A 70,968-nucleotide genomic window follows, 5' to 3' on the forward strand; every position below is an offset into this window, starting at 1 on the left:
CCATAGTTTCCAAAATTTCTGTGGGAAACACTGTTGTGACAACCAAAAGCTTGGTATTAAATGCTATCTAACATTACAACTACCCAATATGAGCTCATAGTGATGATGAAAGAGAATAACAGACATCAGTAGCCTGATCAAAAATATATTAAATTCTACCTGGGGCCTACAAAGCCGGTTCAGGATAAGTTAAGGTTAAGTTAAGAGGGAAATCATCTAATAGAAGAGCCTTGAATCCTCACTTTCTTAAAAAAAGCTCTTGTATTAGACGATTTACCTCTTAACTTAACCTTAACTTGAACGTATCCTGAACCAGCTTTGTAGTATAGGCCCCTGAAGTTGAATATTGCTTACCAACTCTCACTCCTCAATGATCCAGTTAGAAGAGTGAAGTTGGTCCACCATAACCGCACCTTTCCCCACGAGAATAACAGATATCAGCAGCCTTTATCTAAAAGACCACATTATTACCAATATGAAGAATATTGTTTACGAATAAGCGTGTCCTCTATGATCCAGTTAGAAGAGTGAAATTTGTCCATGTTTTTTTGAAAAACGTTTTGCACACTTTGCCAATGAATGACTAAAAAAAGAAGAAAAAAAGAACTTAAAGAAGAAAAATCCAAAGGAGTGTCCGAACCTTTAGTTTTTTTGGGATTGAGCCCAAGCAAAGCCGCAAGTGGAGTTAATCCATGACCTTAACCACACCTCTCCATCATGTTAGTGTGATGAAAGAGAATAGCAATTATCAGCAACCTTTATCAAAAAGACCACATTGTTACCAATTGAGCCCAAGCAAAGCCACAAGTGAAGTTAGTCCATGACCTTAACCGCACCTCTCCCCACGTGCTAGTGTACAGCCCTTGCTGTGTGCCTCTCCTGGAGACGCTCAACATGGCCGCTCCCCTGAGCTTCCTCCAGGCGCTAACAACCTCAGTGCATTGGGAGCGCTGGGGCCTCTCTGGGGTTACCTGTGCCGATAAACAGATGGTAGAGGGGAAAGAGCCAGGACCAAGAGGTAGGTGTTGTATGTGTGTGTGTGTGTGTGTGTGTGTGCGCGCGCGTGTGTGCGCACGTGCACGTGTGTGTGTTGGAAACATCAAAACCACATAAATATACCGCTTTACTGTGCTTCAATTTAATTGGACCATGAGGTGTGTGTACAGTACGTTGGAAACATCAAAACTGAATGCACTGCTTTACTTTACTCCTTTGATGTAATTGGAGAGAGGTGTGTGCATTGGAGACATGAAATCTACGCAAATGTACTGCTCTGCTGTCTTTCAATTTAATTGGGCTAAGGGGTGTTAGTTTGAAACATCAAAACATAACGTGCAACCTGGATGTACTTCACTTTATTTGAACTTATGTTCAGTAAATTTAAGTTATGTTCACTAAATATTTCACTTGACTGAGGCAAGACTACTGTATATCCCTAGAGTGTCATTATAGTCTACATTCAAAGTCCAAGGGGGGAATTGTAGAAACGTTTGCACTGTTAGATTGAGGAGCCCTGAGGAAGGTGTTTAGACCGAAAGCTTGGCCATTAAAAGGAAAGAATGGATTTAAAAGTGCAGACATGTTCCTTAATTTCACAGTTTTCGTTCTTGTATTGCACCTTTTAACCCATTGATGCCTGATGTTGCATTGCGCAACATTGGCCCTGGCGCCTGGAGCTGCATTACGCAGCATTCAGGCTCATGAGATTTGAGACAACTTTATTAAATGTCTCTGTTTGTTTGAGATGAATGAACACATTCTATTGAAATATGAGGGTCTTGGCGTTTAAATGCAACTCTGTGGATATTTTTATGTGCTTCAGAAGCTGAGATACAGTGAGTCAAATAAGTATTTGATCCCTTGCTGATTTTGTTGGTTTGCCTACTAACAAAGACATGATCAGTCAATAAATGTTATGATAATATGTATTATAATATGGAGAGACAGAATATCAAAAAGAAAATCCAGAAATTAACTTAAGAGAATATATATTAATTTATTTCCATTTCATCGAGCAAAATAAGTATTTGATCCCCTGCCAACTGATTACAGTTCCGGGCCCACAGACCAGATGGGCACTTCCGATCAACTTGTCATCTGAATGAAAGACACCTGTACATACTAACATGCATAAAATACACATTTAATCAGCAGAATCAGTCCATAGTATGAGTGAATCAGTCACACTCCAACCTCACCATCATGGGAAAGACCAAAGAGCAATCAAATGATATCAGGGACAAGATTTTAGACCTGAACAAAGATTGAATGGGCTGCAAGAAAGAGACTGGGTATTAATGACCCAGCTATTGATGCATTTCTTCCAAAATGTGAGGAATACGAAATGACTATCCATCAGCCTGTCTGGGGTTCTATACAAAATTTGACCTTTTGTTAACCATGTTAACCATAATTTGATAACCATGCGAACAGAAAGAAATCACCCTAGAGCTGTACGGGATGAACTAGGCAATGATATCAAAGCTACTGGGACCAAAATCACTGAGAAAACTAAGGGTAGCACTTAATGCCACAGAGGTTTAAAATCTTGTAGTGCACACATGGTACCTCTACTTCAGAAGGAACCTGTGCAGTCCCACCTGAGGTTTGCCAACGGACATCAGGCTGGTTTAGGATATGATAAGGAGGTGCTGTAGTCAGATGAAACCAAAATCTGGCCAAGGCACAGGACAACTTCACATCATCAACGAATGGATGGAGGGAGACATGTAATGTGCAATCCTGCGTGCAAACGTCCTTCCCTCTACCACTACACTGAAGGGTGGGCCATTTTTGGATCTCCCAACATGACAATAATACACAACATACAGTCAAAGCAACGAAGGAGTGGCTCAATAAGAAGCATATTAAAGTCGTGAAGTGGCCTAGACAGTCTCCAAATATTAACCCTATAGTAATTCTATGGCTACAGCCACAAACTATTACTGTTTTAGAGATAATCTGAAAAGAAAAATTGGCAAAAATCTTTTCTACTGTATGCACAAACATTGTCATCAACTAAAAGAAGCATCTGACCTCAGTGCTAGACAACTAGGGCTTTGCCACAAAGCACTTTATCTTCTTTAGCTAGAGGGGTCAAATACTTATTAGCCTAAATTAAATACAAATAAATTAAAATATATTATTTTAAGTTATTTTCTGGAATTTCTTTTTGATATTCTGTCTCTCCATGTTTGAATACATATTATCATAAATTTATAGACTGATCATGTCTTTATCAGTGGGCAAACGGGCAAAATCAGCAAGGGATCAAATACATATTGGACTCACTGTATTTAGGTATTTATAGCTTTTCTTAAAAAGGGCTCAGGCATTCAGCACCCTTTTTTGCAGGTGCCTTAGGCGTCAATGGGTTAATCTCGAGTGTGGTGTAATTTGTTTGAAGCCAAAATGTGAGGTTGCTGAAAGGCTTGTGTTGTGTTTACACTGCCACAGGTTCCCTGTGCTGTGACATAGTGTTTGGTGTAGAGAGCACAGAGGGTGACCAGGAAGTGGGGCCTCAGTGGAGCCCGACCGTCAGCCAGACCCTCACTCTCTTCCTCTTCCTCCAGCACTCTGACCCCTTCCATTCCCAGCTCTCTGATATCATGGGTAGGCTACTCCATAATAAATTCACTCCATTTTACACTTGAAATTTTACTTTTCCCCTTAATCTCTGTAGGACAGGTTGGATTGCCGGCAATTCGTTCACTGTTTGCCGAAACTCAACTTAATTATAAGAACATTGCTGCTGTGACAATGATACTACGGAGAGTCTTAGGGCCCTGTTATAAATTTGGTGTTAGAAGATTCAGAATGACCAAGTTGTTATTTATTACTAAAGGCTTTGTGTTATGTCGTACTGTTGTAGTAATTTGGTAGTAAAGTCTGTTCAACGACTACAGTATTACAGGCTTGCGACGGAGAAACATCGCGGATTATGAGCCTATTCACATTACCGTATATACCTATATACAGATTAGGGCTTGACACTGGCACCTGCCAACCGGCCAAATGAACTTAGCTGTGTGCTGATAATTTGAATTTAAGGAAGAAGAAATCCGCACTCACAAACTGCGTCTCATTATTTATTTATGTTACCACCATGTCCAAAAAGCAAACGCGTTTCGGCTAACAAGCCTTCATCAGTGCGTGGTACGAGAAGTTGAGCGCGTCCTCTGCCAATACTGATAATTTGAATGTCACTAGCCAACTTGGCTGGCAGCTTTTCCTTGGTAACTATGACATACGCATCATAGCCTATATTCTTTTGTTTGCCCCTTGTGTATCAATTGTTTGTAAAAAAAAAAAAAAAGCTCAGTAACTCAGTTTCTATTTGCTTGATATTCTTCCATGTACACAGCTATACACTCATCTTGCTTTAGCACCTCATCCTCTGAGGTTAGACCAACACTATCATGAGATAAAGAAAAAAAAAGAACAATATAAAATCTGTGGCTAGTGGAATACCTGAATGGCTAGTGACTTGGGATAACCACAAGCCACAGTGGCTGGAGGGTTAATGTCAAGTCCTGCTATGTACAGATATATTACAGATTAAGACTTGGTCATTAGTCATTACCATATTAGTTACAGCAAGCTTATAACAGAGGCCTTTGCATGATTGCGTGTCAACATACAGTATGTCCATGTGGAGATACACATACTTACCAGCTTGTACCCATGCAATGTTATATGCTCGAGTTTAGTTTCACAAACAATGCTGTATGTGTGATACTTTCTAGATTTTTTTGTCTGTGTTTGTCAATTGAAAACTGAAAATAAAGTCTGCGACACCAAGCTCCCGTTTCTCTTACCTTGCTAGTCCTGCTGGGATAGTGTTTCGCAACGGGGGCGGTGCAGGGCCCCAAAGGGCGTTGGGGAGCTCATTGTTAAAGGCCAACTTCCGATAAAACTCAGTTTTACTCACTCCTTTCGAAGATCGGACGGTCACCCCAAGTTAAACTCACTTGCAAGGCTCTCATAGCGGTGCGTCAACTCTCCTGGCTGTGTTTCCCGGTGTTTCCCAATTTACATCAATAATGCAGAGAAACGAGCGAATCACGAAAGCCTTTCTGTGTTTCGTCACGTCGAAAGAAGGCGTTGCCCACAAAGGTTTATATCGACCCATTTATCTAAAAACATGTCGAGTAATTTTTTTCTGCTTGTTTTCAAAGCAAGCAACGTCTGGTGGCCCGAAACATAGCTTAGCTTAGCTATCAGCTGGTTGCTACTCTCAGGTACACACACAGCACAAAGCCTCATACATAAAGCCTGCTCACTCCGGTTGCTCCGTGCCTGCAGCTCCCCTAGGGGTCGCTGTCGAAAGAGCACAGCCCTGAATGGAGCCTGCACGCCTCCGTTGGCGCCCCTATAGTGCAGTACCACCCGGAGAAGTGGCGACTCTGTTTCCCATTACATTCACTCCAAGGACTGGAGGACTGAGCCAATCAGAGACGCGTTTCTTTGAGAGCAGGAGGAGTGAGCCAATCAGAGACGCATTTCCACGAGAAACACGGAACACCCTCTCGTTTCTCCACAAGCCACCTTGCCAGCTTGCAAAAACGTCTTGAAACAAAGCAACCAGAACGTTTTTTAAAACAGGACCAACGCGTAACACATTCAATAACAATTGGGAACACGGCAATATTAATTAAATGACGTTGAGAGGCCATCTTTAAAACAAATGAATAGTAAGGGGGGGGGGGGGGGAGGGAGGAGGGGTTGTTAGGCTTATGATGAGGTCAAGGGGTCGTTGGAAGGCTTGTGAAGAGGCCAAGGGGGCGTTGGTTCAAAAAAAGGTTGAGAATCACTGTGTTAGGACTTTGCTAGTCCTGCACCCCATCTTTTTGAGACGGATGTGTGTGTGTTTTTTTTCTGTCTCTGTCCTCATGGCAGCCAATGAAGAGGAGTTGGAGAAACACTTAGACCAGGTGCTCTGGCACAACAGCGAAAGGGTGACCTCATCACTTAACTCTCTTCTGCAGAGGATTCTTGACCCTTATCAGAAAAAATGCTCAGTAAGTCTTTTGTACTAAATAAGATTGGTTTATTATTGATAAATATTATTTGGTAAATGCTGCTATTATTATGTCTCGCTTTTTATTTATGTCCCCGTTTAACTGTGTGTGTGTGTGTGTGTGTGTGTGTGTGTGTGTGTGTGTGTGTGTGTGTGATTGGACTGATTGATGCTTTATATTATTCTCCAGAATCATGAAAAGATGCAGTCAGCGCTATCTGTGATCCAAAGCTCCCTGACCACTGTCATGAACAGCAGTAGCAGTGTTGAGTTCCGGAATGCCTGCTTGGGCCATATGAAGGTAGGACCATTGATATTATTATTATTATTATTATTATTATTATTATTGGCAGTCCTGGGTAAGTAGTTACGGCGTCAGACTTGAAGCCCAAAGGTTGCCGATCTGACTCCCGAACCACCAGGTTGGTGGGTGGAGTAATTAACCAGTGCTTTCCCCCATCCTCCTCCTTGACTGAGGTACCCTAAACATGGTACCGTACCGCCGCACTGCTCCCTTGGGGCGCCATTGGGGGCTGCCCCCTTGCAAGGGTGAGGCATAAAATGCAATTTTGTTGTGCTGGTAGTAAATTTGTTGTTGTAACTGTGCAGTGAACACTTGTGCGCTGTGGAGTGCTGTGTCACAATGACAATGGGAGTTGGAGTTTCCCAGGTGGGCTTTCACGGGCCTTCACACTTTCACATTTCAACATACTCTCACAACCGAGATATTGCATGTTTGCGTAGCCTCTTGCTGCAGATTGTCCCATCAATGGATCTATTCATTCTTTGCTGAAAACACTCAACTGCTCCCATAACAACACTGCCAGGACAATACACAAAGTCTTAGGTAACCGACTATGACATGGTCATTACCATTTTGGTGACAATAATGTCATAACAGAGGCTCTGAGTTTCAGCAATGGTTACGGTTGTGTTAAATAAGAATGTGTGTGTTATCAACTCAACTTTTGTGTTTCTCCATTCAAAGTGTGTTTCTATGTTCAACACGCCGAGAAGAAATATGGAGATTACACGTTACTTGGCAACCATAGTGCTGCCTAGTCTTAAGCAGTCTGCTGAGAGCGGTCCTGTTCTTTTAGCCACTCAGGTCACACGCTGGGTCAAGACGTGGACAGAAAATTAGAGCCTTTTTTGAAAAGGTGGTTGCCAAAGAAAAGTACCGGAAAATAACTCCCACCACCACCAATAAAGCGGCATAAGTGCTCCCGAGTCCCGGAATACATCTGAATGAATATCTGAAGTGTATTAATGACCTAAGGTCATGCTGAATTACTTGCGCTGTAAGAATGGCACAGTGCTGTTCATATGAATACAATCACCATATCTGAAGTTAAGAAAAGAGAAAATAAAAGAGTTTTTCCATGTTTCAGGACTATTTCCTGGTACTTTCTTGTTAGGTAGTTTCAAGCAGGGCAGTAAATTAACTTTTTTCATCACTAGCTAATATGGCTAAAAGATGAGACAAACATACACTCAGTATCAGTCAAAGTAGCTAGCCAATGCTGAATTTTCACCAGCATTTGGCCGGTTGTCTGGTTTTAATTTAGGGCCCTGGTTACAAGTAACTTTCTTTCAATCTGTTTGTATTCTTTCAAAATGTCGTGCACTGCACATTTTGCAGTGCTAATTCCACACTTACAGAGTCTTCCATTTGTCCTTACTCTCTATGTGTGTTGCGAAAAATGTGTGTTGTTTGCTGTGTGTCTGTTTTGGAAAACTTTGGAATACAAAATGCTTTGTCATACATTGTGTAGGATTGTAGATGGTGATTGTGGGCTTTTGTACTGTTCACACAGTAAGAAAATGAAGTGTTAATTCAACACTTAGAGTGGAGAGACTGGATAAGTGAGAGGTTCCATTGGCCCATTTCCGTTGCCAGGTTCTAGTTTCGCAAGGGCGAGGGGAGGATCCCCTTTTAGGCAAATCTAAGGACCGTCCCATTGAAATGAATGAGACACATGGATTTTATCTATTAAATCGCCACTGCAACTTTCTGGAGTTGTTGGGGTCTTTTGGAAATGTGTACTTGAATCTGTGATTATGCCAAGCCTAATGGTGTAAATTGTTACAGTTTTGAATTATGAGAAAAACAAGCTTCCAAGTCCTAATACTCGGCTAGAATCTCTGCTTAGAGCTTAGAACATCATTTACACCAAATACACCCTGAAGAAGGCTTGCGCCGAAACGCGTGGGTCTCTGCTCCCATGTTTTAAAACTTTTTAGCCATGTTTCAATAAAGGCTTTTTAATATTTTTCCACAAGAAGAGTGCCTTGGACTCCCTTTTTTGACACCCTTGAGAATGTTAAATCAGCTCTCTTAGTGTTAGTGTTTAATTAACACTATGAAATGTACTGTTTCCTTTTCAGGCACAGGACACACATCAGGTCTCAATGTGTCTGGGTCGATCCCTTCACAGTGTCACAGAAGGCCGCTTTATTCCCATTTACAGGTGTACCAATAAAAAGGTAATCCACTTTTTCCAGGCCATAGGCCATCATCCGCTTTCCTGTAAAGGTCTGACAAAGTCTCACCTTTGAACAGTGATGCAATCACCTGGTTCCTTTCTTGTCCGCTTCGTCAAAGCCCTCGTCGTTCTTATCCTGCCACTCAGGTTGTAAATATTAGTATTGTATCGTCATTACTCATTTATACTCAAGTTCCGGGGCATGTACGGACACTATGTAGAACTTCTAAGTTCATAAGGTCATGCAGTACATTACAGATACCTTACATGCTGCATACATTATCTACTACATTGCATCACTACTTTTGTACTTCTCCTTTTAGCCTGGTGTTAGTGGTGGTCAAAACTCCACTGTCCAAAAAGCTGATGGCCAAGACAGAAGTAAGAGGATATTTTTTCAGAAATATCAGAAAGTACTTGTATTCCTCTTGACCTGACTAGTTGCACTGCTGAAAGTGTTGCATCACTAGGCGGGCACAGCCTGGCTAGAGATTTTATACTTTACTTCACTCAGAGCTGTGGTACATACGTAACTGATGTAGAACTGATGTGCATATTATTGATGACAAGTAATGTAAAGACTTTACACCCTTTTTTACTGAAACATTCAACAAGTCTCTTAAAGCATTATGCTAATACGCTTCACTGGGCCATAGACTAACATCGCTTCAGTCCAATCCTGTCATCACAGCACCTACATGTATCTTGCTATGCAGAACAGGTCCAGAGGGTGGGAGATGCAGACAGCCAGGGCAGACTTGTATCCTGCACGGCCAAGAGGCAGTGGACAGCACCCTCTAGTGGTGACGAACCACCCTTCTCTAGACCCGCACTCGCTGAGGCATCCCAGTCCCAGGAAACGCTGCTTTCCCCTTCAGACGCTTCTGATAGCCAACTCTATTGCTCAAACACAGCATCTGTGAACTCTACCCAGACCTCACAGGTAAGGACCTATAAGTGCAGTACTGCAATGCAGTTGTTATTCATAATAAAACAGGTGCTGATGTCTTTTTTATTCTGCCTCTTTTGCAAAGAGTATGAAGCGTTGGTAAATTTGCATGTACTTGTTTTTTTCTATCTTTCTTTCATTTTTATTGTTTGTTCATTCCATTTGTTATTTGCTCTATTGTACATTGTCTTGTTGGTTAGTGTCATTTGCTTTTATTTTATACAGGAGGACTCACAATGGCTTCAAGCAATTCAAGATTTTTCAGAATGGGACTGAATGCAGAGACATAGATGTACAGAAGTTGTTTAAATGCAAAACAATGACATGATGTGAATTGAAATGATGTACACCAAAGCTTTCTTACCCATGTTGTATTTTAGTTTTATATCTCTGCATAGTTACAACAATCTAATGTTCTAACATGCAGAATGTAGGCCTACTTTAACTGAATTGAAATGTTTGTGTAGGCTATGTATTGTTTGTGTATGTAATAATGTGTTTGCTTTCAAATGGTTTATCCCTGTATCATATTAATATAATTTCAAAATTGTTTGATTTTCGTTGTATATTAAATCTGGTAATGAATCTGTGAAAATGGGTGTTTGGAGAACTTAGAACTGTATTTTATTTATTTTTTAAATGGCAGTATTATATGTTTTTTGTGCCAATGCGTATTGAATGGTTTAACAATCTACCAACCTGTTTCAAGTAACTTGAGTGTTTTGCTTTGAAGTACCCATGGAAGTACCAGAGGCGCGCCAGGGCTCTGGTACGCGCGGTTTGCCCCATGACGTATTTCCCGTTTGCACCCAAGAAGAAGAGAAGGGTTTTCGCGGCAATCTGAATTTGGCAGAGGTGTCAATGAGCCGTCAGTCTCCGAATGTTGTTCATTGTCACATATCGACAAAATAACAGGGTTCAAGATCACTGTATGTAGTCTGTACCGCTATCCGATTACCGCTTTTACTGTATAAACTCGATTTAGGATCAGTGGTTGATTACAAAGTGTTTGTGGCGGTAAAAGCAGGCTTAGCTAACATTAGCTTTGTTGACATAACTTCGCTTCTAGTTTATCCTCGTTGGGATAACTACATTTAGGTATCGTTTGCGCACGAAGATTTTTGTGGATTGATAGCGAGTTAATGCACATGTTATGGCAGCGGTAACTGCAGATCAGATCAAAGTGGAGTTGGAATTATTCGACATTGGCTTTGAAGATGACTCAGTCCTGGACAAAAGTAAGTGCCCTGTCGTTTGTATCCACACTTCACGTCCTGGTTCTGTGTGCATTGCTGTTACAAAACTTCTGGTTGCCCGCCATAAGTTGCCTTGAAACATGTACCGGTAACGCAAACACGTTAGTGCTGTTCATTTGGTGACCATTTTCATGTCAAGCATAATGTTGGGTTGTGTCATCATAATGCAAGCCAGGGAGGGGAAATAAAGCTAGGCAATTGTGCAAAAACACTGTGAGTTGAAGTATACAAGCATGACCAAGGTTGAGTGTTGAGTGATTTATAGTGTAGACTTTCAGGTGGTGCATCAAATGACCATTTCATCTGTTTTGCTCCTGCACTGACAGTGCTGGAGCAGTGTTTATGCCACAGGTTGAAGGGGGACGAGATGGTGCTGGAGTGGGTCGCCTTCAGTACCACCAAGGGAGTCGTGAAGCTGAGCTTAGACAACCTGGAGCTGTTTGAGCACGAGGTGAGACCTTAATGCATTTGTTTATTTTATTTTTTACAGATTGTTTTGGCATGTATACCTTTATTTTGACAGCTAAGTATGAGGGATGTCAGGAAAGTATTGAGAGAGGGAGACTGGAAAGGATCTCTTGAACCCCTCGCGTAATGGTACAGCACCTTAGCCCACTGACCCACTGCGCCCCCATGGCTTTTGTTTTGATTTCGATATAGCTGTTCACATGCGTGACTGGTTTGTAAATGTTAATGACTGTTTGAAACGAGCAGCTTTGGGGTTTGTGTTGCAGGTTTTGAACAAGAAGACCAAAGCCAAGCAGGTGTCGAAGAGAGATGAGTCTTACAACAGGACTCGCGACATCAACTCCATTCAGGACTTGTATCCTTAAACGCAGTCTGCGTTTCTGCATGCTGACATACCCCATAACTTTATTGGGAGTTTGTGTACGCTGTTCATACAGTATGCATGCATGACGTTATGTGCAATCCTTAATTCAGAAACTTCAGAATCAAAGCCGAGGAAGAGGAGGAGGATCTCCTGGATGCCTACTCCTACTCAACCCCTGCCAAGGTCAGTAGCAGTCATTAACCCATTTCAGCCTGATGACTCGTATATGCTGGTTGACCTTTGGTGCCTGGAGCGAGATATATATTCTGCATTCATTTTTGAGATTTTAGTATTTTTAATAAAAATGTGGGTATGTTACAGCTGAATGAACACATTATAATGCAAGATTCGGGTCTTATGGTTTAGATGCAACCTTATTTCATGTTTTTATCTGCATCAGAGGCTGAGATATTTAGGTTTTTAAAAGCTGAGGGCAACTCTCCCAACAAGGGCTTAGATATTCAGCAGGCGTTTTTTTCAGGTGCTTTAGGCATCAATGGGTTAAGTGATGGCTACTTGCAAAGAGCCAGCATCATGGAAATCGGCATCAAAGAGGGTAGTTTAGAGCAGTGATTCCCAACCTTTTTTGTCCTGTGTACCCCTAAGCATCTTTGTCACATGATGAGTACCCCTCCTTAATGCTCTACTGTATATCTGTTCGTCTGTCTATCCCAATGTGATTACACTCCATATATTTGTTATTATCACATTTTCCACGTACCCCCTGAGGTGTGTACCTTTGGTTAGGAGACCTTTGGAGTCTTGTGGTTGAGAATAAATGGGGTCCCCTTAGCGTTGTAGATGTTGGTAGCGCACATCTTATGCAAGGCACCAACCAAACATCACAAAAGGAGAAGGAGGGGACAACGCCCCCTTAGGAGACCAAACTTGAGCACACTCTTTTACATTGGGTGGGTGGAGTTTGAATTCTCTTTTACTAATCTACCCTCTTTGTTGGCATCATCATCAGGTAAAAGGTAATGCTGTTTGTCTTTTTAGGGTTAGTAGAAAAAGTAGAAGTCTGCACACTGTAGTTTCGCTTTGAAAATGTATTCAGGTCACACAACGTTTCGACCCAACAGGGTCTTCATCAGACTTCTACTTTTTCTACTATCAGACGCGCCTTTGTCCTGCACCTGGCCTCAGAGAGGTGGGACGTGCATACTCTTACTTTCGTGTCTTTTTAGGGTTCCCAGAAGAGAGCGCTTTCCACTCCAGAGCATCCCCAGTCTAAGAGATGTGCTCGCATGACCAGTCCAGGGCTCATGCTCTCTCCCGCTAGTTTCTCCCCATGGTAAGGTCAAAGTCAGGCATTCCCAAGTACTGTAGTTACACACACACACACACACACACACACACACACACACACACACACTTTTTCCATTGAATGGTGCCACACACATGCGCACACACACAGACTCTTGAGTTCCACTTTAAAATATGGAACTACAGGAATACAGTGTGATTCCTTCTGTCTTACTGTAATTGCTGTACATACATAGAAATATTGACATGACACTAGGGCTGTAACGATACACTCAACTCACGATTCGGTTTGTATCATGATTCATGACCTACGGTTCGATACACCCCTCGATTTTACATTTGCCAACATTATAATCTTTATGAATACAAACTATGATAGTTCAAAGGGTAGAATAGGTTACAAGAGGCTACAAATACATTTTTAAAGTTTCTATATAATAATGATGATGTTTGGAAGCACTATCACTTCATATCACGTGGTTGTTTTCGGGCAGATGGATATCAATGAGTATCACAATACTGCCTCTTTGTATCACAATACAGTATCGTGACTCTGTGTATCACGATTTCTCGGTTCGATACAATATCGTTACAGCCCTACATAACACACAAACGCTAAGCACATGACACTGAATGACAATACATGACTAAGAACACCCAGTTTATACCATTTGGATTACCGGTACTTGTTTTGTCGTGTTTTAAAATTTCTTGAGTCATCATGATCACTTTCACTCTTTTCCCTTATGTCTTTCCCGCTGCCCATTTACTATTTTCTCCTCTCCCCTTGTGTCCAGTGCCACCCCCTCTCAGAAGTACAGTGCGCGCGTCTCCCGTGGCGAGGTGGTGTCCTCGTTCGGGGAGGCGCAGGAGCAGAGCTGGGGCAGCAGCAGCCGCAAAGGTCAGGGGTCACCGAGCGTCAGGACGCTCCTCAGCGGAGAGGACGCGCTGACCTCCAGCTACAAGTACATGTTCCAGCGCCTCAGAGACGTCCGTGATGGTGGGTACACGGGGAGCGTACAGTGGAGCAAACCACACTCGCAAGCTCAGTCTTATAATTATTTATTATGCCACCATGTACACAAGCAAACTTAATTTGACCCTTAAGGGATCATCAGTGTTGAGTGAGTGAGTGAGTGAGTACGCGCACGCACGCACACGCACACGCATGCTCGCTGAGTATGCGCACACACAAATTGTGCAGTAAAAACTAACATACCGATACATAGATTTATATTCTTTCATTGACACATTCTCTCACAAACAAACACAAATAACAAATGTACGATAAAGGACTAGTGTCTCAGTCTAGATATGCAATCTGTTATGTAGTACTGATGTGTCTTTTTTATATATGTCTCCAGTACTGACGGAGAAGATTGAAGGTTTGGGGGAAGAGCTGAGGCTTCATTTCAACATCGAGGAGTTCTCTCCTGTGTCTTTGCCTGCACAGGTAGGTCTTAAAGCTCAAGTAAAACTGCACAGAATATACACATACGTCTTAAATAACATTGTCATGTATACGTTTCTTATTGGTGCACATGGTCCTCTACAACATTTTTCACCAACATGGACTTTTCAACCAAACAAAATGCCAGTGCACAACACCAATTGTAAAGCCCTATTTACCTATATTAACAATGTACTGTCATTCTATAATTTTCCACAGCACACCAACGGCATTACCAACGGCACAGTAGTGTTCCCTGGCATAGTGGTTAGATTTGGGCACATTACATTGCATTTGACACACGCTGTTTAACCGAAGCGACTTACAATCGAGGACGTATTAATCATAGTCAACATCACTTGCAGATACAAAGTGCACAGGAAGTGATGTTGACAAGGAGGTCTACATAAGGGGAGAAGGTACCCTATCCCCTTACTTACTGTATCATTGGACGTTGACTATGTTTATGTCCTCGATTGTAAGTCACATAACATAGCCGTTAGTAACCCCTTATTGTGTATCTGTCCAGGACCAGGTGACTGTGCTGGGGCAGGTGTGCTATGACAGTAATGGGAAGTTGAATTCGTTATTGGTGCACATGGTCCTCTACAATATTTTCACCAACATGGACTCACCAACAGCAACCTTACGGATGCTGCGTTACCAAAATAACGTCATGTGTGAAGGATTCTATGAGCTCTGTTTAGTACGATGCAGCCATTCGATGTGGGTAACCCCTTCGTGTGTGTTTGTGTGTGTGTGTCCAGGACCAGGTGACCGTGTTGGGCCAGGTGTGCTGTGACAGCAATGGGAAGCTGAATGCCCAGTCGGTGCTGCTGGAGGCAGGCCAGGAGCATGGAGGGAGGCAGGTGCGCGTGGACCTGGCGGACCTACCCGAGTACTCACTCTTCCCCGGACAGGTGCGTTACTCTACCTCACTCATTCACTCAATCACCATATTCTCACGGACACTCTCCTCTCTCTCTGTCTCTCTCTCTGTCTCTCTCTCTGTCTCTCTCTCTGTCTCTCTCCCTCTCTGTCTCTCTGTCTCTCTCCCTCTCTCTCATTTTCCCCTCCTTGCTCTTTTTTTTAGTTGTGTTTATTGATTTTTCCAACAATAAAATAAATACATTCCTCAAAGTCACATAAATGTCCTCAGTGAAGACTTTGAATCATATGAACAAACATGGTAGTACAAATAACCCCCTCCTTGCTCTCACTGCAAGTGTATTTCTTCTTTCTCACACACACACACACACACACACACACACACACACACACACACACACACACACACACACACACACACACACACACACACACACTCCCATGGACACCCACACACACTCGCAGCCTATCCATTGCGGTGTAGTCAGTGCAACACTAACCAGCGTGCCGTTTCACAATACTGCTCCCCTTTACTTACCCGTCTTATTGTTATCCCGTCCAGGTTGTCATCATGGATGGTATGAACACAGCCGGCCACAAGTTCGTGCCAACAAAACTGTACGAGGTATCACCCATTTCATACCTTTATAATCACAGATAAAACGCATATTAATTATCTATTAACTAACTATTGTTTATGACTTTCATGAGCCCTGTCTCACTTCAAATCAAAATGGTGTCAAAGCATCGCTGAAGAAAACAATTGGTCAGAGCTGCATGTGTATTAGGGGTGAAACGGTATACAAAAATCATGGATCGTTACGTACCTCAGTTTTGGGGTCACCTTTCAGTCCAGTATATAAAATGAAAACACATTCAAACTGCTGCTTTGGGTCGGAGATTTGATCAGTGTAAGAAATAACACTTTCCTCAGGGTCTCATAAAGAACAAGTCTCTACACCTGCTCTTTCTTGCATTCTCTCTCAGCGTTCTGCATGAGCCACTGCATATACTATACAGTATAGTAGTACCAGCAGCAGCATAATGTAAAAACATGAACAGAGACGCTTGTCACCCTGCCTTTCGGTACAGCACTGTTGGGTTCTGTACAGGTCTTTTCGGTTCGGTACAAATGCAATACATTGTACCTTTTCAGGCCTAATGTGTATGTATTTGTGTACTCTGCAGGGTGTTCCTCTGCCTTTCTACTCTCCAGAGGTGAAGGAAGAACCTCAGAATGGTAAGAGATTGCCTTTAATAATTCCTCTTTTCTCAATAACTCTGTAAAATACCTCCATGTTTATATTAGATTTTTAAATGGGAAAGACCATGACAACATGGCACTGTAGATGATTCATGTTTGTTGTTGAGTGGTATTTTCATTTCAGTGTCGCGTCACTTGTAACACAAGTACAGGTAACACAACCTGGCAAAGTGCAGTAACCACACCAACGTAGAAACTGAGGGGAAAATACCATCATAGTATTGGTATTAGGTTGGATGTTGTAGTTACTGCAAATTTGACATGGGAATATTTCTAAAACTGGACACATCTGGACCATAATGCTTTGTCACGCCATAAAAGAGATGTTATGAAGACTATTTTCAGTCTGAACTCAACTCAATTTTGACTTACTGTATGTAGTTACTGCAGTATCGGTGTAACTAGTGTAATTGATCCCACACTGGAAACCAAAACTTGTTTCTTTCCATGTATGTTTCGCTGCTCCAGAGTCTAGGCCAGTGATGGTCTTGACCGCCTGCGGCCCCTACACGCCTTCAGACAGCCTGGCCTACGACCCTCTACTCGATCTGATCAGCGCCATAAACAAAGACCACCCTGACGTCTGCATCCTGGTATGTAAATAGCAACAGCTAATTGCCATCACAAGTGCCATCATAGAGATCCACAAAGTATATACCTATGCGCATCCCTCCATGCATACATCCCTCTTTGCCAGGGATGGGGAACCTTTTTCATTCGAAGGGTCAAATTCCTCCAATGGTCGTAAAAGTCCTCCGAGGCCTGTACTATGAACACAAACGGCCCTCGAGACAGGTTCTCCACCCCTGCTCTTTGCATACATGACAATACAAGACAGGACCCTCCGTTAACGACCGAGTGCAGTAACGTAACAGACACTGGGATGAAATAACACTAGAATCAGAACTGTATTGATTGATTTCCTTGTTTGCAGATGGGTCCTTTTGTTGATTCCAAACATGAACAGATTGAGGTGAGAACATGTTTTTTTTTGTAGTTTGGCATTAATTTTTTTTAAATTAGTATTACCGTTATGTTTACATATCTGGATTGTCTTTTCTCACCGTATATTTCTTGTGTGAACAGAAATTTCAAATCACTGACTCCTTCGAAACTATCTTTACCAAATGTGTGAATAGTCTCATTGAAGGAACCAGAAGGTAATTGTCTTTTCATATTCATGTTTTTATATTATCGTTTTTTTGTGCGCATTAAAATGAAAATCTTGATCCTTTTGAGATGAATTATGTCAATGTGCTTTTTTCCCTCTTGCTGCTCCCCTTCCTCCAATTCAGCATTGGATGTAAGCTGGTGTTTGTTCCAAGCCAGCGAGATGTCCATCACCACTTCATTTACCCACAACCTCCCTTCACCTTGCCTGACCTCAGCAAGGAGGACGCAGAGGTCTGTCACACACACAACCACTATACTAGACAAATACTACTTTCATGACAGTGTTCATACTGAAATGTGACGTATTTTTACTTTAGGATACAAGTATATTTCAACGCTGTTTTGCAGTTCTTGGTTGGTCCGTCAAACTTTTTTTTTTAATGGAATGTTTGCATATGACTGTTTAGGCCTTGACCTTGGGTTGATTGATACAGTATTTTCCAGTTACAAATGTGCTGTGTTGTTAAAAAGAAATGTTAACCGACAGCTGATGTTAAAGATGGACATGCTGTTTTAAAGCTCACCTATTGTTCTGTCTCTTCTTGTGTGTTGTTGTCAGAGAGTGACTCTGGTGCCAGACCCCTGCACTCTGGTCATCGAGGAGGTGACCTTTGGTCTGACTTCTACGGACATTCTCTTCTACATGGGAGCAGAGGAGATCAGCTGGTAATTATATATCCCAAAATATATATTTCATTGACCGCAGTTTACATGTTCAGTTTACACACACATCTCGTCAACTCTTTATTCATTCTGAAGGTGGCATTATTCTGGGAATACCCTGGTTGCAGAGCACTTCCATTCATGTAAATGAAATATTGCGGAACTTTTTTTGAATACTGACAATATTCTGTGTGAAACTGAAATACCCACTGCGTACTGTAACTGCACTATATGTCAAGAAACTCCAAACTGATTCAATTGACTATCTGTATCATATCAAATCAAAACCCGTCCCGCAGCCCTCTGGTTTTAATATTTGCCATGCCTTGGGCTGGTCTTGTGTTTGTCTTTTCAGTGCTGCAGGTTCTGACAGATTTTCCAGAATCATGAAACATATGTTGACGCAGAGGAGGTAAGAGCATATTAAACACACACACACACACACACACACACACACACACACACACACACACACACACACACAGAAGCCTCTTAGACATGAATGGATCAATAAAAAGCTTTTTGCACTGCTGCTGCCCAGTATCTAGTTACATGTCTGTACATCTCTCTTCTGGAAGAACAGAAATAAAGTGTGCGGCACCAGACTCCTAGTTCTTTCTTTTAAGCATGATCCCTCAGGGAGAGAATACAAATAAAAAGAAAGATAAACGGGAGCCTGGTGTTCCATACTTCTTTTTTGTTTTTCCCAGTTTACTTTATTTAGTCCATTCAGGGCTCTACAGTGCGAGCATTTTGCTCGCATATGCCCCTAAAATAAATGATCGTGCGAACGAAATAATAGAAAGGGCGCACTTGTGCGAGTAGATATTTCAACCCTTTCAATCGTATTTTGCTCCTAAAATAAATACACCCCATAGAGAAACGCAGGAACATGTGAACGAGAGAAGGCGCAAAAGACAGCGTGCGCGCCGCGCACAGAGAGATAGAGGCAGACAGACAGACAAATAGTCGGAGGAGTTTTGAAATAAGATAAGCGTCGGGAGTATCGAGCGCTTCCAATGACGGAGAAGAGCTGGACAGAAACTTCAGCGCTTTCAGCGCTAGAATTGCTAATTCTCCGCTTAGCACAAATGCTAACAAATGCTCAACCTGTTAACTTTATGAGAAGAAATAGCTTCGGTTTGTACATACACTTATCTTGTAAGTACGTGGCTTGTACTGTTTATGTTACTCCTCCTGAGACGCTGGCAAGGGAGGACACATAGCAGGCTCTCTTGCTCAACTGTCATCATCATCACGTCACGTCATGTGAAGTCAGTATTTTCTTGGACAGTCTCGGGGTGTAGCCTAAGGCACGTTTTTGATGTGCAAGCCTTCAATATTGTCAAATTGTTATTTAGAGGAAATGTATTTGGTCATCCACTCTATTTTGTTTCATTTCTAAAATGCAAGTATAGAACAATTATATTTTCAAAGGGTAATGTTCAGATTACTGAGTTGCTGTTACTGTGGTACCAAATGCAATTTAAAAAAAAGTGTAACCCATGGGTAGGCTGATTATAGCCTCATAGGCTACATAGCGTACCCATATGGAGTCATTGTATTTTCAGGACAGAAGTGTAATTGCCTCTCTAGTCTCTCTTGTAAAAAATCTGCCCCCCCCTGACCAATTTCATCCCCGAACCCTGCCAGATCCTGCTGTGTAGGCCTAAATTGAAACACCAGCTCTGTATAGAAATTAATGTGATATATATAAATGTGTAATATTTTGTTTAGTCCTTTTACTGGGGGGAATTTGGAAAAGTGGCCCGAAGTGATTTTAATTGTAGGCCTACCCCTCTAGAATGTGTATTTGTGTGTGGAAAGAGTATATTCTCTGTATCTGTGTGTTAATAATGAAGCTGCGTCACAAAAACTGACTGTGCTCCTAAATTTTTATCTGTGCCCCTAAATTTTTTCACTTAGGGGCACAGGTGCTCCTATTGAAAAAGCTAAGCGTAGAGCCCTGATGTCCATTACATTACAGTACATTTCATTACATTACACTCAACTGACGCCTTTATTCAAAGCAACTTACAGTTATTACCAGGGTACTCGTTACGGTCCCTGGGGCATCGACTTTGAAATCTCTTCGAGACTTGGTCTGACCAAGAGCATAAACAATTTACATTTCCCAAACGGCATGGTTGACCTGCCTCCCTTGGTTTGCTTATGGTTGTTTGCTTACCGACAAAGTGGGAGGAGTTCCCGTGTTTTCGGGAACTCAGAAAGTACTTGCATTACTCTTGACCTGACTAGTTGCAACGCTGAAAGTGTTGCGTCACTAGGAGGGCACAGCCTGGCTAGGACTTAGGTGCCTTGCTCCTCAGCCATGGAGTGCAGGAGGGAGTGGAAGAGAGGGATTTGAACCTGCAACCCTCTGATCTAAAGCCCATCTCCTTAACCATTAGGCTATGGCTGCCCCATTTCCAACACCCATGTTTTTTTTTTATTCTTAGCCACATGTACTTCTCCTTTCCCCTCTCTTCCTCTCATCTTCTACAGCTGCTACCCCCTCTACCCTCCCACAGCGGAGGTCATCATGGACTAGTATGGTCATGTTACAAAATTATAAAAATCTTCAATCTCGACTCTCATCCATTTCCTCTCCTGTGATGGAGTGACCATCACTAGGGTTGTGGGTGTGTTTTGACTGTCACGCCAGCTCTTTGGTGTAGCGGTCAGAGCCCCAGTTTACCTCCCCAGAAGGTCCAGGTTTGAGTCCTGGCTGGGCAGCTCTACTCCCTTTGCTACATCTCCCCTGTCCGCTCCCATCTTCCACAGCTACTACCCCCTGTACCTTCCTACGGAGGAGATCAACTTGGACTGTTGTCATCATATGACGAATAAAAATCTTAATTTCGAATCTTTTCCATTTCCTTTTCTCTGCTCCTGTCTCCTCTCTCCCCCCTCTTCCCTTTCTCTGCTCCCATCTCCTCTCGCTCCCTCTCCTCTTTCTTCCCTCTCCTCTCTCCGCCCCTGTCCTCCACAGTTACTACCCCCTGTACCCCCCTACGGAGGAGATCACCGTGGACTATATTGTCATGTGATGGACAAGATTTGAGATTCAAGAGTTTTATTCATTTCCTCTCCTCTCCTCCCTTTCTCTGCTCCTGTCTCCTCTCTCTCCCCTTTCTTCCCTCTCTTCTCTCTGCTCCTGTCCTCCACAGCTACTACCCCCTGTACCCCCCTACGGAGGAGATCAACATGGACTATGAGAAGTTCCAGATGCACGGCTTCATGCCCGTCACCCCCGACGTGCTCATCGTCCCCTCAGAGCTGCGCTACTTCATCAAGGTACAGTAGCACCTCAAAAGAAAGACGTTTGCCGCACACTTTCTTGACTTTATGCTCGTTTATTTAGAGCGAACAACGCCTTTCGCCTCTTTGCGTCATCAGGTTCGCTCTATACCTGAGCGAACCTGATGACGCACAGAGGCGAAAGCCGTTGTTCGCTCTAAACAAACGAGCATAAAGTCAAGAAAGTGTGCGGTACACTTCTTCCTTTTGAAGTATTGAACACTCCTGCGTTAACCAGCACATAGGAGCTGTGCATGGGACTTTGAATTGTTGAGTACAGTAGCACCTGTTGGCTCTTGTGTAGACTATTGCCAAAGATTTTCTTAGTAGAATAAGATGATTCAAACTCCGCCCACCCAATGCAAAGGAGTGTGCTCAAGTTTGGTCTCCTAAGGGGGCGATTGCGGCCCCCACCCCACCCCCTTCTCTTTCTGTGGCATTTGGTGACTGCTTGCATTTGACAGCACACATCAGATCCCAAATGTTTGAATTAATTCATAGATTTATTTTATATTTATTTATTTATAAAATCACCCTTTTAAATATATTTTTCTGAAGTCCCTGAAATGTGGTCCACAATACAAACACAATCAAATGTTCATTATAAGCAGTACAAATAGATTACTGTTAGGTAAAATGTTATCAACTTAGGTACTGTTTCCATGTAGCCAGATAATTTTGACCTTCCGTTTCCGGTTTTGACCTTCCGTTTCCACGTAAACAGTTTTAAAGTCCACATCCGGCTTTAAAAAATATTCCATTTAGGGGGCTAAAACGCACCGAGTTTTTATTTTTATCCACATGTTGCATTTTCACCTAAACAGCAGGAAAAAAAATATCCACTTTTAAAAATGTCCGGCTACGTGGAAACAGCACTTTAGTAGAAACCTGTGAAATTGTCCCTGATGTCACTCATCTCTCACTTATTTTTTTATTCTTCTCAGGATGTGATTGGCTGTGTGTGCATCAACCCGGGCCGTCTCACCAAAGGACAAGTAGGGGGCACCTACGGCCGCCTGCTCATCCAGCGCAGAGGGGCAGATGCGGAGGGCAAAAGGCGAACTCCCTGCCTAGCCGGACAAGTCGTCAAGATATAGATCTACTATACATATTTCAATAAAGACTGTAAATGTATTTGTCTTGCTATGGTGTTATACTTGACATACTTGTCAATCACATATTAGAAAATATCTATTTTCATAGAGTGTGTTAGGGTTTGTAATTTTTTGTTAAATTGCTTACTTCATGGCCTGTATTTGTAAATAAATGTCAAGTTGTTTCGGTAATTTCATGATCTACTGAAATGTCAGCTTCTCTTTATGAATTTGAAAATATGTCAATAAATAATTTTGTAAAACTGTATGCTAGTATTTTCTCTGTTTTGGTCTTTAATGTGTTTTCTCGGCTGTCAAATAGGATGATGACAGTTTCTCTGAATTAAAAGTTACTACAGTGAAGAGCAGTAGTTTAAATGGGGCTTTTACTTTGAAAGGCCCCCGGAAAAGAGGGAAACAAACTTGCACGCGCGCGCAGTCGCACATCAATCATCGCAAACATTCGACTAGCGAGTATGGCTGCGGCAGTGGAGAGTGTCGTAAAAGTGTGAGTTTTCGCATTTAATACTTAGCCCAAGCTTTATTGATAATATTTTTGGCATACTATGAGGCCCCTGTGTCGCTAATTATCGTTCTGAAATATCGTAAATGTAAATGCCTGGTCGACGAAATTCTTCTGAGTAGGTGGCTATCAAAGCAGCTAACTGCGCCTGTGTCCATTGTTTTCTTTGAACACCACGTATCAAATTGGCTGAAAATGAATGCGTCTCAAATGCGCAGCTGTTTTACCCAGACGTCGACTGTATATTATGTAAATGTGTTTTCAGTCGTCAGCAACGTAACTGTACAGGCAAAGAAGTTATTGTTTTTCTTTTATCATTCACTCCAGTGCCTCCTGTTGTGTTGAAGAATAATAGCCAGTTGTACCAAGCAGAGGGGTGCTGCAGCGCAGCAGACTGTTTTGATCGCCGTATTTATTAAAATATTTTGCGTCTTCGTATCATGGTGGGTTTTAGGCTCGGTGAGCAGTACTACAAAGATGCTATGGAACAGTGCCATAGCTACAATGCCCGCTTGTGCGCCGAGCGGAGCATCCTGATGCCTTTCCTGGACTCTCAGACGGGGGTGGCTCAGAGCAACTGCTACATCTGGATGGAGAAAAGGCACAGAAGTCCAGGTATCTCTCTCTCTCACACACACACACACACACACACACACAACACACACACACACACACACACACACACACAGTTACTGACAGCTAAGTGTCAATTGTATCATTTACATGGTTATGCCACATTTACTATCTGATATATATTTTATTTATTGAAGAAGGTGTGGCTAACTAAATATTTTTGATTATAGGCTACACCATTCTGAAATATAGAATAACCTGAATTGTTGATCTTGTACATTTTTTTGCATGTGACACAACAACCAAATGATGACCACATGCCTTTGCTATTACAGTACTATGCTTATACTTGTTGTCTCGTCATATTAGACCACCACACCCTCATTTTTCTCAACGGTATGTGTCCTCCTCCTCCTAGGCACTGCTCCAGGACAACTGTACACATACCCTGCTCGTCGCTGGAGGAAAAAGAGAAGGGCCCACCCTCCCGAGGACCCTGCCCTGGTCTTCCCCCCTCTGAAAGCAGGTAGGGCAAGCCATCCTTGATGAGTGGAAGTGCACCAGAAAAGGAGGTGCTGGCAACCAGTAAAACACTTGCAAGAGGAGTGAAGTGCCACACTCCTGAGGTGCATAAAACAGGTTGTTAATGTGACAACGTTTCGGCCTGTCGGCCTTCCTCGGTCACGTAGCTGCCTAGCCAGCCTTGTCCGTAGCTCAGATATCCTGTAGTATATCCACATTTGATGATACAAGCAGGGCTCTGAGTTAACTTTTTTTTTTCCATCACCAGCCAATATGGCGAGTAGATGTTTCATCTTACTAGAGATCAGTTTACATAAGGAAGAGCGCGGCACTCCTTCACTCTGATGAAGGCCTAGTAAGTGCCAAAACGTCAGCACCAAGAAAAATAAAAAGTGGTAAACCGTGAAGAAGCAATGTCGCGCTCTTCCTTGTGTAAACTGATGACTGAAGTACCCTGAAAAGCTGCACCTGCTGAAAAAGAAGCCTTTGAGGTTTGCTGGCTCTCACAAACCTTTGTCATCTTACTAGAGAAACATACACTGACCAACAGCTGAAATGGATAGTGTGTCTTCTTTTCTACCAGCAGTTTATACATTCCACCAGCATTTGGCTGGTTGGCGGTTGTTAATTCAAAACCCCTGGTACCCTTGCACACACTCATGGATTTGCTTTGACATAAATTGTGCTCAATATGCATGACTGCACAATGTCTTTTGATTTGGCAGCTGTGTACAGCTGAGACTGTTGCTTCTGTTCCACCGTTGACTTTTGGTAATGATTCCTAGCCTAGTAAACCAGCGCCACCTGCTGGACGCCCAAAAAAGGTTTGGCTGGCGAGTGGGTCTGGCCTCGGATCGAAAACATTTTGAACACTGTGCCCCGAGTCTGGCAAAACCATTCACAACACAGAGATTTGTTTTGAATCAAGGTGCGCAGGGTTTTGAGGGAGTGAAGACGAAGCTCGCAACACCGTTAGGAAAGCACATCAACGGCAAAGATCGCTGATTGGTCAGAGCGCCGGTTTTTGAAAAAACAACAGGTTGTTCTCATCAACAGTCTTTGCATGTATCGTTCATCGGGGCCAGACTAAATTACACATCCAGTCTCACATTTAGGCTGGTTTATCAGGCTAAATGATTCCACACCCTCTCCAAAGCCTTATGCTTAATGTACCAATGGAATATGAATTTCCGCAGATTTCCAGCCTCTCAATGGTTTGCGGACTCGTCCGTTTTCTTGAATGTGACCGAGAGAATCTGCAATGAATTAACTTGACTGTGTTGTCTTGTGAGATTTGTGAGCGCCCCCCAGGAACCCATTTAATTCATTAAACAGACTTTTTTTTCCCCTTAAGCCTGTGGCCACATAGGAGGAGTTGACCTTTCCAGTCTGAATTATTTATCTCCTGGTGTGGAGGGCTCTGAGATTTTGACATTTTGGTTATCTGTCACATAGCTAACTGGGTACCTCTATGCACATTACGATCTCTGAGCGGTGTGTATGCACGTAAGTGCACCGATATGCCTGTGTGTGTCTGGTTCTCTCTTTGTGTGTGTGTGTCTGTTCATATGCCTATATCTCTAAACTGTGCATCATATGAACCTGTGTGTTTTTGTGCGCTTGTGCACTTCTTTTACGTGGCCCTTCTCCTGTGTGGCCCTTCCTTTGCCCCCATATTCACCTGACCTGGAGCTGGGCCTGGAGAAGTGTGTGTTTGTGTGTGTGTGTGTAAGAGAGAGAGAGAGCGTGCATGCGTGTGTGCGTCACCTTTGTGTCTGTGTGTGTGTGTAAGAGAGAGAGAGAGAGCGTTTGTGTGTGTGCGTCTCCTCCATCTTTGTGTTTGTCTGTCTGCCTATACCTCTAAACTTGTGTGTTTGCAATATGCATTACCTTACACTTAGCGGACGCTTTTGACTTACAGTTACAGGGCACAGGGTATTGATTAGAGGCCCTGGAGCAATGTGGGGTTAGATGCCTTGCTCAAGGGCACTTCAGTCATGGATGGAGGTGCTCGTAAGGGTGGCATTTGAACCCTCTGATCTGAAGGCCAGCACTCTAAACCTTTTGTGTGTGTGTGTGTGTGTGTGTCTGTCTGTGTGTGTGCGCGTGCGCGTGTGTGTGTGTGGTTGTCTCTGTCTGCCTATACCTCTAATTTAAACTTGTGTGTGTTTTTAATATGCCCCTTGTACCCATGTGGTTCCCTCTTGTGTTATCTCCAGCTGATCTGGAGCTGGGCCTGAAGAAGGACGTGCTGCCCCCCCTGGACGGCAGCAGCCTGGAGGCGCTGCTGAAGGGCGAGCCCCTGGACAAGCGGGGGCCCTCCGACCTGCGCGGCCAGGACGAGGACTCCAGATCCTCCTCGGCCGAGATCACCTCCACCCCCAGCCACACCGGCTCCACACGTATAAGGAAGGTACGCAGATGCACAGAGGTGTGTTGTTTGTCGAGAGGGTGGGGGGCGTCTATCGGTGTCTTGTTTGTGTGTGTGTGTATGTGCACCTGCATGGGACATCATGGCTCCATACCGTCTGGGCCATCCATCAATAGCTGCGTCATATAGCTGCATTGCATCTGTCGTGGTGGTGACGTGAGTATTTGTCCGTTTTGTGCTGTTGGGTGTTTCACTGTCATTTTAGTGCGTCATCAATCAGTAGATTTAGATATCTGGTCTCTCCCTTTTTGTGTGTGTAGTGTTATCAATGTATGTGTACTGCGTTTGCGTGTTTGTTTTAAATGGCAAGCGTTTGTTGAGTTTAGATATCGTCTTCAACGCAATTACTTGTCTGAGTGATAACGTCCTCTTCAAGTTGTCGTTAACCCCCAGCTCCACTGCTGTCTCCGCAGAGGATCCTGGATCCGGACGACTATCTGGATGATCTGGACGATGAAGACTTTGAGGATGAGACCCCCAAAAGAAGGGGCAAGGGGAAGTCCAAGGTTGGCACAATACGTTACCTAACCCACAATACCTACGTACCGATGTGCCCCCATATGAAGTGTATTTGAGAGAGGAACACAAGATGTTCATCTTTTGGCAGTAAGGTTCATATGTGATTCAAGGCAGGTCAGTGAATACTTTTGATAATATAGGCTCTTTCTCAATGCCCAGTTTTCTAGCCTTGCTAGGACGCGAAACGCCCAGTGGTTGGATACTCTGCAGAATTCCCCAAAGAGTATCCGATCACAGGGTGTTTCACGTCATAGCAAGGCTAGAACACTGGACATTGAGATGGGGCCATAGTGTATTTTTGGAAACTACACTCCTAGTATTCAGACAACCTGGTGCCTCATCACATGACGGGTGGTCACTGTAACTGTGTGAATGTGAATGAGAGTCCTCTGACTTGAATAGTGTCAATTTAAAAAGCAGAAGAGCAAGAAGAGAAGCTTCAGTGTTTGTCAGGTAAATTGGAAAATGTGACCGTGTGGCTCGTCGTCACTACTGAAATTCACAACATGCTCCTCAGTGTTGTTCAGGTTCAGATAAGGATACAAATTTGGCACCAGGGGGAATTTATGAGGATTGTACAGGAAGGTGTTACATCCTGCTGGGCATTGCTGCCTGTCGCACCTCCTCCGGTGCCCATGGGTCAGCTGCAGGGTCATCAGCCAGGAACCAATCACCCATTCACCATCACCATTCACCAACGTTTCGCTCCTTTAATCCTGGAACGTCTCCTGGTGGCGGAGCAGTGTCAGGGACGTGTCCCTGTCACCCCCAACAGCTGATGGATGTTGCCCCTGCGGCTGTTGTCTGGGGGTTAGGTTAGGTGTTATTCCCCCAGCTTCTGTCCTTCCTCCGCAGCCAGAGCCAAAAGCTCCCTTTTTCCGCCGCCTCTGCCAGTTCCTTTGTCGCCTTCCTTAGCCTTTCTCCGGTGAAAGGCTGATGAAGAAGCGACTAGACTACAGCTAGAAGGGAAATGTGACATTTAGAACAGTCATAATGGCTTGTTTTTGTCTCTGAATGGGCAGTGGCTGCCTCACAGCGTTGCAGTCTGCCCTCAAAATGGTGTCATTTTTTTAGACAGAATGTCACCAAAAGGGTACACTGATGTTCTGACGAGACATGCTCGTCATTTAAAGCAATGTCATCAGTTTATGTCTAGAATGAGGTGCTATTACTCAGCCAATAAAGAGCCAGACAGTGTCACGCAGGCCAAGGCAAGCTTATTTGTATTACACATTTCATACATAGAGCCTGTTCACTGTTCAAAATAAAAGCGTAGAATAGAATGCCAGCATGTCCTCATTATGAGTGGAAGTCGAGCGTAGGCGGGCATCCAACACTATGCAAGTCCCACAGATGATAAATTAAGAAACCATGATGAAACAAACACCCTATGGGTCGAAATGTAGTCTGTAAAATATTAAAACACTGTCTGGGAGCAGCAGCAACAGAGGTGTGCGGATAATTTCTTGCTTCATTACAAATGACAATATCTGTCTGCGTTGGTGCCCTCAGAGTCGCGGCGTGGGCAACGGGAAGAAGAAGCAGGACTCCGCCGCCGCAGCCATGGAGGACCGTGACAAGCCCTACGCCTGCGACAGTGAGTCTTCGAGTGCATTCCAATATGAGACCTTGCGTCCTCCACTTGGGCTTGTGGCCTCACATTATGCTGATGCCCCGCCTCTGTGGAGAAAACGATTAAGTTTCCCCACTGTCAGCCTAGCCAAAACAATTGTTGGGGGACTATTCTTCATTAACCATCCTGTTTAAAAATGAGAAAATGACTTTACAATTGAGCTTTTGCAAGATATTGAAATATAATGCTGTTGTCAGTGATGTCATCACAACATATTACTTCATGGTACGAGGCCACAAGCACAAGTGGAGGCCGCAAGGTTGCATATTGGAACGCACTCTTCACGTTCATTTCCCCTCATTTCATCACTCCATTAGCATTCTCCCTCCACAACTCACCAGTTGTCATGGCTACATCACATCGCTGCATTCTTCTTCTTCTTTTTTTTTTTTTTTAAGGGACTGGATAAAAATATCTGCCTATTTATCAAGGTTTGTTGTAGCATCACCAGATTGCATTAATATTTTTTTAACCAAAATACACAGGGACTCTACGTTTGTTTTTCTCCTTCAGAAAGTTTAGTTATTTGGTAGGCATAGACACATTTCGTGTAGACTGTACAACAACTGAAGAAGACCACATGGTAGCATGTGTAGCCTAAATTAATTCCCAATTCTCATCCCTTTTCCTGTTTAATGACAGATGGTCCACTTTACAGTAGCCGTGTATCCATTTCAGAGTAGTTGTGTTACGGCAACACTGTTATCTTCTTTGAGGACAGTGCTTAGTTAGTCCGTGCTTGGCTGACAAAAAGTATCACAGAGGATCCTTTGATAAGTAACTTAATGGCTATGTTTACATGACGTTTTTAATTCCGAATGAATTAGTTCCGTCAGGTTTACATTGAACTTTCATTTTATTCCGAATTGTTTACGTGATGTTTTTAAATTACATGTCTCATGGAAACGAGGTCAATCAGGATTTAGAACTCACCAGTGGAAAAGGCAAGCAAACAAACAGCATTTGGATACAAACAGTAGCCCTGAGATGGCTTTTAACCGGGTGCAACATATAATCCAGTTAATTGAAGAAGCAAAGAATATCATTTTTTTCTTATTTAATCGTCCATGAGTGTTTTGGTCTGAGTCCCCTTCTTTCAGTGTGTAATGGCTGTCCCATCAAGTGACAGAAAAGGGCCGAAGTAGGCATTGACACGGATGCAGCATGACAAAAGGTTACACTGTGTCAGCATGGCCTGCTCACCAGAGCCGTAGATAAAGAGAGTTAGAGTGGTGTTGCCATAGGATCCCTCTGGAACTTTCACCGAAAAAACTGACCATATATGGTCAAACATGGCCGATTTCAGTATACCACCCAAATTGATTGATTCATTATTTAAAGAATTGCACACATATATAGTGTACCCATTTCAAAAATGCTCAAATATACAGTATACCCACCACAAAAAAGTAGACTACATAACTGAACTGAGGCATCCTTTAGTTTATTTCATTGAGAAATCACCATCTCCCACACCATCTTGCCCATCGTGAGGCAAATAAAAACACAAAAAAGTGCTACTTTATTCATTCATTTTTCATGATGCATCCTTTATTTCACTCATGTGAAAAGTTACATACCAACATTTGCCACCGCCATTATCAACAAAAATCAGCATTTGCTAGAATCGTTCTTCGTATAACCTCTTTTCCATCCTTTATTTCAGACATGTGAAAAAGGTTACATACCAACATTTGGCACCAACACCAACACCACTGTCAACAACATTTGCTAGAACCATTCATGTCATTCATTCATCCTTTTTACACTCAGGTGAAAAAAGGTTACATACTGTACCAACACTTGCCACCGCCACCAGAACAACATTTGCTAGAACCATTCATGTCCTCCATCGTTTTTACACTTTGCCGCTCCCCACCCCTGAGTCTGTGGGAAGCAGTACCACTGTCAACAACAACAGCATTTGCTAGAATCATTCATGTCCTCCATCCTTTTTACACTCTGCCTCTCCCCACCCTTCAGTCTGTGGGAAGCGGTACAAGAACCGCCCGGGCCTGAGCTACCACTACACCCACTCCCACCTGGCAGACGAGGAGGGGGAGGACAAGGAGGAGGCCGAGATTCACACTCCAGCTCCACGCGAGGAGACCAAGAGTGAGCAAGCCAGCGCCGCCTTCCTTCCTTCCTCTGCATGCCTTTATTGGCCCCCTCCATTTTTCTTTTTCTTTTTTTTGTGTTTTTTGTTCAGGCTTTCTCTGCTTTTTTTCTTTTTTTAAGTCTGTTTTTTGGGGGGGTTTCTCTTTTTTTCGTGTGTTTCTCAGGCTTTCTTTACTTTTTTTTGTCTTTTTTAATTTTTGGGGGGTATGTTGGCCTTCATTGACGGGGAAGTGTGAGAAAGAGACAGGGAATTAGTGGGGGCAAGAGAGATGGAGAAGGCTTGGGAGATTACGTCGAGTCAGATCACTTTTTTTGTTTTGTTTTGAGGTTTCGAATCTAATCTACAACATGGCCAGTTAACAGCCTCAATGAAGAGTTTGCGGTAATAACATGACCATGCAGGATACAGCTAGCCAGGCCATGCCCTCCTAGTGACGCAACACCTATGTTGCTTCTAGTCAGGCCAAGAGCAATCTCAAAGAGATTTGAAAGTCAATGATAATCAGGCTAGGATACTGCTACTCTTTGAGGCATGCATTCAGCAATGTGCTCCATAAAGGGTTAATAAGTTAATAAGAGGTGAGACTCGTTTCCGCACCGCAGGTGAAGAGAAAATGACAGAGCACATTCACTTGCAGACCCCCTCTTTAAGACAAGATGTGGCTTTCACCAAAATCATCATAATCAACAGGAAACTAGCGAAATATCTTCTTCGTACTTGCAAGAGATTGCAAGATCTTGTTACTAATTCTGACAGTGTTGTCAGGCAGACTGTAGATATGAACAAAAACAGTGTTGGAGCCTAGAGCTGATTGGTGCGTGGCACAGCCAATTGGCCGCCTCAGTCTTAGAGAGTTTACTGTATGAACTTGACCATGCAGGGTCATGCTATTGTTTTGAAGCATTCAGCATTGTGGTTTTACAAAGGGATAATGGGCTGGGGTTGGCTTTCGGTTTCAAGGTCCTCTTTATATCATTTCTAATGCTTAATTTGTTGACTTTGCTTTAGAGGTAATCCGTTTCTTTTGCACACTCACTAATCACACATATTAACATGTTAAGTAAATACACAGTAGCAAAATCTACAGTGTGATTAGTCAAGGGGAGATTCAGCTCAGCTTCTGATTCAGTCTCTGCTTGTCAAACAGTACTTTAGATATTTTTATGGGCTTTTTGGGCCTTTATTTCAGATAGGATAGCAAAGGTGCGACAGGAAGTGAATGTGGAGAGAGATGGGGTAGGGTTGGGAAATGACCCCGTCCGGACTCGAACCGGGGTCCCCATGGGCATGCAAGCCCAAGTGTGGGGGACTTGGCGCGCTGTGCCACAGCGCCCCCTCAAACAGTACTTTAGGAGGTAGGTAATTGTCAGGAAGTCACCATGTAACTTACAGGTAAATATGTATTTGTATCTCTGTGTCGTAATTCATATCACTGGGCTGCAAAATATCATGCCCTGGCAAGAGTTAACTGCAGCTTTCTTTGTTTTTATTTCTCCTTCATTTCTCAACAGTAGTCACATTCATGTTGTTGCATGTTTTTCAAGTGAGCCCTGAATATGTCTATCATATGTGCATGAGGAGGAAAGAGAAATGCACTTCATCTGAGAAGCTGCTTACACGCATATGGCTCTTTTTGAAAACTCATTGGTGTTGGAATTTTTGAATTCGCCTTTCAAAACTCTGGCTTTAAAAATATCCCATTTAGGGGGATAAAACGCTCCTGTTACAATGGAGTTTAAATTTTTATCCAGATGTTGAGTAAAAACGGGCAATAATATATATATTTCCACATTTAAAAATATCCGGATATGAGTAACCAGCTCCTGAAAGTTAACTGTTTAACTGTTGTTCTATTTCCAGCTCCCAAGAAAGGGCCCAATGGGCTGGCCATGCCCAATGATTACTGTGACTTCTGCCTTGGTGACTCCAACATGAACCAGAAGACTGGACAGTCTGAGGAACTGGTGTCCTGCTCAGACTGTGGACGATCTGGTATGACTAACTCGCTGTCTCTGTCGGTCTGTCCGTCTGTATATCTGCCTGTCTCTGTTGTGACAAGCCCATCTCACTGTATTGGTCTGTCTGTCTGTCTGTCTGTCTTTCCCTCTGGCTGTGTCTTCCACTCTGTCTTCATCTGTCTGTCTCTGTTTCTTTTGTTGTCTGTTCTTGTGTCTCTCTCCTTCTCTGTCTGCCGTAACATTGCATCTCCCTTGCTCTCTGAACACACTGTTCTCCACAATACCTTTTTCTCTTTCTTCTTCCATTATACAACATCTGTCAATCTCTTAGTGCTTTCCATCTCTCTCTCTCTCTCTCTCTCTCTCTCTCTCTCTCTCTCTCTCTCTCTCTCTCTCTCTCTCTCTCTCTCTCCAGTGTTTCAGTCTGCCCATTATTCTGCCTTTTCGATGTTCTATTCCTATCCCCGACTCCTGTTATGTGTTGTTGTGTCTCTGGCGGTGCGGTGCGGTTCACACTCCGGCTGCGTCAAGGTCGGGCCACGACTCCACTGCCAGATGGTGCAACTCTCCCCCCTCCAGTTGTCTCCAGATCTCCCTAATTGACATGCATTCCTCTTTTCTTCCTTTCTTTCTCTCTTTCTTCCTCTTTTTTTCTTTCTGTCTTTCACTCTCTCCGTTTCGCCATCTCTCTGTACTGTTCTTTTCTTTTTTTCACCTCTTATTTTTCATCTTCTTAGTTCACATTTCCCAAATTGACATTAGTTCATCTTTTCTTTCGTTCTTTCTTTCTCTTGCCTCTTCTAACTCGTTTCCCCCGTCTCCTCGTCTCTCTCTATTCTTTCCCTTTTTCATGTCTTTTTTCATCCTCTTTCTCTTCTCCCCTCCTCTAATGAGGATGACTGTCCTGGATGTTGCCAGCAGGGACAAATGAAACTTAAGAAATAAAAAAAACCTCTCTTGCCTTTGTGGTGGAAATGTAAAACCTTTTAAAACGCGAATAGAATATAGATGTGTGTGTATACAGTATCTCTGCTGTCCTTGTCCTTGTTATGGCAGCAGCTTCTCCCCTAGACGTCTGCATTGCTCTCCTCTCATCCCTCTTCACTCACTTAAGGATTGTGGCCAAGATTGTAAGCTATTGCCACTATGCTTCTCATTGAAATTGGGCTGCCTATTGCCAAATTTGATCTTTTCAAGAGTATTTACTAAGTCATAAGCTAGTATTTACTAGTATGACCAATAAGGCTGTAACGATACACCCAACCCACGATTCGGTTTGTATCACGATATATGACCCACGGTTCGATATGCCCCACGATTTCACACAAAAAAAATTGAAAAAAAATTTTTTTGAAAAAAAAGAAAGAAAATAAATTATATATATACTTTGTAATTAATATCTTTTTGCATTAATTTTGTAGGTTTACAAGGCTGAATAATGTTGCAGATATAGGCTACCACTGCAACCTGTTCCCAGGTGTTGACATCAAAACACAACACAGAGAAATAAGGGATATTAGTTCACCAAGGAAAAAGGCTTATAAATAGGCTAAGATCATATGTTGAGAGAGAGAAAGAGAGAGAGAGAGGTGGGGTGGTCAGGGTGTATGATCATTGGCAGCTGTCTTACTTTATCAAATATTAGGCCTATCCAATTAATATCCAAACATTAAAACAACACTGGCCATATATCGTCAGGAAACATGTTGTATTAAGTTAGGCTACTTAAAGAAATGCAACACTTAATTTTGATTAAGTTAAATATTTCCGTAGCTTTTTTTGATCGTGCAGCAGCGCCTGCCCGTAGCCTACAATCAAAACTCGAAATGAACCTCAGTTAGTTCTCACTGCTACGTAACGCACACGTTTTTCGTTTTGTTTTGTGGTTTGACATTTTTTCAAGAGCGAGAATGAATGCAGAGGCTGAAATGGAGCATGCTTTCTGCTTATGTAGGCGGTAATTTTACAATATAGCCTAACATTAATGTGGGAAGAAATAATGCTGCCTAATATCCTGCCTATCGACCTCAACATTCGTCCGACTTCGGGCACCTCCCTACAAGCGACTCCAGACTGGTTTATAGGCAGGCGGAGCATCTCGTGCGCTCTCTCTCGCGCTCTCTCTCTCTCTCTCTCTCTCTCTCTGCTCCAACGTCAAACTCCACTCGCAATACATCGCGCGTGAATGAATTAAACAAATCTTGACACGTTTATAAAAGCCTTCTTGGTCTGTTGTTCATTTGTCCTTCACCTTCCGATGTTTGCCCAAGTTTTTCGTCTCACGGAGGTTGCTCAGGCAATGGATAACAACAACGTGCTGGTTGGAAGGAGCATTTTATGTGAGAAAGGGGTGATGGAACTGTTACTCGAACGTGTGCGCCCTTTTTCTCCTGGTCTTTTTAAGCGCATATGCAAACTCTTGGCTGTATGTTGCCTGTTGTGTTCTACACTGAGGGGTAACAACTTTAAAAGGGCACATCGCGATTCTGTGAGGAAGCTTCGCGATATTGGGTTCGTGGGTCTGCGTACCGCGTTCACTCGGTTCGATGCAATATCGTTACAGCCTTAATGACCAAGTAGAGTAAGTTTGGCAGCTAAAAAATGTATATTTCTGGAAATTCGACATGGCAGACCATGGAGAAGTATCGAGTATCGCCTTTTCTTTCTTTCTTTTTTTTTTTTTAACATATTTTACCACTTGATTATCCAACAACAAGCTCTAAGTATAATTAATTATTGGATACTCCCGCGAAAAACGGGCAAGGCTAGGACACTTCACTTTGAGAGATCGTCTCCGTCTCCCTCCACTCACTCTTTGACTGTGTTGTGTTGTGCTGTGCTGTGCCTCTGTCTGTCTGTCTGGCTCCGCAGGTCACCCGTCCTGTCTGCAGTTCACGCCGGTCATGATGGCGGCGGTGAAGACCTACCGCTGGCAGTGCATCGAGTGCAAGTGTTGCAATGTCTGTGGCACCTCCGAGAATGATGTGAGTGGGATGGGGCTGGCTTTGACGCTGCCTTGATGGCACGTCAAGTGTACTGTACTTGTTTGTCAAAAATCTATGTAGCTGGGTTAGCACAGAAGTTTGAAATTGCGTTCGATCAGTCTTCAATGTGCAGTGACACTAAAACATAAATGAGACATTGGCAATAATCTCTCTCTCTCTCACACACACACACACACACACACACACACACACACACACACACACACACACACACACACACACATATACCAGACACACACACTAACATGTAGCCCTTTTATCCCGGGCACCAACGGTAATATTTACCCGTCGCTCTGATCCGGGGCCAGGAAGACCATGTCACCGCTTTGATATCAGGCACCAGAGTTGTCAAAAGTAAAGAAAAGAAACTGTTTCCTTCCAACACGGCTAACTAATCTGAGTAACCTGTTGACCTTTGCATTTGTTTTACTATCAGCTGACTTTGTTCCAACTATGCTGGTTGGATTGAATTTGTGGTGGGTTCTTGTTAGATTTTTAGTGTTTTTCAGCAACAACACAGAGTATATACCTCATTAGGTACAATGGAGTAAATGATGTAACAGCATGTAATATCACACACTAGTGTTGTACTTACACAATTAATTTAGTCTTACTTTTACTTTTGACACCTCTGCCAGGCACATACGCTAACATGTAGCTTTGCTGATCTGGGGACAGGAAGACTTTCATGTTGCCTTAATGGTCAAGCATGCATTACATTTGTTAGAATTGTTACAAAGGTTACATTGTGCATCTCGAAACCAAGCAACAATTTGGTCACGTAGGAATTTAGACTTTTTTTGTTTTAATAATATTTCATTTGTGGATCAAAACTCTCTGCTCTAGCTTTGTTGATCTGTGCCATTCACAATTAACCTGATTTACATCATCTGGGCTGCGTTCGGCTACGTCACGCGGGGGCGTTCCCATGCCTCACCACAAATTAACAATGTCATTATGGTCAAACCGGCACACATGCCCCTCTTTTTAATGTGTTAGGCGTGCATTACTGTCTGATACAGTTGCTGTATGCACCTTACTGATTTACTGATACGTACATATCACAATCCTCCTGCACATACCTGTAAATATCCATGACCTGTGGTGTGTTTGTGATTTTGATTTCAGGACCAGCTCCTGTTCTGTGATGACTGTGACAGAGGGTACCACATGTACTGCCTCACACCCCCCATGTCTGACCCACCCGAAGGTAGGAGCAAAGTCTTAATTCGCAGCCCACTCTCCAGTGTAGATCTACAAAATACAAACCTTTACCGGGGGAGTATTCTAAGAACGTTGTTAAGTTAAGAGCACATTATGACTGACTGACCGTATATTATCACTATTTCAAGTCAGCTTAGGTGTAAACAAAGAATTGAGTCCTTACTTTGGACTCGCAGCAAACACAGCAAATGAGCCTCGCAGTCAGATCAGTAGTTGCACAGAAAGAGCCAGCAGGTACTGTATACTGTATATTGTTTGCCCATTTCACTGACTCATTCTTGGAGGACGCACAGTTACACACAAATGGGTTGACTAACTTTTACGAGCCAATTACAATAAATTTGACCCAACCCTGCCTTGCTGCCGCCATGGGATTTGTAACTTACGATAGCACGGTGGATCTGCAATGGGAGCCGGCTACTCATTTCCCACAGCAAACAAGAGAGTTTTGTTAAGATAAGGGCATTATCTGCTGCCTGCGCACACCACCTGCAATATTAGGCTACTTAGGTGCTTCGTGGTCAATGTATGGACCCTAGGATCTCCTTGAAGAGGTGCGGTAATAACGGGGCCTTCCACCCGGAAGTCACTATTGATATGCAACCATTCTGTGGAACTCCTAGGAGACTTGCGATGTCGACCTCCTCTACATAGGCGTGCACAGATAGGGACAAGGTGGTGCCAAAGCACCATCCCCTTCGCTCTACTGGACAAAGACATTTTCTTTTTGAAATTTACTTTTCATTGATTTTTTGTTTCCCTCACAATGTTCTGTGGTCCATGATCATCTACAAATGATTGACGATCAAAAGCATGTGACAATAATGGCCAGATATACTAATACTAGCCTGCCTCTATATCCTAGTGAAGCAGCTGGAAGTTCCACTCCTCGCCCCTTGGTCCTTTAGAGATTCTGTTTCAAGGGCTTTGCCTTGGGCTGAAACAAGCTGCATGACTGTCCAACTTGCTTCGAAATCCTCCGTATTGGCCCTTCTACAATGATACTTTTTTTTTTTCATGTATATATTTTGGGGGGGCATTTTTGGACTTAATTACGATAGCGCAATGAAGAGTTGTATAGGAAGTGAGTGGGGAGAGAGAGAGAGACGGGGAAGGGTCAGCAAAGAACCCGAGCCGGAATCGAACCTGGGTCAGCCGCATAGCAGAGAAGTTCCCTACCGTTAGCGCCACGCTAGGGCCTCCACAAAGATTCATATGAATGGATACTTCAGCCATTATGTAGGCACTCAAGTCCAACAGGGCTATCAGTAGCCTTTACATTTTATTTGCAATGTTTGATTTTCATTGTCTCCACGTGTATTTTTTTAAAATAATGGTGTGTGTGTGTGTGTGTGTGTGTGTGTGTGTGTGTGTGTGTGTGTGTGTGTGTGTGTGTGTGTGTGTGTGTGTGTGTGTGTGTGTGTGTGTGTGTGTGTGTGTGTGTGTGTGTGTGTGTGTGTTACAGGAAGCTGGAGCTGTCACCTGTGTCTGGCACTGCTCAAGGACAAGGCCTCCATCTACCAGCAGCCTCAGAACACTTCGATGGAGTAACGCTCCTCTCTTCCCCCTCCTCTCTCCTCTCCTCTCTTCCCCCTCCTCTCTCCTCTCCTCCTTTCTTCTCCTCTGCCCTCTCCTCCTTTCCTCTCCTCCTCTCTCCATACCTCTCTTTTCTCCTCTCCTTTCATCTCATCTGCCCTCCCTCTTCTCTCCTCTCCTTTCTTCTCCTCTGCCCTCTCTTCCTCCCCTCCCCTCCACTCCCCTCTCCTCTTATCCCCAGACTTCTCTTCTCTCCTTTCTGCTCCTCTGCCCTCTCCTCCTCCTCCTCTCCGCACCTCTCTTCTCTCCTCTCCTTTCTTTTCATCTGCCCTCTCCTCCTCGCCTCCCCTCCCCTCTTATCTCCGCACCTCTTCTCTCCTCTCCTCCTCACCTTCCCTCTCCTCTCCTCTCCTTTCTTCTCTCCTCTCCTCCTCGCCTTCCCTCTCCTCTCCTCTCCTTTCTTCTCTTTTCTTCTCTTTTCTTCTCTTCTCTTCTCTTCTCTTCTCTTCTCTTCTCTTCTCTTCTCTTCTCTTCTCTTCTCTTCTCTTCTCCTCTCGTCAACCACAGCACCCAAGAGAGCACATCACATCACTTCCTCTGCACACACACCCACTCATCTCACCCTCTGCTTTCATACTGCAACTCTCTCTCTCTTTCTCTCTCTCTCTCTCTCTCTCTCTCTCTCTCTCTCTCTCTCTCTCTCTCTCTCTCTCTCTCTCTCTCCCACGTTTCTCTGTCTCTAGTCCTTTCTCTCACATGCACACAGTTATACAGACATATGGACAGTCAAACAGACATTTGTCATACGCCTTCACACACATTTGTACAAAACACAGACTATTTGTCTCCCTATTTCTCTCTCTTTCTGTCTCTCTCTCTCTCACACACACACACACACGCAAACCTGTATGAACAAACTAACACACAGACCCGCACATCCATGGACAAACTGGTGTCTTAGCGTGCAGCAGTCCCTTCTATATCTGTAAGGAGGGACTGGCCAGCCACAGCCTCTTTCATTTGCCTCATGTCAGGTCCACTCAAGCATGCAGCTTCCCATTCCACCCTTTAGAAACGGCGGTCCCATCCTCTCGCATGCTATAGCCTTCACACACTAGCCAGACACTAACCAGGGACTCTTTAACGGCTCCCCTCATCGCTTCCCCCTTTCCTCCTGCTTCGGCTGCTGTCCGCTGTGAAGTGGTACTGTAGTGTGAATTGGAAAGATTGGTGGATGTTTGTAACGTATGGCCCAAACGTCTGTGTCATATGCAGGTCAAGTGGTAAAATAGCAGTGAAAGGCGGAAGAAAAACATATATATATAAAAATATAATGAAGTGAAAATGTAAAAGGCAAAGTGGTCTGGATAGCTTGTGGTTGGTCCTCTTTTAGTGCTGTGTGTCAGATATATTACACCTATTGTAATGGTAAGTTTAATCGTTTGATGTAAAATGTTTTTAAAACTTATTATTAATCACAGTAGTACCTCTTGCCACTGTGCAAGGTATTCTGGTGCCAAGGTCCTGATGATCACAAGAAGAAAACGAAAATAGTCCTAACTATGTTAGGAATCGGTCATAGTTTATAAAAACCAGTGATGGGCAACCTGGATTCATGAATTGTTTAATCCAATGACTCATATTCCAAATGATCTAGTTTTCACTGTCCAGTTCAACCAGGTGGTCTTCGATCACAGTTACATGCAAGGAAATATTCAAACTGAATGGTGGCAGTATTCGGATTGCTCATGAGTCCTGTATACTCTTCATTCATTCTGAATTTGGCCATGTTTAGGGGAATACTCCAGACATGTAAATTCCATATTCTAGCAACTCGTTCTAAACGGAATACTGTCAATATTCCGTTTCAAAAAGGAATAATCTGTGCATGTAACTGCACCCATTCAGGCAGGCAATCACCTGGTCGTTAGGAATATGTGACGCTGTATTGAATGATTTAATTAATCCAGGTTGTCGTTCACTGATTAAAAAAAAAAACACACTGAGGAAAAAAAAAAGATATAGTGCTGGGGTTTGAGTCAAGCCCCGAAGCATGCGTGTTGTGTTTTTGATACACTTGCACGGCCTTCTTCACTACAGCTGTCTGGTGGAAGAGGACTCTTTCTGTGGAGTTTTTTTTTTTTGTACTGGATGATGAAAGACCTGTGTAGTCAACGGATTGTGTCTATACAGTACAGAGGAAGCACCATGTCACATTTTTTTGTATTGGTCTTGGGTTTTTTGTTTGTTTTTTTGTTTTTTTATTTCTTAGTGTTATCAGTGGTAGCCTATATCATATGTTTTATATTTGTTCATTAAAGTAAATGAATGTTTTCTGTTTTTGATTATTTTGTTTTTGTTTGGGTTTTTTTTTCCACTTTGGTATTGTCTTTTCCTCCTATTAAAGTATTCATGTAACTGAAAAAAAATGTGCCTCATGTTTTTATAGTATTTTACAAAAAAATCACAAGTTGCATGAAACAGGTTTTGGTTTACATCTCTTGGATTACAGTGTTTAAAAAAACGGTTAAATCGTTGTCAATTCTGTCATTGTATACAGTCACCTTATATATAATATAAAATAAACATCTGTGCATACATTTCTGTACATTATGCAATGTTGAGTTATTTCACATACAATACCAAATACCATTAAGATGATTCATCACAGTGGACAGATCGGCTTCCCAAAGACCACAGACCACAATTGTCTTCGCCATAACCGAATGTCACTTAAGGCCAACAGTCATAAAATGTTTATGACGTGGACATAATGACTTATCTATGACGGTGTCATGACACTATTATGACACTAATGACATGCTTATGACACCGGCGTCAAGTAAAGTGTTTCCAAAAATACTCTGCTGCTTTCCATGCTACAAAATAAGTGCCCAAAAATGAGTCATGTGCCCTGAGGCCGCAAACCACTGAAGTGATGAGCAGAGGTGTTGAAAGTACAAGTTAAAAATGCAGTTTCCTTCCAACACAGGTGACTTCACTTCTACAGTACTACAGACTGCTCTACTACAGTATCTGTCTTATCAGCTGGTTCTGCGCTGGTTGGATAACATTTGTGGCCTTTTTTTGTTACAAAGTAAATTATTATTATTAGTAGTAGTAATTCCATATATCTGCATCAGTAATAGGCCAGTCAATCTAGTTGTAATTAAAAAGGCTAAAACACTGGACGCATTGCAATAGTAGTGGTCCCTACTTTTAAGTGATCCTTAAACCCCCTTGCATCACATATTAAAAATCTGATATTTAGTGGAACATACTTTATTTCAAGGTCAAAAGTAGCAGGTTTTACCCACTGAATGGCAAAATGCATTGGAAATCTACTACTTCTGACCTTTAAAAAAGTATGTTCCACTGAAGTGATGAAGGTAGTTTCTTTTTTGTACGTGATGTAGGGTGGATTAAATATCAATAAAAAGTGTTAATCAATACTTTTGCTATATGTTTTATGTTTAGCCCATTGTTTCAGATTTTACCATTATTAAAGTAGATGTGATCTCATTTTGAAGCTTCCACAGTAGTTAATTCAAGCTGAAAAAAAACTTTTTCAGCTTGAATTAACTACTGTGGAAGCTTCAAATTGATATTTCATAGTTTAAAAATTTACCGCATTCACCAAATATCTTCTATATCGTCTCCCTATGAAAAAAGGGGAAATGGGAAATCTCCAAATTTGACCTTGAAAAAAAGAATGTTCCACTTAATATAAATCTGTATATTTTTAATATTATCATTAAAACATACAGTACCTAGGGATTTAAGTAGAGTGGAATAACTGGTGTAACTAACAACTATGTATCATGTACCGGTGTTGTATTTACCCCATGAATGTACATGACTTTTACTTCTGACACCTCTGCTGGTAAGCTATAGTACAGTATGTCAAGGTCTGAAATAAGGATAAAGGGAAACCTAAAACAGTGCTACGTTCTTCAGTGCTACATATCTTCTGGCCCTGTAACCCTTGTAAGGTGTTTGTGTTTTTGTTGCATACTGTAGAAGGTGTTCGGGTCTTTTTGACCCGGGCCTATAGGAAAATTATTAAAAAAGGAAAAACTCATAGCTCATATCCACACTCATGTTCCCTTTATCCTTCTTGTGAAATTCTGTGTATACATGTTTTTGAGGATGAGACGAGTGAAGAAAGTGAGTAAACTCTCAGATTGAACCACTAGTGCTCTTCTCGCACAAGGTTGCAACATTTATGCACAACTGAGGACTGAACAATATCTGCACTCCCTTTTTCACCGCCTTGTCTACTCAACATGTGATCAGTATTCTACCTTACAAAGGCGATGTGCTGTAACTACATATTTGTCAAAACGAAGTTTATACTGCAAACAGGGTTCATAACAGCTCCTGCATCTTGTGACAAAGTCTTATGGACCAAATGTGTCCCTTTTTAGAGATATTGATTTGTCAGATTTGCAGTAACTACAATATCCAACCTAATGCCAAGGCTTTGAAGACATTTTTATCCGTTTCAATGTTGACTTATTAACTGCAGTTTGCCTTTGTTGGGCAGTATTTTATCAGTTTAGAAATCATTGATGTGCGGTATAGGCCTAAGCCCCCCAAAATGATTTGAGTGAAAAAGACCTTTGAACACCATCTGTCCTGTGTAATATTTTTATCAAGCAAAAAACTGAAAATAGGTCCGAACACCTTACAATGGGTAAAACACCAAGGGCAATAACATGTCTGCAATGACCATCTCCTGTCCATGAGTCTCTTATATGCCATGCCAATTCATCGAACATCAACTGCCACAGTCAAGAAGAAAGGTGTTTAACTAAAGTGACAAAGACGGCCCTGAAGAAGGTCTCATTCCTCAAATCTCTGGATTACGAGCATGCCATAATCTAGGCCTACACAACATAAGGTCAAAGTGATTTTGGAAAGGCAAACTTTTACCAGCCAATACTACCAAATAAATTCAGCAGTTAGTGTCCACATTGTCCATAGCAGAGGTGCTCTTCAGCAATAGCCAGACCGTGCCCTCCTAGTAACGCAACAGCTTCAGCGTTGCTACCAGTCAGGTCAAGAGTCAATGCAAGTATTTTCTGAGTTCCCGCAAATACAGGAACTCCTCCCACTTTGATGGGAAGCAAACAATCATTAGCAAACCAAGGAAGGCCATTTGGGAAATGTTAATTGTTATGGTCTTGGTCAGACCAAGTCTCGAAGAGATTTGAAAGTCGATGACAATCAGGCTACTTCAGCAAGGCACATGACTTCCCATTGCTCCAGGGTCTGTAACCAGTAGCCTGTGCCCAAGTCACTTCAGATATAAGCATCACCAGCTGTGTGTAATGTAATGGCTTCTGTGACTGTCCATCCTTGTTGATGTGTAAATCCATCTTCATCTACATCTTCAGCAGACCTTCCATTATGTCATCCTACTCCTGGCCCGAAATGAAGTCAGTGTGGACAAAAGCATCATCTAAGTGCAATGTCATTTAATCCCTCTATGAATTTCCATCCCTGTTGTGTGCACTGTATAATCCATCCTTGCAGCATCTTCAAACGTTCATCTATCTATCATCATCAGGGCTCTAAATGAACAAATGGCCAAATTCTGGTGAAATTTCAGTTTGGCTGGTAGAAAATACCAACCTACTAGCCACTTAATCCATGACCCATTAATAAGTGTGTGTTTGACTAGTAAGATTAACATATACTAGCCATTTTGGCTGGTGATGAAAAAGGTTAATGTATAGCCCTGATCATCATCATCATCCTCTTCATCCCACTCCTGGCCTGACCCACCTCCTCCTCTTCCTCCGGTTGGCCCTCCACCTGCACAGCAGCAGCTCCCTTGAAGGTGACGCCCAGGGGCACCAACCATTTACAGTTAGTTGGGGGGGGGCACTACATGACAAAAACTCACCAAATATTGTTCATTAAGGGGGCACCTGCGAGGTATTAGTGCCCTGGGGGCACCACAGTGTCTTAATACGGTCCCGATCATCATCATCATCATCATTATCGTCATCCTCTTCATCCCACTCCTGACCTGACCCACCTCCTCCTCTTCCTCCGACTGGCCCTCCTACTGCACAGCAGCAGCTCCTTGAAGGTGACGCCCAGGGGCACCAACCATTTACAGTTAGTTGGGGGGCACTACATGACAAAAACTCACCAAATATTGTTCATTAAGGGGGCACATGCGAGGTATTAGTGCCTGTGGGCACCACAGTGTCTTAATACGCTCCCAATCATCATCATTATCATTATCGTCATCCTCTTCATCCCACTCCTGGCCTGACCCACCTCCTCCTCTTCCTCCGACTGGCCCTCCACCTGCACAGCAGCAACTCCTTGAAGGTGACGCGGAAGTGCTGGTTGCACAGGGCGTAGCACACGGGGTTGACGGTGCTGTTGACGTAGCACAGCCAGTAGCCCAGCTGCCACAGCTGCTCCGGCACGCAGCTGTCGCAGAAGGTGGACACCAGCACCATGATGTTGTACGGCGTCCAGGTGACGATGAACGCCAGCAGGATGGCGCTCAGCGTCCGCGCCGCTTTGCGCTCGCGGATCAGCGAGGAGCTGCGCAGCTTCCGCAAGGTCTTGGTGGCGCTGCACGTTCTGGCCGCCAGGTGGGAGATGGTGGAGTAAGGGCGGGTAGAGGAGGCGGGCGGGGACGAGGGGTTGCTGAAGCTGCTGCTGATGCGTCCACACATGGAGGGAGAGGGGTCTGGTGTTGTTGTATGATGACCCCCCTTATACCCATCCACGTTACTGTTCCTGTCGCCCATGCGGACCAAGGGAACCTCCTGCACGCTTCTCTGGTAGTCTCCATCATCGTTGCGGTCTCCTCCATCGTTGCTGCTGTCCAGGCTGTCGCTCCTCCTGCTGCCGTGGTGGTGGTGGAGGTAGCGGCTCTGGGTTGGGGAGATGGTGGTGGAGGACATGGTGTCCCTCTCTCGTTTGAGGCAGTGGAGGACCGTGCTCCAGCAGCCTGCTGGCCCCCTCCTTCTTCTTCCTCCACTTCTTCCACCCCTGAGCTCGTCCAGCTCTGCCTGGGTGGCTGCTGCTGGGCACTGGAGCTGAGCGTCTCCACCAGAGCTGCTGCCCTCACTGCTGCTGCACTGGGAGAAGTGTTGACCTGAGGCCTACAGAAGAAGACATGCACAAGACAAGACAAGACAAGACAAGACAAGACAAGACAAGAAAAGCAATCAATCAAAATTACTTACATAGCATATTGTCATACATAATTGTCATTCAATGTGCTAAAGATTATAGAACGAAAGAAGAGAAGGAAAAAGAACTATGTGTTATAGATAGTAGATAAGCAGAAGTCATAGACAAGACAAGACAAGACGATAAGGCAAAGAGAACGGTTTCAGAGAAACAACATGCAACATCTTCATCAGGGCCGGACCAAGCCTTCATGGGACCCTAAGCAAAATTTAATCCGGGGCCCCCATACTACTACGCTTCATAATCTTCATTTACTTGCACAAGTTAGGGGTAGTATCTAAACCTCAAGTTACCTGTGATGTGATGGCCAGCGCTGTGGCAGTGGTCATGGTGCCAGTCAGGCCCGCCAGCTGCTGCGAGCGCCGCTCCGTCTCCCGGTACACCCTCCAGTACAGCACCGCCATGATGGTGACGGGCAGGTAGAATGCCGCAATGGCCGTCACGAACGTGATCACCGGCACGTAGAAGAACTGCACCGAGCACTCGCCCTCCGGCACCTTCCTCTCGCCCACCATGTCCTCCCAGAACAGGATCGGGGGCGCCCAGATGGCAAAGGACACCCCCCACGCCAGGCCGATCATGATGGCGGCCCTCCGCGGGGTCCTCTTCGCCCTGTAGGTCAAAGGTCGCGTGACGGACAGGTATCGGTCGCAGCAGATGGCCAGCAGGTTCATCACGGAGGCGTTGCTGGCCACGTAGTCCACGGCCAACCAGACGTCGCAGGCCAGGTTGCCCAGGGTCCATTGACCAATCAGAATGTAGGTCGTGTAGAAGTTCATGGACACGGCGCCCAAGATGAGGTCGGCCACGGCCAAGCTCAACAGGAAGTAGTTGCTGACCGTGCGCAGGTGGGAGTTGACCCGGAAGGAGAGGATGACCAGCAGGTTCCCCACGATGGTGACGGCCGACAGGGGCCCCGTGATCAGGACGATCACCACCATCTCCCAGGTGAACACCACATGATGCGGAGATGGGAGCCCTACGCCGGTCAGGTTGCTGCACAGTAAAAAAAATGACTGAATGAACGAGTGAACGAATGAATGAATGAATGAATGAATGAATGAATGAATGAATGAAACAATTAATACATTAAAAGAATCTGAGGTCCATAAATACTGATTTAAAATAATTCTCAATATATAAACCTGATCATACCGTATTAACACTATTTTGTGAGTGGGACCATGTTATCTGAATTGGTGTTAATTTCAAGTCTTTAAGAGTTATGCCTACTGTGTGCTGCTATTGCTGGGGGTGGAGTGGTTGTAGAGGTGGTGGGGTGGAGAGGTTGCTGTGGTGGAGAACGACCCCATGTAGAGGGAGGCTGAGGAGAATGATGATGATGAAGATGAGAATAAGGAGGATGATGAAGATGGATGGTGGTGCTCATCGAGCAGAGTCATGGCGCCAGTGGAGATGGAAATGGAGTTCCATCACGCCATGTTGGGCGGATCCGCATCAGGTACTGTCTGTAGAATAGAACAGAACAGAACAGAACAGAACAGAATAGAATAGAATAGAATAGAATAGAATAGAATAGAATAGAATGGAATGGAATGGAATAGAATAGATTTTATTGTCATGCCAGCATGAAATCTTACTGTCTTACTGTATAAAAAAACACTCATGGACAATAAAACTCATTTTATTGCACACAAATATCAATACTACTGTATAGTACATAGACAGACTGTGCTTGTAGGCAAGGAAGACTAGGAGGAATGGGGGAAAGAAGAACAATAAATGTATGCCTCATTTGTAGGCCTAGTCTAGTCTCTTTTGGCTCACTTACTATTACTACTGTACATTAAGAAAACCCAGTTGGGAAACTCCCCAGCCAGCGCACAAGGCACAACTAAATTAGTATTAGGCCTACAACTAAATTGGGAGGCATTGGCACCCCAAGGGAGCAATGCAGTGGGACAGTGCAATGTTCAGAGTACCCCAGTCATGGAGGAAGATGGGGGAGAGCACTGCTTAATTAGGCTACTCCCCCCACCCACCTGGCTGGTTGGGAATCGAACCAGCAACCCTTAGGCTACAAGCCTGACACATGAATTGCTTAGTGCTTACCTAAGTATGACAGCTCTGAGTGTAATACACTGGTACTGTATATACACTCGCCTCCAAAAGAGTTGTCGCCTACCCATCTGTTTGGAATAACAGCTAATAACCTGACTTTCAATTAATCACTTGGCTTCAGAAGTCACTCATATGAAAGCTACAACCCTTTCGAATGAAAATGTATGTACAAAAATAAATTTCATGCACCAAAGAAAGATTGACCCTTTAATGAACACAGACAGGGCAGATTTCGACAAGACAAAAGTTTTGTCGCCTATCGAACATAATGTGAAAATGAGCAGATAAGTCACTTCAAAACACTTCAAATACGCAGATCTGGTGTCATACTTAATCACTGATTCACTCACACCTCTCCAGAAAATCAACTTTGGCCTTAGGTGTATGTTTAGGGTCATTGTAATCATGGAAAGCAACACAATGAAAATCAATGGAGTTCAATGAGAGATGGTGACATATTTGCTATTCGTAGAGCAATACATTTTCAACTTCATGATGTAATCAATGATAAAAGCCCTCACACACCAGCAGCATGCATGCAGCTCCACATAAGAGCTGTATCCCTCCGATGTTTGACTTTAGGCACTATGTATTTTTTCCAAATTCTTCACCTTTAACACCAAAGAAGTCTCTCCCACTGTCCTGTCTCAAAAAAGCCAGCCAAGAGTATGTCAGGCCTAATTCTGACAAAAATGAAGGCTAATGGGACTCATACTCTGAAGTCAAGATCCCAAGATCAACCATTTTAGAACTGATAGCATCAAAACTATATGGTGTTGGAGATGAAGAATATGAAAAAAGAGAAATGGTGCATAAAGTGAAACATGGTACAGATACAGCTCTTATGAGGAGCTGCATGCATGCTGCAGGTGTTTGAGGGCTTTTATCATTGATTAAATCATGAAGTTAAACATGTATTGCTCTACGAATAGCGAATATGTCACCATCTCTCATTGAACTCCATTGATTTTCATTGTGTTGCTTTCCATGATTACAATGACCCTATATACACCTATGGCCAAAGTCGATTTTCTGGAGAGGTGAGAGTGATTCAGTGATTAAGTATGACACCCAATCTGCGTATTTGAAGTGTTTTGAAGTGACTTATCTGCTCATTTTCACATTATGTTCGATAGGCGACAAAACTTTTGTCTTGTGAAAATCTGCCCTGTCTGTGTACACCACACGCCTCACCCGGAAAGCACTGATGATCATCAAAGACACAAGCCACCCTGCACACAAACTGTTCAGCCTCCTGCCCTCTGGAAAGAGGTACAGGCGCCTCCGTTCCCGTACCACCAGGCTGGCGAGCAGCACAATGCACCAAGCGATCAAGATACTGAACACTCAACCCACTCTCCCTCCACTGTCAGCCTCCAGCCAGCAAGGCCACTGACAACCCCCCCCCCCCCCCCCCCCCCCCCCNCCTCATCCCCCACCACCATATCTGCGACTGAACATTCCACCTGCACTACTATATTTGTGACTGAACTTTCAACCTGCACTAACTCAAAACATGCACACACACACACACACACACACACACACACACACACACACACACACACACACACACACACACACACACACACACACACACACACACAAGCACACTGCACTTTCTGCACTAAACCCAAACATACACACACTGACACACACACACACACACACACACACACACACACACACACACACACACACACACACACACACACACACACACACACACACACACACACACACAGAGACATAAGAACACACACACAGACGCACACCGCACCTTCTACCTGCACTAAACACACACACACACACACACACACACACACACACACACACACACACACACACACACACACACACACACACACACACACACACACACACACACACACACACACACACACACACTGCTGCTGGTGTACTTGACAGACCTTTTTAATATTTATTTTTCTTCAAAATGCAGAATTAATATTTATTTTTCTTCAAAATGCTACTATTACTATGTCAGAACGCTATAAAGGACTTTTTAGGAAAAGCACAAAAGCACAACAATTACCTCTTAATGTATGTCCTCTACAAGTCTTCTGTTGTCCAGTCTTGCACTTTAAATGTCTGTATGAGCACTGTCTATGTCCATACTGTCTTAAGTCCATGTATAAGTACTGTCTATGTCTATACTGTCTATGTCCTTACCTAGATTAGTCTATGTCTGTATGGGAAAGCAAGAAATGTAATTTCAAATTCTTTGTATGACCAGTGCATGTAAAGAAATTGACAATAAAACCTACTTGACTTGACTTGACTTGACTAAATCAGTTCGAATTGAATCGTTACCTGCCGAATCATAATCGAATTGAATCGCTAGAAATGACCCAGGGTGGATTCGAACCCAGGTCCCCATGGGCAGCTGCATTAGTGTGCTGTGCAGCACCCCCCCAAAAAGAACTCTTGATCCCTTCAAACATTTATGGTGCTTCAGCTTAAAGTCATTGAACATTTGACACTGATGTCTCAATGATGTCATTCATTCAGTTAAACCATTAAAACGCCATGTCAACACATGCCCTAAAGTTATACAATGAAGATTGCTCCTATGATAAAAAATACTTTAATTACGTATGCAGCCAATGTTATGTTTGCTCAAAAATCCTACTCTGACCTTATGACAGATGACTTGCCGTGCAAACTGCCTGTAAAAAAGAAAAAAAAAACAAAGTCAACATCATGATGTTCGTTCGGATCATTCCGGGACATTATGTAGTGCGTGTTGTGTTTGTCTCTGCTGTAGCAACCTCAAAGCAGAAAAGGGAGGCAAAGCCTGTCATCCTCCTGCTGGAGCATTGTGTTCTTTTAGCATAACCTTGGAGCTTAACTGTACGCATCCTGTACAAGAACACGCACAGCAACAAAGTCAAGGAAGAGTCTTTTGAACGCAAAACTACATTACTCCACATCTCCTGGCTTGAGATGGGATCTCTATGGCTCTTTCAAGTGTACAAGAACACATACAGCAACAAAGTCAAGGAGGAGTCTGAAAGCAAAACTACATCACAACACATCTCCTGGTTAGAGTTGGGATCTGTGGCTCTTTCAAGGGATCCTGATCATAGTCGCTCGTTCCTTTCAAAGAGCTGTTCAAGTGTAAGAATAAAAAAAGATCCTGCACACAGTCCATTCCAAGCTTTAATATCACGTTTCGGTCATCCAAACTTCTTCAGGTAAAGTCAAATTTTAAAGCCTCATTTTACCCATTTTATATAGCCTACTGTTGATCTCCTCAGTGTGATGATAGCATTTAACCAGCCACCTCAATTTTTTCAACAACTGACTGTCCTCCTCAGAGCTCTAACAATGGAAGTAGAATTAATCTTACTAGTCAATAAAGTTTCAAAAAAATTAAAAAATAAAATAAAGATAAAAAAAAATGTTACTAGCCAAAATCACACTCACTAATGGGACAAAGTGGCTATAGGATGGTCTTTTCTACCCGCCAAACTGAAATCTCACCAGCGTTTGGGTATTCATGGGTAAGTGGTTCGGGCGTCGTCAGGCTTGTAGCCCAATGGCTGCTGGTTCAACTTGTTCGACTTCCACCAGGTTGGTGGGGCGAGTAATTAACGAGTGCTTTCCCCCTTCTCCATGACTGAGGTACCCTGAGCATACAGTCCCGCCTCACTTCTCCCTTTCTGGCGCCATTGGGGGCTGCCCCCTTGCACGGGTGAGGCATAAATGCAATTTTGTTGTGTGCTGTGGAGTTCTGTGTCACAATGACAGTAGGAGTTGGAGTTGGAGTTTCCTTGTTGGACTTTCACATTTGGCCGGTTGGCTGGTGTTAATTTAGAGCCTTCTACAGGCCATTCCTGCCCTCTCTGAGGCAGAAACACTTGTGTTTTTTTCTGAAATGGCTCAAAACGTACAGAAAAGAAAAGAAAAGAAAAGAAAAGAAAAGAAAAGAGTGGCTACCCAGATGTGATTCGGTTCCCATTGCTCACGTCTAGGAGCTGTTCAAAAGGAGCCGTGCAAAAATATCAGTTCGTTTACGACCATCGCACCACTACCCCTATCTTCCTGCCCCCCAGCATTTAAACTGGATTCAAGACATGTGATCAGGAGAAAGGCGTGCAGTCTATACGGCGAAAGTGTTTGGTCTCAAAGAACCTCTTAATGTCTCCCAATGTAAAGCTAATGTCTGGCTGTCTATCTAATTGGAGGGAAGTGTAAACAGTGCACAGGACAAGGGTGGGTGGGGGTTAGCTGGTGTGAGGGAGGGAGGGAGGTAGGCAGGGCCGCTGGCAGCTTTAACTGGGGCCAGCAAAAAGTCATCTAATGCCTCTTCTCAACTGACGGTTTTCTGGTAGGCCTACAGCTCGACACAGTGCGACTCGGACGCCACTTTTTGCTTTTCGAATAGGCACGACATAGCTCGATCGCACAGCAAAAAAGTGGCAGCCGAGTCGTGCTGTGTCGTGCTGTAGGCCTACCAGAAAACCGTCATTGGAGACATAAGAAAAGAGACATAAATGAGGCTGCTACTCCACACATAAAAATGTAATGAGTGCCAATTCTACCCCCACCTCCTCCTGGGCCCTGGGCAACCAACCCCTTTGTCATCCCTTCTCTGGAGGAAGGTACTGTTTAGCACCCCAGTATTTAAAAAAAAACTTTAAAAAAAAACACAGCATGTACAGTGCAGATCCCAGTGTGCAAAGCGCCCCATGCATGGGACTAAGCCTCGTCAAACAGACATGCTAAAGAGCTCCACGGATGTAGATCCTCTTCTCAGAGCGGAATGACTAAGCCGTGTATATATACAGTCTATGGCGTCACTAAAACGTTTGAGGGACTCACTTGGCCCAAGGAAAGAAAGAAAAAAACACACACACACAGGCCGGCCGGCCACTCCAGAGCAAGCTCCACCTTCCCTTGGTAAACTGGGTGAAGAGAATATGGAGGTCAACTTGAAAGCAGCAAAGTGTAAACCTGTAGTGTAAGCCACAGCACAAGAGAACCGAGTAAACATTCAGAGGCTTTTGTCCAGTTATCTGTCCGTCCACATGACGAAAGACGTGTCCCTTTTGTTTGTTTACCATCAATCTTTTTCGAGAGACAAATTTGCCTAAGGAGTTATTTTGGATGTTATGATCTTGAGGTTGGCTTGCTGGATGGACCCAGGCAAGCGGCACTTCAGAACATTGTGTTTCGTTTAGCATAGTTTTACTACAGCTCCTTTCAGGGCCGGCGCTAGGCATAGGCAGACCAGGCGGTTGCCTAGGGTGCCAAATGTCTTGGGGACGCCAAGTCCCGCAGAATTAAAACATTAAGCAAAATAAAGCATTAAGTTTTATATTGACAATTATTATTAATTATTAATGAGCACATATGTAGGTAGTAGATCAACTGTGCTCAATTGGATGTATGACACTATGTTTACACATGCCAATTTCTAATTCCACCAAAAGCAAAGAGGGTCGCTCCCCTAGGGCACCAAATTGTCTAGAACCGGCCCTGGCTCCATTCAGGAGGACCATGGCCCTGGCGCCAGGCACCCAGACAGAAAAGAGAGAACCCAAAGGAGTCTGTGCCGGCCGCCGGCACATGCCTTTAGGAAAATTTAGAGCCAAAGTAGCATTTGGATTTGGGAGATGGTTCAGATGTTGTCACCCAAACTGAATGTACTGGAATAATCGCTGGTTAATCAGGAAAACATTGCCAAATATGGTGAAGGTATCTCCCTAGGGGTGTGTGTTGTGAGTTTGGGGCATAGTAGTCTGTGTCTGAAATAATTGTGTGGGTTGTCTGGCTGGCTGGGGATGCAAAATGTCTCTGTTATTGTACATGGTGGATTAAAAATCAGAGCAGTCTGTGGGCTGACATATTTGAAATACCAGGCAATTTGTGCAAACCATCAACATCTAGTAATGAATGCTGACTACAGCCATTACATGACATTACATTACATTGCATTTGGCAGACACTTTATAACCAAAGCAACTTTCAAACGAGGAATTTATTTATTTATTCTTGCAACAAATACATAAATACACACATACGTAGGCCTACATACATGTCTGTACATACATACATGCATACATACATACATTAACCAATTATAGGCCTAAGCAATACAGTAATTCACAATAGGCCATAGGCTAAAGTAAACACACATGTATGCAGTCTACACAATCACCTTGTAAACTAGGCCTATACCATGATAGCCTACAAAAGTTTTCTGTCTTTCTTTCATTCTTTCTTTTTGTCCAGTGTCCACACTTGACACACCACATAACTATTATTTCTAAATCAATAGGCCTGTTCAAACCCTTTCAGATTTAGTATTTCGGAAGTCTGATTGCACCTTATGAGTTAGGCTACAGTGAGGTTCATTTGTTATAACACACTCTAAGTCAGGCATGCACTTAGCCTACTCACACACTTCTCAAAGATAAATATGTAATTCTTTACAATTGATTAATGGTGTTAACATTATAAGGCACTAACCTGTCGATCTCATTGATGACAATTTTCCCGCTTCTGAAATGCCATTCAATTGTGGTTCACAAAAGCAACCGTCCATTCAAAGAAATAAAATAGATTGGTGTCGCCGCAAAGGACATGTGCGGTGCTCCCTTTCAGGCTCCCTGCTGTCGTTCTCCCCGTTCGTGTTGTGATTTTTTTGGTCCTCCTTCGGTGACTGACTCGAGGCGCGGTTTGTCTTCTATGCGCAAGGTGTGCCAAGTTCATGTGAGCTACGCTCGCAAGTGTGTTCTTATCAGAAGTGAAACCTCCAAGGAGACATTAACGCTGAAGGAAACAAATAAACTGCTGCGCATTGGCGCGCGCGCGCTTCAGGAGCTGCAGGTCTTTCATATTTCGTATTTATAGGCCTACTTTTTTTCGTGAGTGTGTGTGTGTGTATGTGTGTGTGTGTGTGTGTGTGTGTGTGTGTGTGTGTGTGTGTGTGTGTGTGTGTGTGTGTATGTGTGTGTGTGTGTGATTTTTTTGTGCTTAATTCTCCAGTTCGTTTAATTTGGTTCATTTTTTAATACATTTATCCCAATTTCTCCTTATTTTGTTATTATTAAAGAATAAGTAGGTTGAGGGGGCAAACGTGACTCGCAGTGGTCGTCACTCATCCCCTTAATGTTATGATAGTTTCACTATTCTGCCCTGCAGTGGTTTATGGCCTTGTTTATGACATTATGTTATGATATGTTTCACTGTCCCACACTGTTTTATTGTCCTGTTTATTGAGTTAAGCAGGCCACCACTACGTGTGGGTTCATAACTGTTGGCCCGGCTATCTTCTCATATCCTGTGCAAACGTGTGGTGGCCGGACAGATTTACAGATGCGTGTCCCAGGTAACCAGAGCGAGCCTAGTAAAAATCATTCAATGAAAAGGCCACCGCTGTTGTATTTATTCAGAAGTATGTTTGCACCTCAATGAACTTTTTACCCCTCTTAAAAAATCATAGTGACTACTATATCCGGGTAACACGGCACACAAAAGTCCACAACAACACTGGTGTTCTAGTATTCTTTCTCTGTCGCTTCTTCTCTCCCTCCATCCATCCATCTCTCTCTCTCTCTCTCTCTCTCTCTCTCTCTCTCTCTCTCTCTCTCTCGCTCCAACTATCTCTCTCTCTCCATCCAACCGACAACACCGTGAAAATGAAGATAAAATTCTCATCTCCTGATGGTTGAATCATCTTGTCACACCAGTGGCACATTCTGACATTCATAGTGGCATCAGTCACTGAATAGCTTACTATGTGCCTTTACTATGATTAAAAGGCACAGGAAAAGAACCATTTGGCCACAACACATTTCTTGAGGAAAAGGAAGCTGTTCATTACCATTTGGCTGCAGTCCCAGTATCTTGTTGTCAAGGTCAGTTTCCTCACAAGAAAGTAATAAATAACTGATGTCTGACACATACTTGTCTGATCACACATAGGGCCTATAAATATTGTAGGGGAAACTTGGATATATAAACGGGGCCACTGACAACTTTGGCCGTGCCCAGGACAAAGTCGTCTGCAAGGGACCCCCCAGCCCAATACCTAAGATGTAATGAGGAACCAATTCTGGGTCGCCTGTCTCCCTAGGCCCGGGACAACTGTCCCCTTTGACCCCCCCGGCGGCACCCCCTGTATATAAATATTGTGCGGAAAACTTGGATGGGTGTGATACGCTGTATGTCCAATGTACAGTGCACAGTCTGTCACAGTGATCTAGTGTTTCTGAACGGCCCCCAGGGGGCGTTAAGAAGTTCCGGGGGGGGGGCATTGAGAAGGATACAGTTGAGAGGGGGCAGTGATTGGGGGCATCAGTCCATTCAATTTTTCAATAAGGGGGGTGTTGACAACGTTATCATAAGGTCAAGGGGACGTTGGGAGGCTTAGGATGAGGTCAATGGGGGTGTTTGTTCAAAAAAGGTTGAGAACCACTGCTCTACACCTGCAGCATAAACGGATTAATAGGCATACTCCCAGTATTCTTCAGGAATGAGCGCTTTTGTTTGGCATTCATCTTCATATGTGTTCATCATCATCACCTGTGTGTGTGTGTGTGTGTGTGTGTGTGTGTGTGTGTGTGTGTGTGTGTGTGTGTGTGTGTGTGTGTGTGTGTGTGTGTGTGTGTGTGTGTGTGTGTGTGTGTGTGTGTGTGTGACATTTTTGGCTGGGCCCGGGACAGAGTCGTCTGAAAGGGCCCCAAATCCAATACAAACAATGTATTGAGGACCCAAATTCTGAGCCCCCTGTCTCCCTGGGCCCGGGATAACTGATCCCTTTGCCCCCCCTGTCGGCTTCCCTGTGTGTGTGTGTGTGTGTGTGTGTGTGTGTGTGTGTGTGTGTGTGTGTGTGTGTGTGTGTGTGTGTGTGTGTGTGTGTGTCTGTGTGCACACGAGCACGCATGTGTGTGTTTGTCATGTGTTTATATAAAATAAAGTAGGCCTATTATAGCCTATATATCTCGAATCGTTTCTATATAGGCTTATGCCACAATAAAATCCATATTGAGGTCAAAGGAAAGAATGAATGAACCAAATACAACAAATATCTTGGCACCACATGACACACACTGAGACCCACAGTAGACAAGTAGACTCAACATGGCTGTCAAAACTGGGGGGAAAGACTTACAGGCCTATACCTATAATAATATCCTAGAATCTGGAGGAACAGTTTCCAAAAGAAGACAATACAGCCAATGATTGAACCTCAATCTACTCCGCCAATCACAGAAGACATAGGCTATCCAGCCAGCACAGTCACATGAATCATGGATTACTTTAACATACTTTCATGAAATAATCTTAATTCATCTGTGTCCACCCCAATTCATTTTTGGCAGGATGTTGTGAGAAACAAAAGATTTATGTTTCCATGTTACTATTCAATTACCTTCATGCGTCAGTGTACTTTCAGTTTCTTTACAATAAATCCCCCAAAAGCCATGATTCAACCAACCAACCATCCTAAAATGGGAAAAAGACAATATTAGCCTACAGCTCTCTTAAAAATATCTGTGCAACACATTTTACATTCCAGCCCCAAATATGGTTTCCCATCAGTGCTGACGCTGACCAACACCATCTCTACAACAGCAAGAGCAACAAAAACAGCAACAACAACAACAACAATAATAATAATAACTTGTTTTATAGTGCCTTTCAAGTAGCCCGATGCCGCTTTACAAAAGATAGAGATAGGACAGGGGAATAGAGAGGAGAAGAGAGGAGAGGGTGGAAGTCAGGTTGGGGGGCAGGGTGGTTAAGCAACATTGGCCTCAGTGAATAACAACAACAACAACAACAACAACAACAACAACAACAACATACACGTTACATACACTGACCAGGTGCCATCAGACTGCCACTGGTCAACCATCTAATTTCATGATAATTGCCTTGTGTTCCAGTTATTAAATATGCTCAACGGGTAATCAAATCTTAACTACGCAACATCCAGGATCTTTACAATCAACAATGTTTAAGGAAGGCCAAACAAATAATATCCACACCACGCCGGATCCACACCACCCCAGCTACACACACTTCACTCTAATACCATCTCCCCGTAGATTCAGGTGCATGTGTGCCCACAACAACAGCTGACTTAGGGACAACTTCTTTCCTCAAACCATCAGACTGTTGAACTCCAAACCGCCATAGAAATAAAACCACTACTCCTTCACTAATTATCTCTGGCTTTTTTTTCTCCAACCTGCCTTTTTTAAACGCAGATGCTTGTGTGGGGGGACTGGTTTTGAATAATATTTATGAGTAGTCCATTCATTGGTTGCCTGGGCCATTGCTTATTTAAAAAAGTCAGTCGTGGCGCTATGTTACCAGCAGAGAGCGCTTGCGTGCCAAAGTCCTCCTGTGTGCGCTCGCACAGCCTGACTCCATTGTTGAAATAGGTGATGTTTGATAATCACAAAATAATTTCCCACTTGTAAAGTAATATTTTAATTTATTTGTGGATGACTTAAAAAATATTTGTTATAAGTGGTTTTTATAGTGTTCAATGGGTCATATATTTATTCCTCAGCTCAGAGAAAACACGCTTTGCGTTTCGTGGTTGACGGGATTCAGCTCTAGACTTGCCGTAGTCATTTTAACAATGGCGGCCACCACAGATGTCCACGTAAGAGTTTGTGAGCAAGAAATAATCAAATATGATCTGGAAATTAAAGCGCTTATTCAGGTAAGACAAAGCAGTGGGTTGTTATGTATAAACTTAAATCCGAAATTTGGCACAGAAGACAGGAGTTTAGGAGACGTAGGGGTTTGTCAAAGCCGGGTTGTCTGACTACAAGACTGTCAGTCGTTTTGTAAAACGTCTAGTTTTAAAGCCTAAATGCACTATTTAGTAACCCCATACAAGTATGTTTTCACATATTAATGCTTGTTTATTCATGCCTTTTGTTAAACCTGTAATCTTTGTAATCTGCTTTCACTGCAGACTGTGACGTAGCTAATGTCTTTGCCTTGTTGACAACTGCAGTGGTTGAATATGCAATGCAATGCAATGCATGGGTGTTGTGTTGATGTGGCTAAATCAAGCATGAAATTGAGTTGAAACACTGGATGACTGTCAACAAAATCAGTCAATATTGTTTGTATCAACCCCTACATTACACAACTGGAGCTAATCTTCCCAAAGGCATTTAGTATTGTGGATTGTGCATTGGAGGGAAAAAAAACCTCAGTTATTCTCTCTGAGCAGGATGTTGCGGAATGCATTGGACCCCAGAGTACCCTAACCGAGCTGAACGGCCAAGTCAAAGAGAAATTCAACCATCTCCGACAGAGGATACAGGTCGGGTGGTGTTATTGTTTATGTTGTCCTCTTGCACTGACCGCATGCAGAATATAATTTTTGCTCACTGTGGTGCTATGCACCAAAGGAAGGGAATAGCCAGCCTAATCTGATTATGTTTCCCTGAAGGACCTGGAACAAATGGGCAAAGAACAGGACCGAGATTCAGACCGGCAGGCCATGCTGAGCCAAGTGGAAGGCCATCGCAAACAGATGTTCAGGTGAGGTTTTATTGTGACTGGATATGGAGGTGTGAGTCCGTAAGTACACCCTTGTTACTTTGGTTGCCTAAATTAGTGTTTCTCAACCTTTTTTTTAGGCGAGGCACCCTTTCAATTCATGAAAAATTTCAAGGCACCCCAAACCAACAAGCCGTAACATGGCATTGCATCCGATAGCACCCAAGCTTAGAAAAGTAACACATTTGGAAACGTCACTCGACCTACGTTCGAAGTTGCAGCTGACTGGGGCGACCTATATTTACTTTATTGTGCGTAAATGGCAGATGAAAGATTCCACTGACTAGCATTAACCTATCAATTTAGACAAATGTGTATTATATAACATAATTTATTTATCAGCCACGTTTCCGCGGCACCCCTGAGGGGGGCCCGAGGCACCCCTGTTGAGAAACACTGGCCTAAATTATACTCTGAAATATACACATTCATATTCAGATACTCTTGCTTGTGCGTGTGTGCGTACGTGTTTGTATTGATAATTGGTCATCGGTTCACTACTGTCAAACCTGTTCTTGTTACATGTTGCTATACGGTAATAATTCTCTTCTTTTCTTTTCTTTAGTTGTAGTTGCACTGAAGTTCTCAGTGTGCTACGACGTCTGCTTTTGCAATACAATATTGTAGCATACTGTAATTGCTATGACGGCTGCTTTTGTGGTATGGTATTGTAACATACTGTATTTCTGTATTTTGAAGCAATCAGACGGCCTGGAGGAAAGCTAACCTGAACAGTAAGATGTCCATCGACAGCCTGGAGAAGGAAGAGCTGCTGCACGGAGGAGATGCGTCCCTCAGGCAGAGGTGAGTTTAATAGAGTTGAGTTTGGTGGTAGAACGTAGTAAACATTAATTTGTAAACCTCGTTAGTAAAACTCTCTCCCGATTATACTGTAAGTTAAGTGCTATACCTGACTTGGTTGATTATCTATTGTAATGTTTCTCAACTGGGACTCTTCAGCCCCCCAGGGGGTTTGAGGGAGGCCTAGGTGGGGCTTTGAGAAGGATTCAGCTGAAGGGGGGGTACTTGCTGCTGCTGCTCAGTTGCTGTTAGGGGGCATTATCCTATGTTATTTTTTGATACTAAGAGGGGTGTTGGCGGGGGCATTTGTCCAAAAACAGTTGAGAACCACTGGTGTAACGGGTGCCATCTAGTGGAGTGCGGCGGTAGAACGTTAGTAAACCTCCCTCCTGAACATCGCCTCATACAGATGCACTTGTGACGGTAGGGACACATAGACGCGAATTTGGCCAAGCGAAGCGAACTTCGCCATTTATTCTTCTGAGAGAGGCGAAGGCAAGCGAAAGCAAGCGAGAAGGAGCGAAGCGAAGCGAAATTATTAAACCAAGTTTAATATTATGCAAATGAGGAGCGAATTCGCCTGCGGCGGCCCAATCAAGTCAACAATACAACTGTTCCATTCCATTTGATTCGCCGCGACGACCTGATGACGGTTGAGCTGTCTGAATTCCGCCTCTTCGCTTCTCTTCGCCTCGCTCGTTTCGCCTCCTATGTGTCCCTACCGTAAGCTATCGGCCTAAACTGAACTCAGTGGTTTTGCACCTGTTCTCCCATGCTGGAGGGCTGTTCCGGGTTCAAGGCCTAGGTGGTGGTTGACTGCACAGGATGACCTCGGGGTTACATTGCCTCAAATGGAGCAGGGGCTGTTGGATACGGTACACTGCGAAGGCGGTGAAGGGATGAATCTGGTTTGGTTCGTGATCTATTGTAGTGTTTCTCAATGGGGGTTCTACAACCCCCGAGGGGGTGTTAGCGAGCCCTAGGGAGGCGGTAGGAAGGATTCAGCTGAGAAGGGTATAGCTCAGTTGCCATTAGTCTATTTTTATTCATTTTTAGTATTAAGAGGAGCGTTAGGAGGCTTATGATGAGGAAAAGATTTGTTAGAGAAAGATGGAGAACCACTGATCTATTTTGTGCGATTTCCTCCAAATGTCTCACGCTGCAGTGTGATCAGTCTGATTTGATTGTTTGGGATACAATGGTGGGGGTGGCGTCCATGCCAATGTGAAGCATAAATGCAATTTTGTTGTGTGCAGTGTGTTCACTTGTGTGCTGTGTGGTGTGTCACAATGACAATGGGAGTTGCAGTTTCCCAATGCAGTTTCCCAATGGGATTTCCTTCACTTTCTTTTTCTCAGCGTTTTGCTCGGTGCGTAATTCCAAAAACATTGCGGCGAAAAGGGAGAAAGGAGTCGCACACAAGAGCTGAATGCAAAATGAAAACAAACTGTATTAATCAAAGCCGAAAGAAGTAAATAAAACCCCTGTCTGTCGAACTCGGTTTTATTTACTGTTTTCGTCTTTGTTTAATACAATTTAGATGTTGCGTTCGGCTCTTGCGTGCCACTCCTTTCTCCCTTTTCCTCTTACAGGGATGAGCATTAGCAGTAGCCCAGGGCTCTCATCATATTATTTTTTTAGAGAAAGTGCGCTCAACTCTCAACTGTTTCTTACTGTCATGCCCGGCTCTGCCGGTTAGTGTTTGGGGCACTTTGGTCCTCCGACCCGCAGGTGGAGCTGGTCTGTCAAGATCAACATCTCAGAGGGCTGCTGATTGGGCGGCCTATTAAAGGCCTCCCATCAGCATTCTCTCTCTCTCTCTCTCTCTCTCGTCCCACAGGCACATTCGTTTGGTGACCGTATGGTCACGTCAACGACGGCCGGGATTTGCACCACACTTGCACCCTTTTGGACAACACTCATTTACTGATACACTCTTTGGTTAATTCACATTACTGATGACTGATACACTTTGTAAATAAAGAAACTTTTGGTTAAAATGTACAAATCGGTGTGGTCTCCCTTAATGTTACAGCCACTAACGAGCCAGTGGTTGTGACATATGGGGGCTCGTCCGGGATCGTCCTTAAAAACAGAGACCCGTGTTAACTGGGTCTCTGAAGCACCATAAAAAAAAATAGAAACCAAAAAGCTACAGTAGCCATAGGCCTAGTCTAGTCCACTGGCGCACCTCCCCTCCACCCCAGACCAACCAAACCCAAACCCTCACCACCCTCCTTCCCCTCTGCTCTTCTCTGCACCCAGCAAATCCTGGTACCCGGACAGCAAACTTTAAGGGAAACAGAAAAAAAGAAAACAGAAAAAAAGGTTAGGAGCGAGTGAAGGTCATTAGGCCCCCTGGTCCAGAGCCCGAGATAGCGCATCAGCCATAACATTTTCCACCCCCCGGATGTGGCGAATGAGTAGGTGGAATGGCTGCAAAAACAGTGCCCAGCGTAGCAGCCGCTGGTTGGTGGACCCCTTCAAGGATTGAAGAAAAGTGAGAGGGTTGTGGTCCGAATAGACCACAATAGGATGAAGACCCCCTCCCACATAGACTTCAAAATGTTGCAGCGCCCAGATTAACGCCAAGGCCTCCTTTTCAATAACAGAATAATTGAATTGGTGCTTGTTAAACTTTTTTGAAAAATAGCAAACCGGCCTGGCTACATCACCCTCATCAGCCTGCAGGAGGACCGCACCTGCTCCCACCTGGCTTGCATCCACCTGCAGCTGGAATGGCTGATCTAGTTTGGGTGCAGCCAGGACCGGAGCCGATGTTAACAAGAGCTTTGCGTTCTGGAAAGCCTGCTGACACTCCTCCGACCAAATGAATTTGGCGCCACCCTTCAACAAATTGGTCAGAGGAGATACAACAGTCGAAAAATTGCAGCAGAAATTACGGTAGTACCCGATCATACCCAAAAAGCGCATTAGTTCTTTCTTCGTCGCCGGCGCAGGGAAACTATCAATAGCTGCCACCTTTGCGTTAACGGGCCGCACCATCCCCTGGCCGACTACTTTACCCAAATAGACGACTGTGGCACGCGCAAACTCGCATTTCGCTAAATTTACTGTGAGGTTTGCTGCCACCAACCTCTGGAAAAGTGCTCGAATGCGAGCCAGATGTTCGTCCCAACTGTCCGAATGACAAACGGCGTCGTCCAAATAAACCGCGCACCCCTGCAGCCCCCCAACGACCCTATTCATGAGCCGTTGGAAGGTTGCAGGAGCATTCCGCAAGCCGAAGCTCATTCGAGTATACGAATACAACCCGGAAGAGGTAATGAACGCAGATATCTCCTGCGCTCTCTGCGTCAACGGCACTTGATAGTACCCCTTAAGTAAATCAAATTTGCTAACGTAACGAGCACTCCCAACCTGATCCACACAGTCCTCGATACGTGGCAATGGAAAAGAATCTGGTCTTGTCACAGCATTTACCTTCCTATAATCCGTGCAGAATCTATACGTGTTGTCTGACTTTTTAACCAGTAGACATGGCGATGCCCAACTGGAGTAAGATGGCTTGGCGAGACCATGATCAAGCAGATACTGTACACTGTCCTCCATACTCTTCTGCTTATCGGGAGCCACTCGATAGAATCTTTGTCGTATTGGGCGGGCACCCTGTGTGTCAATGTCATGCTCAATTAGTGTGGTACAGGTTGGAGTGTCGGAAAACAAAGGCAAAAACTCAAAAATTAAATCTGACAACTGTTGACGCTGTACCCCACTTAAATGACCCAGGAGACTATCTAGCTCCTTTAACTGCTGAGTATTATCCAAGCGCCCATGTAATACTGAATCGTCAGGTGCGCGCACTTCATCCGAAGCTGCCACCTCCGGCCAATTGAGCGGCTCGCCAACCCCAACGACTAGACCCACCGGACTCGCAGCAATCCCACCCGCCTTTTCGGAACCTGCAGAATGGTAAGGCTTGAGTAAATTCACATGACACAGTTGCTGTGATCGTTTACGATCAGGAGTTGACAGTAGATAATTGAGATCTGACACTTGGCTCATAACAGTAAATGGACCAGAGTATTTTGCTGTAAATGGTGACCCCGGAATGGGCAGCAACGCTAAAACTTGATCACCCGGATTGAAAACTCTGATCTTTGCTTTACGGTCATAACGCAGCTTCATTTTCACCTGAGCTTTAGTCAAATGCTCTGTCGCCTCTTTCCATGCAAGCAACAGCCTACGGCGAAAACCATCTACGTACTCAGTGAAACTGGCGGGAGTGTTCTGCAGATCCAGATTGGCATTTAAAACAGACAGTGAGGTCCGGACTTTGTGACCAAAGACCAGGGGCCTCATTTATAAAGGGTGCGTACGCACAAAAGACTGCGCACGCCAAGTTCACCGCAAGGTTTGGTATTTATAGAAAAAGAACTTGGCGGTAAACATGCGCAGCTCCACGCAAAGTTTTACCCATGCGTACGCCCTAAACAAAAGACCAAACGCGGAAAGCGCGACCTCGGGAGGTAGCTGGAAGAACGACCCGAAATTGGTAAGGGGAAAAAACGGAGGTCACATGTCACGATAGCCACTTTAACATTAATCCATTTCGCAACGAAAAACGTGATTGTTATTTGTTTGGTAATGGTGGAAAATAAATAGTAGGCCTACCTGGCCTATCCATAGTCACATGCATGTTTTGTAAGGAAGTAAGCGACGCTTCGAATTTTATATTTAGGGTACATTACATTTGGAAATACCCTAATCACTCACAGACCTTTCCAGTATATCTGTAGGCTATAATCGTGTGTGCGTTCCGACTCTGCAAGGAATTACGCCAACATTCAAGCCAGTTGCAGAATCATCTGCTCGAGTCCCACGTGCAGCTGCAGGCCTACTAATAGAAAGATAATGGTTTATTTTCTCAGCCATTCGGCATACAGACAAGCATACAGCCAAGTGCCATACTGAGGACAGCTTCGTTTCTGTTGTTGCATGTCATTTCTTTTTCATGCGGTTCGTCAGCAAATGAGCAGAGGTGTGCATTTCTAAGACTGCTGGCTTTATAGACTGATAATGCACGTTTATAATACACACATTAAATAAATACAGACTAGAAAATGCCCATAGATGTCATGCTGTCGGTGGATGTGTCGATCGACAGTTGGGGCGTCGCTTTGAACTGAAAGCAGACAGCTGCGCGCAGTGACCAACGGTAAACCCGGTGCATATGAGGTGCCATGAGACGGCGAATAGATTTTCTACCAGTGAATTTCACATGGGGACATGCCATGTGAGATGTTCCCTTGACGCAGCTATTTTTCCCCTTGTTCACAACTCAATTAGTACTAGAACTACATGTCCATGACTTGGCAGGTTCATGTCCATGCCATGATCCTTATTTTATTTATTTTTTATTTCTGGTATAGCGTGACTTTTGCGAATATAACCGTCCACATGCTGCAATTCGAGGGATTTTGTTGTTTGTACACTTCCCAAACTTAACTGCTCCACATTGCCCAACGTTAGGCCTATCTAATAAAACGGTTTGCTCCACATGTGGTAAGTAAATAGGCTATCTCGTCTGCTTTCCGCACGCCGTCCACAGATATAAATATTCATTTTGGGCGTTTCACTGAATATTCATAGATAATTATGGGTGTGTCCACAGGTGCGCACATATGCCGCAACTTCAGAGTCAGTTGGGATTTATAAAGGGAAATCGACGTGGAACGTGCGTGCGCCATGCTTTATAAATCTGAATATTTTAATGCGCACGCACATCCTGAGTTTCGTGCGTGCGCCATCTTTTGGCGCATTTCTTCCGCAAAGTTTTATAAATGAGGCCCCAGGTCATTAGGACTAAAGCCAGTGCTTTCCTGCACTACACCACGCGCAGACAGCAAGAGCCATGGCAACGCCTCCTCCCAATCCCTCCGCATCTCAACACAGTAAGCGCGCAAGAGCGACTTCAACGTGGCATGCCAGCGCTCCAATGCCCCCTGACTCTGTGCGTGATAAGCGCTGCTCAAATTGTGCTTCACCTGCATCGACTTCAACGCTGCAGCAAATGTTCTGGAGGTAAAGTTAGACCCTCTGTCGCTCTGAATTACCTTTGGAATGCCAAAGACAGAAATGAATTGAGACAAACACTTCAATATTGACCTTGTGGTAATTGTTCTCAAGGCATACGCTGCAGGATAACGAGTGGCCTGGCACATAATGGTAAAGAGGTACACACAACCAGATTTCGAAGGGGGTAGTGGACCTACACAATCAATAATGAGGTGCTCAAATGGTGTGCCAACAGACGGAATGGGTTGAAGTGGTGCAGGTTTAATGGGAGTACTCTGTTTCGCAACCTGGCAAACATGACATGCTTTGACAAATCTAGATACATGGCGTTTCATCCGTGGCCAGTAAAAATGTTCCAAAAGATGTCGGTAGGTTTTCTTAACTCCAAAATGCCCAGACTCTGCTCCATGGGCTGTTTTCAAAATCAAATCACGGTATTTGTCAGGTACCATCACTTGAATCACCTGACCTGCCACTTCAGGATCAACACCTGGCAACCACGTATGCAGCAAAACGCCATTCTGAATGAAGTAACCCATCGTTGGATCAGTAGAAGCTAAGGCAAAATATTTCTCAAAGCTCTGATCATTCTTTTGTGCCTCAATTAAATCTTGACATGACAGAGGTTCAGGCAGCTCAGGAACAAAAATAGGCACAGATTTGGATACATCCGACGATTGCGCCTGCGCGCGAGACATGGCCCTAGTCACAGCGCAAGCAGTAAACACTTCTGGGAATTCTTGACAACACGCGTCTGGCTCCTCTACAGATAGCGGTACAGGTGTGACAACTGGAGGCGGAGAAACAAAACACCCACCCAAATTGTTCCCCAGGATTACATGGATATCCTGCATAGGCAGAGACGGTCTCACAGCAATAGTCACCTCCCCATTCACAAACCCTGAATTCAAGTGAATTTTGTGCAACGGTACAGAAAATGACTGCATGCCTATTCCTCTAATCAAAACACACTTCCCAGTGTCAGATGCTGTGGAAAATGGCAAAACTGCTCCAGAAATGAAACTCTCAGATGCCCCAGTGTCTCTTAAGATTTTAACTGGAACTTTTTGTGTCTCTCCAACCAATGACACCCAGCCATCACTAATGAATGGAGCGAAATCAGATGCAGCTGACTCTACTGATTTCGTCTGCTCGTCTGACACAGATGCGCAATCTTCAATCAATTGCTCACAATCCACTTCCGAACGAGGTAACGGGGTTAGATCAGAGACGCCGAAATCAACTGGATGCACAACAGAAACACACCCAGCTGCCTTGGCATTAGATTTACGGCCTTTCAACAGCGGGCAGTCCTTTTTCCAATGCCCCTCCTGCAAACAGTAATGACATTTATCCGTCGGGTTTGGACGAGATTTGCTACTTCCATTATCAAATTTAGGAACATTACTGGAATTGCCATAATTGGTACGATTTGAACTACGACCATAACGAGGAGGAGAACGCTGTGGAGGAGAACGAGCAGGATCATAACGTTGGTGGCTATTAGGCCTATACCGTGGAGGACTGCTGTAAGGCATACGTTTATGCGTTAACACAAAAGTATCAGCAAGCGAGGCCGCTTCCTCCACTGACTTTGCCTTTTGCTCATTAATGTAGGTAGCAATTCGATCTGGTACAATGTTCTTAAACTGCTCCAAAATCAACAAATCACGCAAGTCTTCGTAAGTTGAGACAGACTCAGAAGTAAGCCACCGGTTAAAATAAGTACTCAACTCTCTTGCCACTTCAGCATGAGTCTGATTATCACGTTTACGCCAGTTTCTGAAACGTTGTCTGTAAGCTTCTGGATTCAGTTCATAACATTTCAAGACCGCTTTTTTCACCTCAGCATACTTGTGCCTATCAACAGATGTTAATGCCAAGTATGCCTCCCGTGCGCGTCCTACTAGTACAGTTTGCAAAAGCACCGTTCTATCCTCTTCACTCCACTTTTTGTCAGAGGCCATCTGTTCAAACAGTGAGAAAAACACGTCTGGGTCACGTTCGTCAAACTTTGGAACATACTTTACCATGCTATCCATACTAGACCCGGACAGATTTCCACTAATCTTACCTTCTGACATTAGTTTCAAACGATCCTGTTCAATTTTAATTTTCTCAAGCTGCACTGTAAGGTCCATTTCACCTTTTTTCAAATCCATTTCTTTTTCAAATTTAAGTTTCTCCATATCTGCTTGCTGTTGCAACTCTCGTTCTAATTTGATTTTTTCCACATCTGCTCGCTGTTGCAATTCCCGTTCCAATTTGATTTTTTCCACATCTGCTCGCTGTTGCAATTCTCGTTCCAATTTAATTTTATCCAAATCTGCTTGCTGTTGCAATTTACGCTTTTCCAGTTCAAACAGCCGCTCTTTTTCCCTATCCTCCAATTCTAGTTCCTTCAGCTGTCTCTGCTGCTCAAAAGTCAGTCCACCCATTTTTTCTGACTGCTCTGGCATACCTTTCACACGAGAGTCACCACCTTTTCCTGAAGGCAAAATATCCTGCTCACACAAAAACTCGTGAATGGAGTCACGCAAGGCTCCCTTCTTACCAGTTTTAATGGCTGATGACAACTCCATGCCATACTTTTCTGCCAATTGCAACAATTGTTCCTTATTAAGGGCATACAACAATTTTTCAGATGGTGCTTCCACAAAAGCCTCCATCCTGCTCAATCCAGGCAGTCAGTACCAACCCGGCTACTGTACCAAACCAAAACTTAGACTACTGCAATAACACAGTCAAATCAAAACCAGCTCTACTTAAGCTAGGCTCTCTCTCTCCCCAACCAATCCAACCAGGTCTCTAAAACATTACAGTTATGTTAACACAGCAAACTAACCTCGGAGCATCCCCCTAAACATTTTCCCCCCACTAGACTAATCTATTTTCACACAGAGCCCGAGGACGAGGATCATTTACTCACCAATACCTGTGGAGACGTACCATCCCGACAAAGCCGATTCAGCCGTTTCTCCAAGGCGGTGCCCTCGCCCAGGCTCTGTGACAGCAGGAACCTAGAACCCGTACTAGATGGGGATAAAGGCAGCAGCTCCTCAGAGGTTGAATGCAATGCTACAAACTGCAATGAAACTAAACCAAGATGGCTGGAACAAACAATTCAGTCTTACCTACACTTGCACGGTCAACCAAAACCCAAAAGCACAAATCAGTATAGGCCCCCCCAATTAACTAACTGATAACAGGCCCCAACTGACTATCAGCAGTTCACAATTAGTAACTCAGCTCTACTCACCTTCCTACGCTCCAAAAGCCAGTAGAAGGAATACTTGTAGCCAAATACTCAATACAAAGAGCTCTACGCACCTTCTACGCTGCCATAGCCAGTAGTAGGAATTACCATAGCCTAAAGTTACTACCAAAGATCGGATGAGCCCCCATATGTCACAACCACTGGCTCGTTAGTGGCTGTAACATTAAGGGAGACCACACCGATTTGTACATTTTAACCAAAAGTTTCTTTATTTACAAAGTGTATCAGTCATCAGTAATGTGAATTAACCAAAGAGTGTATCAGTAAATGAGTGTTGTCCAAAAGGGTGCAAGTGTGGTGCAAATCCCGGCCGTCGTTGACGTGACCATACGGTCACCAAACGAATGTGCCTGTGGGACGAGAGAGAGAGAGAGAGAACATGCTGATGGGAGGCCTTTAATAGGCCGCCCAATCAGCAGCCCTCTGAGATGTTGATCTTGACAGACCAGCTCCACCTGCGGGTCGGAGGACCAAAGTGCCCCAAACACTAACCGGCAGAGCCGGGCATGACACTTACAAGGTCTTCGGGTGCGAGCAAACCGCAAAGTTCATGTTTAGTAAAAAAAGCCATACTCCCGGATGAAATTCTTGCAGTTTTAATCTTACTGGGTTAGCATGGCAGACAGACAGACTTTTCGGAACGTCTGTCTGTCTGCCATGCTAACCGAGTAAGATTAAAACTGCAGGAATTTCATCCGGGTGTGTGGCTTTTTTACTTAGCACTCTTATCATATTAACAAATGACAAGTGTGGCAAAAGTACAGGCCTTGAGAACAGTTGTCGATGCGATGTGTGTATGGGTTTGCGCTTGCTCTTCACATGACGCCCACCCCACCTAATCTCTGTGGAGAAAACAATAACGTGTTCTCCGCTGTCAGCCTAGCCCCAACCTTTGGGGGGACTTCTCCCCTTTCAACATACCGTTAGCAAATCAGGAAATTACTTTTTCAATGTGCTTTTGCAAGATTTTGAATTCAACTTCTGTCATCATCAATGACGTCTTGTGACATCACAAGGTCACAAACACAGGTGTGGAGGAGGGGAGTCAGGATATTGGAAAGAAATGTGTGTGTGTGTGTGTGTGTGTGTGTGTGTGTGTGTGTGTGTGTGTGTGTGTGTGTGTGTGTGTGTGTGTGTGTGTGTGTGTGTGTGTGTGAGACAGGAAGATGACGAAGGAGGGCCTGGCGCAGACGTCCAGTGACATCACAGAGAGCCTGATGAGCATCAGCCGCATGATGGCCTCACAAGTGCAGCAGAGCGAGGAGACCATAAACACCCTGGGTAACACACACAC

At 43.8% G+C, this 70,968-nt stretch overlaps 5 protein-coding genes across 6 annotated transcripts in view; 4 read left to right on the forward strand and 1 right to left on the reverse strand.

Moving 5' to 3' along the window:
* Positions 1-9,428, forward strand: part of zgc:195212 (DUF4554 domain-containing protein) — a 15,776-nt gene extending 6,348 nt beyond the window's left edge. Inside the window, exons 9-15 of the mRNA XM_063189889.1 lie at positions 847-1,018; positions 3,457-3,612; positions 5,899-6,020; positions 6,210-6,320; positions 8,408-8,506; positions 8,829-8,886; positions 9,331-9,428. Coding sequence (XP_063045959.1) covers positions 847-1,018; positions 3,457-3,612; positions 5,899-6,020; positions 6,210-6,320; positions 8,408-8,506; positions 8,829-8,886; positions 9,331-9,428 — 816 coding nt within the window. The remainder of the gene's footprint in view (positions 1-846; positions 1,019-3,456; positions 3,613-5,898; positions 6,021-6,209; positions 6,321-8,407; positions 8,507-8,828; positions 8,887-9,330) is intronic.
* Positions 9,429-10,261: 833 nt separating this feature from the next.
* pola2 (polymerase (DNA directed), alpha 2) lies at positions 10,262-22,906 on the forward strand. Its single transcript, XM_063190075.1, has 18 exons — positions 10,262-10,692; positions 11,037-11,161; positions 11,445-11,533; positions 11,662-11,725; positions 12,730-12,836; positions 13,606-13,808; positions 14,173-14,261; positions 15,026-15,178; positions 15,709-15,771; positions 16,335-16,386; positions 16,879-17,003; positions 17,345-17,383; positions 17,497-17,570; positions 17,706-17,814; positions 18,143-18,249; positions 18,602-18,658; positions 21,417-21,543; positions 22,491-22,906. Exons 1-18 carry the CDS (start codon positions 10,608-10,610, stop codon positions 22,641-22,643), a joined length of 1,821 nt encoding a protein of 606 aa, XP_063046145.1. The 5' UTR covers positions 10,262-10,607; the 3' UTR covers positions 22,644-22,906.
* Positions 22,907-23,086: 180 nt separating this feature from the next.
* Positions 23,087-38,964, forward strand: dpf2l (D4, zinc and double PHD fingers family 2, like). 2 transcript variants are annotated; one of them, XM_063190076.1, is made up of 11 exons: positions 23,087-23,148; positions 23,618-23,778; positions 24,155-24,262; positions 26,478-26,689; positions 27,103-27,195; positions 28,721-28,805; positions 30,825-30,956; positions 32,821-32,952; positions 35,790-35,902; positions 37,052-37,133; positions 38,613-38,964. In XM_063190076.1, the coding sequence occupies exons 1-11, from the start codon at positions 23,117-23,119 to the stop codon at positions 38,696-38,698; spliced, it is 1,236 nt and encodes a 411-aa protein (XP_063046146.1). In that variant the 5' UTR covers positions 23,087-23,116; the 3' UTR covers positions 38,699-38,964. The 2 variants fall into 2 exon arrangements, with proteins under 2 accessions (XP_063046146.1, XP_063046147.1); XM_063190077.1 differs by having other exon boundaries at positions 26,478-26,671.
* Positions 38,965-44,952: 5,988 nt separating this feature from the next.
* On the reverse strand, positions 44,953-47,313 carry chrm1a (cholinergic receptor, muscarinic 1a). Its single transcript, XM_063189890.1, has 3 exons — positions 47,144-47,313; positions 46,204-46,906; positions 44,953-45,819 (listed from the first exon to the last, which is right to left on the reverse strand). Exons 1-3 carry the CDS (start codon positions 47,311-47,313, stop codon positions 44,953-44,955), a joined length of 1,740 nt encoding a protein of 579 aa, XP_063045960.1.
* Positions 47,314-58,613: 11,300 nt separating this feature from the next.
* The window catches only part of bnip1a (BCL2 interacting protein 1a), a 14,701-nt gene continuing 2,346 nt past the window's right edge, over positions 58,614-70,968 (forward strand). Inside the window, exons 1-5 of the mRNA XM_063189603.1 lie at positions 58,614-58,703; positions 59,226-59,318; positions 59,448-59,539; positions 60,257-60,361; positions 70,837-70,955. Coding sequence (XP_063045673.1) covers positions 58,620-58,703; positions 59,226-59,318; positions 59,448-59,539; positions 60,257-60,361; positions 70,837-70,955 — 493 coding nt within the window. The 5' untranslated portion in view covers positions 58,614-58,619. The remainder of the gene's footprint in view (positions 58,704-59,225; positions 59,319-59,447; positions 59,540-60,256; positions 60,362-70,836; positions 70,956-70,968) is intronic.

Source organism: Engraulis encrasicolus, chromosome 23 (genome assembly GCF_034702125.1).
Source record: "Engraulis encrasicolus isolate BLACKSEA-1 chromosome 23, IST_EnEncr_1.0, whole genome shotgun sequence".
Taxonomy (NCBI): domain Eukaryota; kingdom Metazoa; phylum Chordata; class Actinopteri; order Clupeiformes; family Engraulidae; genus Engraulis; species Engraulis encrasicolus.

What these genes read in the sequence shown, in the direction of transcription:
- pola2 (XM_063190075.1), top strand. Translation starts at nt 10,608, where the DNA reads ATGGCAGCGGTAACTGCAGATCAGATCAAAGTGGAGTTGGAATTATTC. An exon ending in TGGAGCTGTTTGAGCACGAG is followed by an intron (nt 11,162 to 11,444) that starts GTGAGACCTTAA and finishes TTTGTGTTGCAG; the next exon opens with GTTTTGAACAAGAAGACCAA. An exon ending in CTCATTGAAGGAACCAGAAG is followed by an intron (nt 17,571 to 17,705) that starts GTAATTGTCTTT and finishes CCTCCAATTCAG; the next exon opens with CATTGGATGTAAGCTGGTGT.
- dpf2l (XM_063190076.1), top strand. Translation starts at nt 23,117, where the DNA reads ATGGCTGCGGCAGTGGAGAGTGTCGTAAAAGT. An exon ending in GGGGCAAGGGGAAGTCCAAG is followed by an intron (nt 27,196 to 28,720) that starts GTTGGCACAATA and finishes TGGTGCCCTCAG; the next exon opens with AGTCGCGGCGTGGGCAACGG. An exon ending in CTCAGACTGTGGACGATCTG is followed by an intron (nt 32,953 to 35,789) that starts GTATGACTAACT and finishes CTGGCTCCGCAG; the next exon opens with GTCACCCGTCCTGTCTGCAG.
- chrm1a (XM_063189890.1), bottom strand. Translation starts at nt 47,313, where the DNA reads ATGACTCTGCTCGATGAGCACCACCATCCATCTTCATCATCCTCCTTA. An exon ending in CCCAGCAATAGCAGCACACA is followed by an intron (nt 46,907 to 47,143) that starts GTAGGCATAACT and finishes TTTACTGTGCAG; the next exon opens with CAACCTGACCGGCGTAGGGC. An exon ending in CGCTGGCCATCACATCACAG is followed by an intron (nt 45,820 to 46,203) that starts GTAACTTGAGGT and finishes CTTCTTCTGTAG; the next exon opens with GCCTCAGGTCAACACTTCTC.